At 45.7% G+C, this 58,545-nt stretch overlaps 2 protein-coding genes across 2 annotated transcripts; one reads left to right on the forward strand and one right to left on the reverse strand.

The window, feature by feature from the left end:
* Window positions 1–5,141: 5,141 nt before the first annotated feature.
* Window positions 5,142–8,669, reverse strand: LOC125946366 (uncharacterized). The gene is made up of 3 exons (XM_049669202.1): window positions 8,660–8,669; window positions 6,267–6,392; window positions 5,142–5,942 (listed from the first exon to the last, which is right to left on the reverse strand). Exons 1-3 carry the CDS (start codon window positions 8,667–8,669, stop codon window positions 5,314–5,316), a joined length of 765 nt encoding a protein of 254 aa, XP_049525159.1. The 3' UTR covers window positions 5,142–5,313.
* A 10,476-nt stretch (window positions 8,670–19,145) lies between these two features.
* On the forward strand, window positions 19,146–52,070 carry LOC119456479 (amyloid-beta-like protein). The gene is made up of 8 exons (XM_037718291.1): window positions 19,146–19,489; window positions 28,573–28,770; window positions 30,850–31,231; window positions 35,119–35,327; window positions 36,793–37,056; window positions 42,535–42,805; window positions 44,874–45,187; window positions 50,739–52,070. The coding sequence occupies exons 1-8, from the start codon at window positions 19,376–19,378 to the stop codon at window positions 50,838–50,840; spliced, it is 1,854 nt and encodes a 617-aa protein (XP_037574219.1). The 5' UTR covers window positions 19,146–19,375; the 3' UTR covers window positions 50,841–52,070.
* The last annotated feature ends 6,475 nt before the right edge of the window (window positions 52,071–58,545 follow it).

The raw sequence follows: 58,545 nt of genomic DNA on the forward strand, positions 1-58,545 counted from the left end.
CAAAATGCTGCCCTGTGGGACGCCACAAAATATTTCTTTGGGTACCGATGTATTATTGCCTACAGAAACAAACTCGCGTCTGTTATTAAGATAAGATTTTAATAAGTGAAGTGGAATGCCTCTAATTCCACATTTCTCTAGTTTGTAGAATAAAATGTTGTGATTAATATGGTCAAACGCCTATGTAAAGTCGACAAATATGCCTATTGTTAATTGCTTATGTTCGACATTCGCCAATATAAATTCTTTTTCATCGAGAAGAGCTAATTCAGTGGACCTGTTTTTACGAAAGCTATATTTATCATTTGAAATTATCTATAGTATTTTTCACAGAATGAAGACAACTTACTTTTTTTCAAGACCTTTTGAAAAAACAGAGAGGATCGATATCGGGCGATAATTTTTATATCTAATTTATCACCCTTTTTAAATAACTACCTAAATATACTACCTTAGCAACCTTCATATTTTCCGGAAATACGCCTGTAGAAATGCACAAATTATAAATATGTGTCAAAATAGGGGCTATATTGTATATAACAAATTTTATAGGTTGAATCTGTAGACCATCGGCATCGCAGCTGCAAGATGTTTTGAGTCAAACTTGACCTTTGAGTCAACTGACTATCGGTTGGAAGGCCTTCCAAACCCCCGTGTGACAGAATAGGTATACAGAATATACACCCGAAGGCATGAGGGGCTGAAAAAATATTGTGTTTGCGTTTGGAGTAATGTGCACATAATGCGGCATGGGGTGATTGAGGTCTCTGTATACAAAATAATTATTGAAGGCTTTTGCCAAATACCCTACTTTACCAGCAATCTACCGTTTAAACTAATTTGTTCAATTGGATCACTCCTCTGTTTTCTATTCATGAGAACGTTTAGTCTATTCCATAGTTTCTTTGAGTCATTCATACAAGACGAAAACATGTGCAGAAAATAAGCGTCACGTGCTTTCCGTAATTCTTTGGTTAATATGTTACGAAAATCTCGAGTTTTGATAAACTTGGCATATAGTTTGTCGCGCTTCTTTATTTCTTTACAAAGAGCATTCGTTAACCATGGCTTTCTGAGTCATTTATTCTCCTGATGATCTTGTAAACAAAATGTTTTTATACACGGCAACAAACCTGCTAAGAAATATATTGTAAGCTGATTCAGCATTATGTTCTTGTAAAACATCATCCCAGTTAATTTGCTTCAACTATATTTGAAAAGATGTTAGGGTATCCTCAGTTACTTTCTGGAAGGTTCGATCCGTTTGTGTCAATGTGCAGGTGCTAGCTATTCTAGTTTTGACAAATATGCAAATAGGCATATGGTCACTTATAGCACTACTCAAGACAGCACTTGTGATACACAGAGGAGAGTAATTCGTTATAAACAACTCAAGCGTAGTTTCCGTATTTGCTGTGGATTCTAGTGCTGGAGTGAATTGTTTTTATAAACCATGTGAAATGAATACCCTTTCAAAACCAGACCGGCGTATTGTATCCGCGCCAATATTTACATTAAAATATCCTCTAATTATTAAGTTTAGGCGGTTTTCATTAGCGAATGATAACAGATAATCCAAAAATTCAAGAAAATGGGCAAGAACACCATCGGGAGGACGGTGTTCTGCCTCGTCTGTGCTATAGATTACTTGGCGGGTATCGGGGGGAAAAAGGCTCACCTGATGTGTAATCAGTTATACCGTCTGGATTCGTTTTTAACGCTGTTGTTTTCTGTTCACCGTCCTCCTCGCCTGTTTGCAGTATATAAGGGCGTCAATTAATATTGTGAAATCAAAAGCGCCCTTGAACGCAAAATATGAATATCATCATGCGTAACACCTACATACATTATGAAAATACAATCTCAATCTCCGTAAGAATGACCACTAAAGGAATAGAAACGGCGTCGAACAGATAAAGAAGCTTGTGTGTTCCAGGCATTGGTGTCACAATCGACGCGAATATTAAAAACAGAAAAGAGAGAGAGATCGCTATGACTGTGTTCGCTTCATTCTTGCTATATAAGATTTGACTCTGTGTATTCACAAAAGAGCACGCGCTGCCCATGAAAATGGAAAAAGAGCGCCTTTCAGTGACCTCCAAATACGCACCAATACACGTGTATCAATTGAACACCCAGCGAATACTTAACTGATAACGCGAGATATGCTGTGCGCCAAACACGTCGTAACCATCTTGTCTGCTTTAGCAACTTCGTGTATAAATTTTGATGCCAGTTTCTAGCTTTGTATCTTATTTTACGAGAGCTTTCTGCTTCACTCAGACGGCATATGAATGAACCAGCACCGCTGCGGCAAGCCACGAGATCTGGTTTAAAAGTGCGAGATCCCCGCGCGACACCTTAACTGGCTCGTACCACATAACGGCTGTTTAAGTAAAGTCTGTCTGGCAATAGTTATGCAGAACCTGGCGTAATGGGCTAGCTCCCTATTCTCGTCACGGCGAGACATCATCGCACCGCGCTATTCCAACACGAAGAAAAAGCACCTACTGTGATCGCTAGGCATGCTCATTAGACACCGCAAGCTGCCGCTCTACAAGAAAATGGTTTAAAAACACGGCCGGCCCGATCGACGGGTCTAGACGACTCCGAAAGAATTCTCTTGCCGGCAGCTCTCTTCTTGCTCTGTTGCCGCGGTACTTGCTCTTCAAGGCGTTTTCAATATGAATGGCTTAAATCGTGATTATACAAACGCGTCAGCAGAATTAGCTTGGCGAGGCGTTAGATTAGTTACTGCGCGGTGCTAACTCACTGAATTGCATTTCTTTCTGATATCTCCCAAGCCTGTCATAATTTTACAATGAAGTTGTTAGCGCGACTAGAAGCTTATGTGCTTGGTGGATGGTTGTTACATGCTAGACCTTATATGCTTGTTTTCATGGTATCCTGAAAGAACAAGATCGTTCACCGAGATTATGTTTAGAAATGGAGAAGGGGGAAAAGGGGGGGAGGGGGGTGATGTTAGGGGTGATGTGTAAGCAAATTTTCAAGTGTGCTAGTGGTTAATTAAGGGCTAAATTAAAACTGCTAAATCCCAGTTTTCTGCCTGTTTACAGGCGTTATATATATGAAACGCCTACTAAGGTTTCTCGCTGCCCTCGAAGAACAAAAGGTGCCAGCAATTTTATATTTCGAGAAAATGGGGACCATATTGTGGTAAAGTGTATACCGGTAATTTTTAGTTTGTATACGTTATTTATGTGATTTGACAATAATTACTGAATACTCGTTTTCTCCCTACTTTCTTGTGTTGTACAAGGCTATAGGTTTTCCCGGACTCCTCAGTTAACTATCGCACCCGCACAAATTGCACGCCGCACTGTTGGTCATTCCTGTTAGGAATGAAGAGGCATGTGTAAATGCGCCTCTCAACTACGTACTGTACAAGCTATATAAACTCAGCCTGTTAGATAATAGATAAGCTCTCAGAGGAAAATATCCTGGGATCGCGGCCTATGCATTCTTGCATGCGAAAGGCCACAAAAGCCCTTCTGCACTTCTTGAAGGCTACGGAACTATACGAACGCTTGTGACAGCGGCCATTCCTCTGCGACTGACTCTGCGTATGACTGGCTTTTTTATTATTTTTTGTTCTGTCTCTTTCTTATCTATACTTCCCCTTTCCCACTCCGCAAGCGTGTGGCAGCCAACCGAGCACTTCCTTGGTTACCCTCCCTACCTTTCCCTCTTCGTCTCTCTCTCTCTCTCTCAGTTAATTAAAAGAAGCACGTTGTTTATATCTCAATAAAATAGGAATCATGTTGTTAAAGGTACTTATCCAAGCATTTCTGAGCTTTTCAAGTGTATTTTACGAACCGCGCACAAACATTAAGGCTGATGCCCACGCAATGTTTAAGGTGAGCGGATGAAGTATGGGCCGTATGGGGTTTTTGGGCCGTATGGTCTTTCTGAAAATTTCTTAAGCAAGTGCTCGAAAGCGTTATATGTGTGCAACGTTTCAAACGGGTGAGTGATACATTTTCGGGCAACGCTTTAAAGTATTTGTGATTTAATTACAGGCAACTAAGATGCTTAAAGACTTCCAACGCTGCTAGACGAGTGTCCGGTTCTGACCTCGTCGAAAATTTTCGAGCTGCCCCTAGAGGCACCGACAACAGTCACCAACGCCGCGCGCGTTCGGTGCGAACGCGGGCAAAACGCCGACGGCGTCGACAACAGTTCTTCGCGTTGCTGGTGCAGCTGCATGTCCAAATTTATAGAGCTGATAAAACTACTATCCTTACTCTGTATAGCTCTCTACTAATTTGCTATCCCAATTGAGGCTTCGCCGTTCGGGTGAAACTGCGACATTTTTTTAGGGGCGAAGCACCTTAGGGCCGAGCCTTGTCCCTCGTCGTCGTCCGTAGCTCTGGTTTGTATGGAGACCGCTAGGGGCGCTGCAGTGCACAAGGGCTATATAAGCGCTGTATGTACTGTACACATGTACAGTATATATATATATATATATATATATATATATATATATATATATATATATATATATATATATATATATATATATATATATATATATATATATATACGGGATTCACGGTTACCCGAATGATCCCCCGGTGCTTCGCCCACTCATCACCATTCAGTTCGTGGATATGCGGTGACTTTCTTTTACTGGCAGAAGTAGAACAGATGTTGTCCTTGGTGTCATTGTTTTTTGGCATCTTATGATTTGACTATATATATATATATATATATATATAATGCAACGTGGGATGGATAATCGGAGGACCATTAGAGTTACAGAATGGATACCAAGAGAAGGGAAACTGAGTCGAGAGTGGCAGAAAACTTGGTGGGGTGTTGAAGTTTGAAAATCTGCAGGCTCAAGTTGGAATCAGCTAGCGCAAGACAGGGGTAATTAGAGATCGCAGGGAAAGGCCTTCGTCCTGCAGTGGACATAAATATAGGCTGATGATGATGATTATAATGATATATGCAACATCACGGCGACCAGTGACTCCAGGGGGCACATTCCGGCCCACATTTTAGGGGCGAAGCACCTTAGGGCCGAGCCTTGTCCCCCCCCCCCCCCCTCGACGTCGCCCGTAGCTCTGGTTTGCATGGAGTCTGCTTGGGGCGCTGCGGTGCACAAGGGCGTTTGTTCCCGACGCGCGCTCTCTTTCTCAATTCAGCCATGGATGATAACGGTCGCGTCTGATAACAGCGCGCCCGCTATGGATGAAAAGGCGAGAGTGGCGGCTCAACTGCAAGCGGAGTCGAGGGCTCGCAAAGCTGCTGCAGCACGGCGACGCAGGCAAAAAGCGGACCCGGAGTCTAGGGCGCGGGAAGCTGCAGCAAAACGGCAACGCCGGCAAGCAGACCCGGAGCTGAGGGCTCGCGAAGCTGCAGCAGCACCGCAACGCCGGCATGCGGACCCGAACCTGAGGGCTCGCAAAGCTGCAGCAGTACGGCAACGCCGGCAAGTGGACCCGGAGCTGAGGGCTCGCAAAGGTGCAGCAAAACGGCAACGCCGGCAAGTGGACCCGGAGTTGAGGGCTCGCGAAGCTGCAGCAGCACCGCAACGCCGGCATGCGGACCCGAACCTGAGGGCTCGCAAAGCTGCAGCAGTACGGCAACGCCGGCAAGTGGACCCGGAGCTGAGGGCTCGCAAAGGTGCAGCAAAACGGCAACGCCGGCAAGCAGACCCGGAGCTGAGGGCTCGCGAAGCTGCAGCAGCACCGCAACGCCGGCATGCGGACCCGAACCTGAGGGCTCGCAAAGCTGCAGCAGTACGGCAACGCCGGCAAGTGGACCCGGAGCTGAGGGCTCGCAAAGGTGCAGCAAAACGGCAACGCCGGCAAGTGGACCCGGAGCTGAGGGCTCGCGAAGCTGCAGCAGCACGGCAACGCCGGCATGCGGACCCGAACCTGAGGGCTCGCAAAGCTGCAGCAAAACGGCAACGCCTGTATGCGAACCCGAACCTGAGGGCTCGCAAAGCTTCAGCAGCACGGCTACGCCGGCAAGCGGACCCGGAGCTGAGGGCTCGCGAAGCTGCAGCAGCACGGCAACGCCGGCATGCGGACCCGAACCTGAGGGCTCGCAAAGCTGCAGCAAAACGGCAACGCTGGTATGCGAACCCGAACATGAGGGCTCGCAAAGCGTCAGCAGTACGGCTACGCCGGCAAGCGGACCCGGAGCTGAGGGCTCGCGAAGCTGCAGCAGCACGGCAACGCCGGCATGCGGACCCGAACCTGAGGGCTCGCAAAACTGCAGAAAAACGGCAACACCGGCAAGCGGACCCGGAGCTGAGGGCTCGCGAAGCTGCAGCAGCACGGCAACGCCGGCATGCGGACCCGAACCTGAGGGCTCGCAAAGCTGCAGCAAAACGGCAACGCCGGTATGCGAACCCGAACCTGAGGGCTCGCAAAGCTTCAGCAGTACGGCTACGCCGGCAAGCGGACCCGGAGCTGAGGGCTCGCGAAGCTGCAGCAGCACGGCAACGCCGGCATGCGGACCCGAGCCTGAGGGCTCGCAAAGCTGCAGCAAAACGGCAACGCCGGTATGCGAACCCGAACCTGAGGGCTCGCAAAGCTTCAGCAGTACGGCTACGCCGGCAAGCGGACCCGGAGCTGAGGGCTCGCGAAGCTGCAGCAGCACGGCAACGCCGGCATGCGGACCCGAACCTGAGGGCTCGCAAAACTGCAGCAGTACGGCAACGCCGGCAAGCGGTCCCGGAGCTGAGGGCTCGCGAAGCTCGCGCTTGAACCGAGCATCGGCGCCACCAACCTCAGGTAGAGAACGCTTCCGGCGTTTTGCCGCCGCTTCCCGCGCTCTCGTATGTACGGGGGATTCACGGTTACCCGAATGATCCCCCGGTGCTTCGCCCACTCATCATCATTCACTTCGTGGATATACGGTACTTTTTTAAACTGCACTATCTCCGGGCTCGGCCCATGAAAGAAAGACTGTCTTTAAAAGACCGACTACCCGTCTCATAAACTCAAGTATGGGCCCACATTGTACATATGTCATTCTTACAGTTTTGTTTGCGCCGGTTATGCTGATCTGGAAAGCAGAGATAAAAAGACAGAATGATTTTAAACGGTCGAGAAGCACGAGGCCTTCATGTATAGGGTCATGTAAGGGCCCGGCCAATTGCTTTCAATTGAAGACGGCGGCTTCAATGACGTGTACACGTGAACGCCTGTTTACGGCCTGAGAAAGAGCTCGTCGGTTGTCGCCGGCGCCACGAGATGTGACGTTAAACGCCTGAGAATATCCACCTACCTAAGGTACTTTTGGTTCGGAACACTCCGGACACGCCTGAGCGCGTGTCTGTGCTGAACAGTGACCCCTATAGCAGAATTAAGCCTTGACAGACGCCGGTTTGCATTGCCATTTATGAAACACGAGCCCTTTTTTTTTCTGTTACTATTCGCGATAAAGTGGCATTAAAAACAGAATGTCAAGCAGGTAAAAATAGATGCATTGTACTTTTGAAACACTGAGCATGTTGCTTTCACCGAAATCAGAGGTTATATATATATATATATATATATATATATATATATATAATATATAGAGAGAGAGAGAGAGAGAGAGAGAGAGAGAGAGGCATAGAGTGGCATAAAAATCGAAGGACAGGGGGCGACGAATCCTTTCGATTCCCGAAGCTGCTCCCTTTGATGTCACAAACCGTGCCAACTAAACGTCAATATTGATCAATCGTTGATTACTAGTTGCTTGCTGTACCCTCAAATAAATGGACATTAATCCTAGCAATTCCTGCTACTGTTCTGTGAACAGCTGTCTTGTTTCGCAACTGTTCTAGCACCCAAATTTGCGAAAAGGCTGCGAAATATGTGAAGTCCGACATCCGAATGTGAAGTTAATTATTGCGGGCAGGGACGAAAAGGAAAAAACTATTCCTTCATCATTACTGACGGAACGCGGCATGTCGAACATCCCGTCAAACATGGTAGTGCCTTCAAAGAAGCGATCGTGTAGTCACTCTGCACTGAACTGGAGTCACCTTTGGTAAGCAGAGGGTTCAATGAACCTACAAATCAATGTTCCTGTTTTTGTATTGTTTTTCCTTGCTGCTACTGGACAGAACTGGCAAAAACAAATCACGTGCCCAAATGCGTACACCGTCCCTGAATGGGTAAATAATGAGCTTTACCCTCCCGCCTTGCCAACGCTTAGCTAAGAAGAACTACAGTGTAGCAGTTAAATCTTATTTGGAGTTGTGTCATTGTCCCTTTTAAATACTAACGTTTCTATACAGCTTTGATCTATACGACTACGGCCACTTGAGTCGTACCAAGCAGACAGAACTGAGAGTGTTATGACACATAATGCACCGGCCCCAAATTCAGACAGAACAAAGCAAAATTCACGCAGAACAATCGCATTTTCTGAGGCACAAACGAAGCGAAGTGCGAAGAAACAAAGTGGCAGTATCTGCATCGGCGTGTGTCTTGCGTGTGCCGCGGTGGATCAGTGGCGTTCTGCTGCGGAGCCAGGGTCGCGAGTTGCATTCCCGGCCGCGGTGGTCTCGATTTATGATGATGGCGGAATGCAAGGACGCTCTATAGAGGACCGCGTTTTGGGTGGTGCACGTTAGAACACCTCAGGTGGTCAAAATTAAGTTTAACTCGTCCATTTCGCTATTTCTCACAATGACTCATTGCCCACGGTATCAACAACTGGTGCGCATGCTCAACTCCAGTCCGCTCTTCATCATGGGAATCAATGACTCAGGCGACGACAGAAGGCAAAATACTATACAAACATTCAGTGATGTTTGAATGTGCAGGGTTCCAACATCATAAAGGCATCAGTGCTGCAATTTTCAGCATGCTTTATTCAAAGTATCGGGTGATTCCAATTTCCTCAGAGGTTGACTTCTATTCGTGTGTTGCTACACGAATGCTGCTTACAGATTACAACAATTATTAGGGTTAAACATTCTCCAGACATCGCACCGTTCGCGCTTACCCGCCAGGGTGTTTTTGAGCAGTAAACAACGCGCACGCACCACGCAGTTCAACCGTTTCTATAGCTGCGTGCTTGCATCTATAGGCACGCCTTAATTATCGTTGTCATGGTTACGCATACAGTTGAGCGCACTACCATTCGGGAGTCGGCTCTGGTAGCGGCCGCAAATCATACACAAGCATTCTTTAAACTTTGGATAGGCTTTCACCGCAGCACAACAAAAAGAGTAAAAAAAAAAAAATACGACGAGGGTCAAGGTTCATTTTAAAGCGAAACGCCATGCGTCAGGCACTCCTTTCGAAGCACAATTTTTTTTTCTTCCACGTTCGCATGTCTACAGCATGCGCAACAGCGTGACTAATGAATTGCTTGTTACCACAACGTGAAAGAACATCGATAGGTGTATGCCGAAGCATGCAGCACCGCGAAGCAATCGCATTTCCCTGAAGTGATATCGCTTCGCCTGAAATGACGCGTTCTATTTTTAATGCCCAGTATACGGGTTACGTATATACCCCCGCCGATCAATACATGCGACGCGCACAATCAATACGAGGCCGCGCCGCGCAAGCAAGAACCTCGTCGCACGTACAAGCGTGTATTGCGCCCGCATTGCCTTCAAGTTAATTGGACGCGAGAACGCGCGGCCGAACGGCATTCTTTCTCTAGCCGTTTCTCTTATCTTGCTCCGGGGGTCTCACTTTGATGAAAGTCATATTTATCTGTCTGCCCGGAAAATAGATGGGCATTGTTAAACATTGGTACGCGAAGACTGATGGCTGTAGGGGAGCCTTGTAATATTTATACGTCGTCGCCCGTGTTAAATCGCGTTTGCGCGGTGCATAATTACGTATGTATAAAAGGGTTAGCTTGAGCGAACTGAAAGCATGAGGCTGCGTTCATTCACCGAAATATTCCACGCGCTATAATTAATGCTAGGAAAGCCGCGAGCGTGTTTCCCGCTACGAATCGCCGAAGGAAAATGGGCGTTGATCGCCTCTTTTATTTTCTGGGTCACGGGTGACTAATGGCGGCAACGGCTTCATCCTCGCATTAGGTGTAAGCCGTCAGCTTGCTAATTCTTCCTCTAACATCGCCCATTTTACTTTCGCTCAAAACACGTTCATCTTTTTTTTTTTTTTCTCTGTCTCTTCAGTTACTATCAGGTGCATTATACGACTTGCCATTCTTATTCTGGAAACATGATCTCCAATTTCTACGGATCGCTTCTTTTCCAGGAGTAACTTTAGTTCTCCTGTTGATTGGAGCAATATACCTGAGCAGAGGCCGGGAAAGTTTCTTGCGTGAATCTTCTTTTTTTTTTCGAATGTACAGCATACGTCACAGCACGTAACCGCTTATTGGGAGATTTTTCTTGCCTAAAAATAATAACACTTGACTTTCACTTAAGAGCGCTTGTAAATTGTTTATGATTCTTAACATCCAAATGTAGTTTAACACCTTTTGCTATACTCCATGCAGAGTGAAGCTTGGGGGCTTGCTTCGGAAAAGTGATACGTGAGAGCAATGCATGCGATAGCAACACAGCAATGTCATACGAAGTAAGGTGAGCGGCTTTGGTAGCAATATGAATTGTAGTAAACATGAGCTGATTAAGTAAGCAGGTGTGCTGCGGCGTAAGTAGACCGACATGAAGAGAGACTCGATGACCACGAGAAGGCGCGTGTGAAACGGTGGTGTTGATGAGAAGCGCTTCCCGTGGGCAGCGCGCGTGCGAAGGGACACACCTGTAGCGCTGCACTGCCGATCCGGGCAGCATTACATGTGTAGCGTGCGTTGGAAAATGTGACCCGACTATTACTAACTGAATGAACAAGCGTGGTGTGAGCGCGCACAAACAAACATGAAGAGATCACACTGAATGACTGCAGACAACGACTGTCAAAACGCTGGCAGCAAGCATACGCCGCTGCGGGCGAAGGTACGTGCGGTCTATCGCTTCAACAGAAACTGAGCCGCGAATGCACGCGGCGCATAGAGGTCAGAGCCGTGTGGAGATAAGAGACGGTGCGGCGAGCGACGAGCGCGGTTGTTGGCAGAAGAAAAGTGCCCCCCCCCCCCCCCCCCCGCTTCCTCCGGCGCTGGCTTCCCGCTTCCTTGCTTGCGCGTGGGAGAGATAAGAATTCTTTCATGTGATCATGTTTCTCACTTCTACGTCGTGTTTCGTGTTTACACGGGGCCTGCCCGTGCCCCGCTCCTCTCTCTTCGCCCTCTTCGTCCCCGGTCAAGTTGGTGCCTCCCCGCCCGTCCGAAAAATAATTTCTGGCTACGCAACTGGCAGCCTGTAAAGCAGATGGCATTGCAGAAATGACATCTGCAATTCGCGCATCGCGTGACTTTTCTTGGGAGTATGCAGTCTTGTTGGAAAGTATTGTTTTCTGTGTAGCAGATGGGGCCACGCCGACATGGTTTTGGTGGACAACTGCACATGACGTCAGATTCCCGCTTCCTTTCGCACCAAGAAGTACTGACATGGCGTATCAAAACTGTTTTTTCTATTTTGCGCTAAGTGAAAGTCGAAACACTGAAACCTTAGAAAAAAACATTGCAAGCGCCAGAGTGCCCTAAATAATTTACTATAGTACTTGTTTCTACAGACCGCACTTTCGGTATACCAGGGGACATATTCTTGGATGATCACTTTCCTCGACACCAACACTTTCACTTGACGTATAGTGCTCAACCAGCCAATCAGCTCATCCGGTTTTGCTCAACCAGCCAATAAGCGCTCACTGAAAGTGTTATCGCCGAAAGTCCCACGGAGGTGAATACATCGTGACGTCGCAATACAGTGTCTGACTCCGTCATTCCTGTGATCGCTGCGGCTGACACACGCGATGCCAGCCAAAAGAAACACGCGCGGGGCTCTTGTTTACTTCCTTTATGAGCACCACCACCGTACATATATATCCTTACATTGCTACACTTCAACAAATTTCGCTCTTTGTCATGACGTCATGATAATGTCGATGACGCGGCATTTTTACGACAAGTTTAATATTAAATTATTTTATTTTAAATTGTCTTTCCGGACATTCCTACTTGCTAACATGATAAAGGTGAAGATAAACTCCGACGTCGAAATGTTTAGTAATGTTAACATTTCACACAGACAAATCCTTGCTCAAATACTCCCTTTGTGAACATGACCCTTGTATGCATGGGACTGATGGGAGGCCGAAACGTTAACGTTATGCCAAATCTTTTGTGGTAGATGTTTGTCCTAACATTTAATCAAGTTCAGTCCTGACCCCACTGGACTCTGTCATACTCTTGATTAATCATATACTTGCTAACTGTGGTTCTTTCACTTGCGAGAAGCATGTGGTAGAGTTTCTGCAATTTCGAATACCTTTTTACCAGCATTTCTTTATGCGTCCTGTTCTGACTTAGGAGTAAGAAGGTTCAATAAAAGCGTCAAATGGCTCATTGAGCGAAAAAAGCCGGCGTCTGTATAGCAGCGAAATGGCACCTGAATTCCCATTGGCTGCGATGCCACATCACGAGCGCGCCTCGACGGAGCAGAGCTACCTGCCAAAACGAGCGCGCCAGGTGTTGCGTGAGGGCATCACCGCGAGGCCGTGTCACCCTCGCCCACCTGTAGCCTACGTTATCCGTGCGTTCCTTGCCCGCGCAAGCTCTCGCCTGCGATCTAACTGCGCCTCGGTATGGCCAAATCACAACGCGCTCACTTGCCCGCGAATAGTTCGTAACTCGACTGAACGCTCAGCGGCTTTCAAGTGGACATTAATGTTTTCGCATTCACAACTCATAAAAAGTGCATAGGTATCCTCGGATTTCTTTAAAGCGACTGAGAGAGAAATGTCAATTCGTTTGAAAATATTAGCGTGCACAACATATTCAGCCAAACGAGGAAACACGTCCTTGGGATCGATAGATTTTCCATTGCACGGATGGGCAGAAGCAGGAAAAACAAGCGCGCGCTACAACGCTCAATTTTCCTGCATTCTTTCCTTCTCGCACTGCAACACCGACGAAATTTGATCGACGTTTATTTTTAATTATATCTTGGCAACAGCAAGTCGCCTTTGGAAGACGAAACGAAATCTCAGCAAAAATTGATCTTATTGCGGCAAGGTCCGGTATCCGTCTTTATTTCAAGACACGGCGAGTCTTGCACCAGTATACATAAGTGCCACAGGAACCTGCGTCTATCTGTTCCGCTTCTCGTTCTTCAGTTGCGCGACAGGACTGTAACTCGTTTCCACTACTAGCTATAGTCTATACCTGGTAACTTCAATAGAGCTGTTATCGACCACTCAATTACAAGCAATAATCACAGCTTAGTTGTGATATTTTTTTCGTTGTGTCTGAAGGTAGTATCAATGACATTAATATTTCCAAACACACTTAAACGCATGTTATGTTGCACGCTGTGGTAAGACGTCTGGCGCCGTGGTTACATATATATAATACGCTCCCGTAAAAATTTACTCCAATCGATTTTAGGCCTCGCGACAAACATTTAAAACATCCACAATTGCGCGGATGTGCATAATTTAAGGTAAATTGTACCACGTTTACCTTTTAAATGCTCAAATGTGCGCCTTTGCGTAAGTTATCACGTTTATAATCATCCAACTAAAGTTGATCGTGTCCGTGCATAGAGACTCGGCAGGCCACAAAGAACGCATGGCAACAAGTCTACGCCTGTCCGCAGTCTCGCTTCGGTGGCTCTTCCAGAAGCAGTGAGGGTCCGACCGCGTTCACGTTGGCGTACCGATCGATATGTCTGTAAGAAATGTGTTGCCAGAACGCATCATCAGCGGTGTCGTCAAACGTCTTCGGTGACGATTCCCCCGACGTTGTATCAAAATCACGTTCCTGTGGTGTCGCAGGAAGGTGCTGCTGCGGGGAAGGATCGAGCGAGAGAGAGATTTCCAGTGTACTTCAATACATTGCAAACTATCTTGCATTAATTACTGCATGGGCCTCTTCGCGTTTATATAGTCGAACAAACCCCACTGTGCATTTTCTTTACCGGCGTCTTCATTTCTCTTTCATTGTTTTCCTTTATGAAGACGCATAATATAGCGCAAGCACGATTTGAAAGACTCAGTCAGGAGTGAGAAATGCACCGTTTTCATCTGTCTGACATGCGGTGTTAGTTCTTATACTATAATGATAGCATAATACTATGCCATTTAGGCTACATCTAGCCATAAAGCTCAAGAGCGGCGATTTAGCTGGTCTTTATAATCTATATAACTGCACTGGTTATTCAATCTTAAAGCCGAGATTGCGCGATGGTGCTGATTATTTCACACCTCAGGCTCGTAATGCAAAGTCAGGTAAATAGCGCGTGGTGACGATGTTTTTGTACGCGTAGGGAATGCTCGTATGCCTAATTATCTCCTAATAACTTCGTGATTCAAAGCCGGCACAAATTCAGTACGTCTTCAGATACACAAATGAAACATCTGTTGCAATAATAATAATAATAATAATAATAATATAATAATAATAATAATAATAATAATAATAATAATAATAATAATAATAATAATAATAATAATAATAATAATAATAATAATAATAAAAGTGTTTGCAAGCATTCAATTCAGTTTATATCGCTGCATGGGGTGCGAATAGTAATTTTTGAAGCAGAATCGAATACGGTTCGGACAATGCCAGAAGCAAATCGAACCAATTAAATCGAATACTTTTAAATAATCAACAGCCATTTTCGCAAATAATATAAAACGGCGTTAACATTCTATAGTATTCGTAACGTCAGCAAGTTTCTGTCACCAAAGTGATTATGAAGCCCGTTATGAATCGTAAATTTACCAGTAGGAAGTTGGAACAAGTCAGCAGATTATTCAGATACACAGGGCTCTTTGGAGAGTGCGAACGATCGTGGTTTAGGCGGCAAAATCTAGCTCCTCGAATGATGAAGCCTCCACTGCGTAAATTGACGTTTTATGTCTATGTGGCCGGCGAGGATCCAATTTAGCTATTCGAATGGAAGACCGAATCGAATAGATATCACATTAAAGCAGTCACATAATCATGCTGCACTTTTAATGTGCTGCATGATTATGCTTACACGGCCTTCGTGCTACATGGAAATTTCTGTACATGCGGGCGTAAAATTAAGAGTCCGTCTCCTTTTGACGATAACAGACGGATTCTTCTGTCAGTTCTCCTGCACGGTTATATTTTTTCTCATTTATGTGTTTCATTTTTCCCACATCCACGCGTTATACAGCACGCGACACTATATAACATGCGTATTCATTGACAGTTTTTGCTACTTCCTATCGCTTAAACCAAGTTAGGCAGCAATGAGTGTTCGTTTCTTCATATTCAATTCATTTGCCATCATCCGTAGCATCCCTCATCACATGCAAAAGATTATACAACCTCTACGCACACATGTAGAAATTATTTTTCGTGTCTATAAGTGTATACATTCGATATGGTATGCACACGCAGCTGTAAACAGAGAGAGACGCCGACGCACTTTATGCTATTGGTGAAATGCTAAAAGCAAAATACACGACTTCGTCACACCTCGTTTGCGCACAAAATGCAATACCTCGTTTTTGAAATATGTTTATTATTACTATTCTTTTTATTCGTTAATTGTTCTATCTTCCAGACAATCGTTTGTACTACTACTGATTGTACTATTACAACCTGCCAAAATTCCTTCTTGGGATTGCAGTATCTACAACCAAAAAGTTTGAAAAATAAAAAGTGCCATTTGCACCATATACCGGTATACGTCGTGACACCTCGAACGTTACAGATAATACGTAGGTAACTTTTATGCGACTAGCTGGCACAGAGCATTGAAAAGGCAAGATATCTTAGAAAAAAAAAAAATTAAGGAAGACTTAACTCGTAATGCGAAGCATGCTTGGTTTGATAGAGAATGGTTGTTATGAATCATGTATTTGTTCTGCTTTTGCGACGTCTTTCGAAATGATGCGGCGTGCAGCGCATGGTGTTGCTGTGAAAGCCGGTGACTAAAGTTAATTTCAAAGAGGTTCATAGATGAGCGACACATACCCATGCATGCAGTGGCACATACCAGAAGGGCTCACATTTTTACACTGCACTATATCTACTAGATTGGACCACGAAAATAGATAGCAGATACTCGTTGCAGAAAACTGGGTTGAACTAGTCAAGAATGCTTCGCATTAAAAGAGCCGAATTCAATGCATGTCGGAAACATTCGAAGCGAAATTGACGGCATAGTTGGCATTGACGGCATAGGTGGCAATTTTCTATTAATATAAAACAGCCGGAGGTCAGCACTTTCTCAACCCATCGAAAGTCAATTCTTGCTGGCGCTGCACAAGGTTTCGGCTTCGCAGCAACGAAGCGCGGTCGCTCGCAGTTTCTTAGATGATTTCGCGGCTTCTCGCAAGCCACGAATCGAATACGCATCGCTCTGCGCACGCACTCGTTGCAGGTTTCTCCACTTCATTCGGCAATCGTCGCCCCGTTTCTTCGCGCTCTTTCTCGAAAAGTCTCGACAAGAGAGGAGGTGCTTCTGCTGTCAGGAGCGGCATAGCGGGCTGCGTAACTGGCGTATAACTGCGCGCTTCAGCACGTTTTCTTATCACCTTTATACTGAAGCAGTGGTATGCAGGACAATGTCCTGATGGCAACAGCGAAACATTGTAAAGCACTTCACCCACTCCACGTCACTTGTAATTGTATTAGCACGAGATGCTTCAACATATTCTGTTGGTGTCAATTGCACTAGTATACTACAGGGTGCCTCAGCTAACCTTAGCCAAGCTCTTCAACAAAAAAAGAAAGATTGAAAAACCAAAGTGTAAGACACGATTTTTTAGAACTATGATGTTCATTCGTCAGACATCTGACGACCGAACAACGGAGGTCCTATGGTTGTGTCTTGCACCGTGTTATGTTAATCTTTTTTTTTTTTTTCGTTAAACATCTTGACTAAAGTTACTAGAGGTTGGAATGCGCAACATTTTAGACAAGACACACAGATGAGGAACACACACGTACGACAGAGCGCTACTTGCAACAATCGATTTATTCCCTTGTTACCGGAATAAATACTGGAAGATTGTCAAAGGGGGAGAGCGACAAAAAAACTTTACAAACAGGGCCATCCACCAATACCAAGCCGGCTTTGTCACATGATCAAATTTTTTCCTGCACTTGACATAGCAAGAAAGGAACGCGGATACAAAATTGCAGATTAGCGCGTAAGGAAATCTATTTCTTTTGCACTAAGGAAGACGGATGGCATGCTTACGCACAAACTTCCCACACGCGCGATCTCAGCGGCTTCGATTATCTCTCGCGTCATTTGGCTGCTATCTTTGCTCACAATCTTGCATTTTTCATAGGATGGCCGACATCCGCAATCTCTACAATGTATCCCAAGGTGTCCGGCGACTGCTTTTGAAACAGTATGGTCATGATCCTTTAATCTTTCGTTCAGACATCGTCCAGTCTGGCCGATGTACTTTCTGCCGCACTTAAGTGGAACACAATATACCACTCCCTACCGTCGACCAACTTCTTTCTGCGTTGTGTTTCGCAGCTTCGTTTCTGTGTGGCACCTGGGTTTACCTTCGCACACATGCTCAGCAATTTTTCCGGTGCGGAAAACACCACTTTTGCATTGCATCTTTTACCAATTTTCTTTACACGGTGCGCAATCGAATGAATGTACGGCATCACCACTATTTTTTCACGTGTACTTGAACCGCAGGGCTCCCTCCCAGATAATGATGCCCTGGTTCTGATTTCCTTGAGCAATGATTGTGCCACAGATACTAATACATGGAAAGGATACCATCTATTCAACCATACATTCCAACCTCTAGTATGCTCTAGCTGGGACACCCTGTATATATATATATATATATATATATATATATATATATAGTCAACCATATTAAGCGGTGGGTCTTTCTTTACTGTGCAAAGAAGCCTGCGATAATCCGCCGCGGTATATAGCTTGAGCTCGAGGTGGCCGGTTCGATCCCGGCCGCATTTCGATGGAGACGAAATGCAAGCACGCACGTTTATCATGCAGGGTGCAGGTTAAAGAAGCCCAGGTGGTCAAATTTATTCCGGAGTTCACATCTGCGGCGTACCTCAGAATGTATCTTTCTTTTTATCCTGCTCTCGAGATTCTGGTAAGAGTGAATGCGTGAAGTTATGTCCCTTCGCGGAAATGAAATTATTGTAAATATCTTTGTTTCGTACTTGTCTGTGGCATATATGTCCGGATAGCATGCAAGCATCTACCCTATTTGAGCCGAAATATCTACTACCCTTGAATGCTCCTGAATGTGCGTGTTAGGAGGTCATGCTAACAATTTAGCCAGGTATTTCGCAGTGTACTAAAAAAAAGCTCCTGCACATTTCCCCTCATTGCAATACTTCTTGCGCAATTTGTCCTGGTGTTGCTGCCGCATTGCCGAATATTGGGAATTTCCCGAGGGTGAAACTGAGGGGACGTTGTGAGAAGTTGTGCAACATTAGGAAAACGTTGACGGCCTACCTAGCAGCAAGATTTCCACACGGCTATATTCAAGAACATTTAAAAAACGAACCCATTTTTCGTTAAGCCATCACCATATCTGCTGTTTCTGCTTAGGGGTGTTTTTGAGTTAGTGCCCCCATGACCCAACGGTGTAAATATGGAGCCTTTATAAAAAATTAAAAAAAAAAAAGATAGGCAGGTCGATGATACTAGGGTGTAAATATCGTACATGTGCACGTAAAAGCTGGAGCAAAGCCTTTCTTTCGAGTTGCTGACAGTTGAAGAGAATACACGGTTGTAAGACAAGGAATGCAAGAATACAAGAAATACCCGCACATGGAAGCTAGCCTTGTACCGCACAGGACAAACACAGCTTGAAAGCCTAAGTCACCGATTTGGAAAGCTTGAAGGCGAAAACTAGCAGTCAGAACGCCTGCTTGGGCTGCCTTCCCTGAGCGCAAAAGCGGACAGTCGCGTTCAAATAGTCAAAAAGCCAGTGGAGAGCAGCGAGGATCAGTGGCCGCCGCCAAAACAAGCACGGGCGCTTGCTCAGACCGGACAGTCCGCTTGCGCGTCACCGCCGGCGCGTCGACCGATGACTGCGACAGGGTCGTCCCTGGAAGCAAGTAGTGTAGCGGCAGCTACAGTGGTGTGGTGCGGCGCCGAAATCGCGGCGGCGGGGCCTTTTCCCTACTTGGCCAAAACGCGCGTGCGCGTGGGCCGTCGGCGGCGAGCAGCAAGGCCGCGTACAGCGCAGCAGCGCAGCAGTCGACCCGGTGCGGGCCAATCACGGGGCTGCTCGCTGCATTCGGGCGCCGCTCGCCTTCGCCCCCCCTCAAGCGCAGGCGACCCAGCCAGGCCGGAATGGCGGACACAGCGCCGGCGGCTGCGATGCTTGGACTCAAGATGGGCGCTGCCCTATTCTTCTGGATTGCTCTCGGTCTGCTGTGCTGCAGTCGAGCCGACGGCTACGCCGAGGTAGGCCCCGCACATCTTATCGACTCCAGATAAACCATATCGTTCCGATACCATTGTGCGCCGAGTGCGTTCACCGCGACATGCCTGACGCACGCACCACCGACAGGCGAGAGGCTTCGCGCACAGGCGGCGCGCCGTGTTTCGGATCTCTTGCAGCGACAGGCCCGTGTTCGGGCTAACAGCGAGCCCTGTTTCAGCTGCGGGGCGGCCGTTCTAAAGCGCGATGCCCGTTGGTGGGGCAATCCGTGACGGCACTTCCCGAGCAGTGCGGCTCCGCGTCGCAGGTGGTCCCCGCTCGATAACGTCGTCGCCAGGGCGGGGCGGCCGCCGACCGATCGCTTCTGCTGCTTCGCCGTGTGGTCTGTGTGCCGCTCGACTCAAAGGTCCTAGGTTCTGGCTAAGGCTTTAGTCGCCTTTTTCTGTCGCCGACCTTGATTGGGTGGTTGCAGCTGCAGGTGCTTCGGAGCTTACGCGTTTACTGGCAACTTGCCCTCCCTCTTTTCTATTTTTCTCTCTCTTTGGTGCCGTTTCGCTTCATTATTGTTGTGCACCGATAAGCAGCGGTGCGGCATGCTCACAAGCTTTACAAACAAACCGGAGTAACGCCTGAGGATTCTGGCGGAATCTCGCAATAGGAAGTATTAGTGACCGAGTTTCGCTGTTGAACACCGTTTGTCAGTCGAGAAAGACAGGGGTTCCATCGAAACGCCAAGTTAGGACTAGTTTAGAACCACACTCCGTGTAGTGCTCCGTTCAAGTGCTCCCCAGCGTCATAAATCAAAGCGTCACATGCTGATTACAGGGAGGCTGAAAGTGGGCAGTACGATTGCCCTGCTTAACAATGTATTATCATATCCATTATGTGTCGCCCTACAGTGGGCGTTAGAACTCGCGTTGCTCACTTAAGAAACACCCTCGCTGTGCTTTCCTGCAATGTTCAGAGGTGGAGCCATAAAACTAACTTGTTTGGCACTGTGGTATACTTGTGGTAAGGGATGCTTTGGCACACTTCAAATGAAAGTGAATGTACTGATTCAAGCAGAAATCGAGAGACTGTAGAAGTGGGCATTTCCAATAAAGAGATTTATTTGCTTGTCACCAACAGGAAGCCAGCCCAAGAAGAATACGTCACATTGAAAACATAAATGTTACTACAATGTAACTTGGAGAAAATTGGTATGCTGACACCCTTTAATGACCCTTTAATGACTGTTTTAATAACCCCTTAATGGACTGTTTCTTATGTAGCCATTTTTTTATTGGTACCCTTGTGTGCAAGGTGTATTGATCCGTAAAGTGTGAACAAGTTTCATTAGTTACTGTAAATATACAAACTATATATTTTGACACTGTACAAAGAAAACTTTTTAACTGGTGCCTTCAAAACAGCCTGGCAACATCCCATACATCGTACCATATAATAATTTTTAAGTGAATGCAGGAAAAAATGCCCTGCAAAAAACGTTTGGCCTGCCTTAACATAGTTTTACGTTACTCTTGAATAGTGCTATGAAAAAAAAAATTTTTTTATGAAGTATCATCGCAGTGCTTAGTTACCGTTGACAGTTGATCCTACTCATTTGGATCATGTTGGTCCTACTCATTTTTCGTATGGCACATTTTTATCTCATCATAATTTCTAATAAGTACCTTTACATACTGAAGTTTTAGTCAGTGCAAATAAAAGCTACTGATTGTAAAATATTAAGGATTCAAAAGAAGCAGCAAATATAGCAGCATTTCTTGAAGATCTCGTGCTATAATGGGGTAAATGCAGGGTACGCACAAGATACTTCACAATTGCAGTTGTAGGACGCATCATGTGATGGCTCGTAGCCATCCATTAGCTTCCAAGTTGTTGGTATTCAAATGAAATTGTTCAAAGACAAGCCTGACTCTTTGTTGAACTTGGGCTGTGTCCAAGATGAAATTTTTAAAGATTAATAATAATAATATTTATTTACACATAACAGGATAAGTGTGGACGGCATGTGAGGCTGTGCAGAAAGGAGAAAAACCTGTGTGCCTGGCAGCACACTGGCCACAGTAAAAGATTGCATGATTATCCCATCTGTGCAGCTACTCGGTGCTGTCATTCAAGTGTAGTGTTGCTGTTTACATTAGCAGCACCCGGCGTCTAACAACTGTCTCATATTAAACTTAAAAGGGGTTCTGACAGTAACACAATACCCTTACCTAGGGTGTTGTGTCTGTCATAAGCTAAAAACTGAAAATTTCACCCTAATTGCTTTGAATCGGGGTAATTGGTACATAGAGCAGCTATGGTGAAGCTAGCAGTATGCCAGAAAAAAGCAAATTTTTCAGCTGAATCTGTCCAATCTAAAAAAAAAAAAAAGCGTATTTTGCTAGTTTTGTCGGCGTGAGCCTGGCTGGGTGGTTGAAATATCACGAAACACACAATCCAGTCAAATCTAACAGTACTCGCCGTGGTGGAGTAGTGGCTATGGTGTTGCGATACTAAGCCCGAGGACGTGGAATCGAATTCCAGCCACGGCAGCCGCATTGAAATGCAAGAACACCCGTGTACCGTGCATTGGGTGCACGTTAAAGAACCTTAGGTGGCCAAAATGAATCCCGAGTCCATCACTACAGTGTGCCTCATAATCAAATCGTGGTTTTGGCATGTAACACCCCAGAATATAATTTTACTTTTTTTTTTTTTTATCTGATAGTGCATCCCACTCAATTTACAGCTTACTGGTGGTAGCGGTGGAACATTATGGACTGGCATAGTAACTTTGCAAGCTATAAGCCACCATTTTTTTCCCCTTGCACTTGAACTTCCAGTGATAGACTGCCAGGGAGTTTTCATAAAAACGGTCAAGAAAACGTTAGTAAAATCAGGGTGTTTGAAAGCGACAATTTAATGGTCACCCTGATGGTCCTTCGTTTATTTCATTCAACAGCTATGATAGCCATTTTGACTTACTGTATTTAGTAAAACCTTCATGTTCTTGATCACTAACTTAGCTGCAGAATTTTGAAATAATATTTTGTAGAGTATTAAGGTAGCTTTGATGCCAGAGTATTTGAGAAAAAGTTTAATAAAAGTGCCCCCCCCCCCATTTTTTTTACAGGTGTAATCGCAAAGAATGTACTTTTTTTTTCCTCCTTTCAATAGAATTTTGATACTCATTATTTACTCAACTCTTAACCTTAACATTAGTTATTCAATGCTGATTGCTTTATTTGTAGAAATGACTTGTTCAGAGAAAGGGTAGGTGTTATGTTACATAGTCAGTATGCAGTCATTTCCTCTGTCCCTTTTCGTTCCAAGTTTCATTGTAACACACCTTTCTATACATGAGATCCGGTCAGGGTCTAGTCACATTTTATTGTCAAAGACATTCATACGCATAAAAGCTTCTTCTTTTCAATTCAGTAATAAGTAATTGGCCAACATGCAGGTATTGTGGAGGTTGTGGGTTCGGACCCCACCGACGGCAAGTTTTTTTGTCCCCTTTTATTTCCCTTTAGCTTATCATTTCTACACTTCATTTAAAAAAGTACAAACAAGTTCCCCTATGCTTTCTTTGGTTTCATATGGTTGCGATTAACAAAAATCGGCCCCTTGATTTCGTCTTGTTCATATGTCGACAGACCATGATTGCTTGGAATATTTTTTTTTTCTTTCATGATAAATTCTCTTATGCCTATGAAAGCCACTTTCCTTGTTACTGAGTCTATAATATAATTTATATAATTTGTGGTCATGATTGAGCTCTGTTTGCTTTCTCCAAAAATGTAAAGTCCGAGTAGCTTATTGTATACTTTTGTGGCATACTGCATTAAAGTACTGTTTTCTTGCCTATGCAAACTTTTTGCATGGGCTATTTCATAATTGCAGTAACACTAATTGTATGCCTTAATTACTGTAGATAAAACTAAGAATGAATGAATATAAATTTGGATTGTCAAAGCAACTATAGTACAGAATCCCTGCCCTCGGAACCCATCTTGAGAGAGCATTTGCAAGTTTCTTTTTTTTTGTTATTTCTTTATGTGTGTGTGTATATATATATATATATATATATATATATATAACTTTTATTACATTTTAAAGACATGAAGCTCTGAAGAGTATAGATGTGAACTCCTGCTAAGATTTGATAATTTTAAGTTCTCATGAGACTGAAGAAAACCTGAAAAGCACCAGTGTTGCAAGATGGCATAACAATTCATTGACCACGGCAAGGCGTGCGCATGTCTGCTACTTTGTACTGCGGTGTAAAATTAGTAGATGCTAAATATATCCAGAAAGGCAACAAATATAACCAAACTTGTGGCTTCTTCGACCATTTCAACTCATTTAGGTACGTTATTGTACCGTTTAACATCATATAATTTTGCGTCGGCCTCATTTTTTTACAAGTAAAATTAAGATGACAATACAGTTCTGTAGTTAAAAGTGAGAACTGAATTTATTTAGAATTACGTTATCTTTTAGTTCACAGCTCTTTTTGAAAGATGGGCTAGTTAGCCCTCAACAATGTTTCATTGCAAAATATTAAGACTGATGGTCATTTGAGACTAATGGTCATTGTGGGTAGTACATAGCCATTTTTGTGGCTTATTACAGGGCAAGTGAAAATGCCATTCTTAAGAGATGTTTATCCCCAATTTATTGTAAAGAAGTTAAACAAGTGCATGATATTTCCAAGTGAATTTGCCTTGTGGCATTATGGCCTTTGTGGCTTCTATTTTTGTACCTCTCCTTATGCACATTTTTAATCTTGCTTTGCGTACGACCATGTTTCCTTCTTGTTGGAATAATGCAATAGTTGTGCCCATTCATAAAAGTGGCAGCGTAAGCAACATGAAAAATTATCGCCCAATGTCCCTCTTGTCTCCGTTTGCAAAAGTGTTTGAAATAGCCATGCTTACTCATCTGTCATTTTTCTTAAAGCATAAGATTAGTATATGCCAACATGGCTTTGTTCAAGGCAGGTCTGTGGTTTCTTTTCTTGATGCTGTGGGACCCGCTGTTGCTAATCGGAAATAGTTAGACACAGTATACTTTGACCTGTCAAAAGCATTTGATGTTGTTTCTCATGACCTTCTTATCCATAAACTTTTGAGTTACGGTGTTAGTACCAGCCTGTGCACGCTCATTAAAGGCTATGTGTCCACTCATTTAAATTATGTTCGCATTGGTGCTCAATACTCTTTGCCTTATGAATCAACTTCCGGTGTTCCGCAAGGGTCTATCTTAGGCCCATTATTTTTCAATATCTTTGTGAATAATCTTAAAGAATGTTTGCATCATTCGCATCTCCTTTTGTTCGCTGATGATATTAAGCTTTACCGTGAAAATCAGCGCAGGATTGTAAATTATTACAGGAAGATGGGAATTTTGTCGCGGAGTGGTGTGCTTCTAACTTTTTGCGTATTAACCCAACTAAGACACTTGTTATTTCCTTTAGTCGCAAAATGACCACTTTATCATACGAATACTCACTTGATAACATTCCTTTGAAAAGAGCGAGTTGTACGTGCGACTCAAGAATATTGGTTGACTCCCAACTAACTTTCGAACAACATGTTTCAAGCATTGTTAATGCATTCTACAGAAAATTAGGTCTCATTTTAAGAATGACAAAAAAGTTTACGAATGTCAACTGTGTTGTTCTCTTGTGTTCTTCTTTTGTCCGCACCAAGCTAGAGTGTAGTTCTGTTGTATGGAACTCTATTTGACCATTGTGGCTAAAATTGAATGTGTTCAGTGACGTTTCATTCGTATCCAGTACGATCAATTTCTGGGAAACCGTGTACTTTTCGCCTATGAGCGTGTACTACACATGTTTAATATTACACCCCTAGAAATAAGGCAAGAATATCTTGATTACTTATTCTTGTATAAGCTAATTCATAACTACTTCTCCTGTCTGCGGTTACTGTCGGCTGTAACGTTCTGCGTGCCTCACCCAAACTTGCGTAATGCCAGCATTTCCTATTTAAACTCCTCTTGCACCTCCAACGCTATAACACGTCTTGTGACACTACCACGGAGTAAGATAAACAGGAGCACCGACTCCGCCGCCGCGCAACGCATCCGCTCGGGACAAACCGTGCAACGCAAATTATACATCGCGTAGCGCCATCTGTCAAGGCAGGTGGAAAACACTCAACAGCTTGCTTCCATGTGCGCATGCGCTGAGTGGCGGAGACCGGCGGCGACGGCAACGCAGAACGGGCAGCGCGGCACCCGCAGAGCGTGTCGTCTGCTACAAACGTGGACCCTCGGCCGTCTCATTTTGACAGCAATCAAACACAAAAAATATGTGCGCACAAATAATAAAAGCGCAAATAAACACGTGGTAGCGCTTTTATGCACGCATACGAAACATTTTTAGATGTCTTTAGAGAAAACAGACGATAAGTGATGCTGTACAAAAAGACACAACAGAAGTACTTGTTTTTCACTCCTCAAAGTCTGCGTGGAAGCGAAGGTGCGAAGTTTTCGTCTTCCTCGCTTTGTTTACCATGTCTGCAGTATGTTTATTCATGCCTGACGGAACAAGGTATCTTGATACTTGCGCGTGAAGCGACTGAGCAACAGGACAGTGTTTTGTTCCCGGCTGTAAATCTGGTTATGGCAAAGGACGCGAGAAGTTTTCGCACTTCGCTTCGCAATCTTCTACTGCACCAGTGGCGTCAAAAATTTCCTGAAATAAGCGAGCGCCTAAATCAATGGACAAAATATGTGCGCGACACTTCGAGAAGCAGCTTATTTTTGATAGTTACTTCCGCAAAGACAAAGGCGATGTCCTACTAGATGTAAAGAAAGTGCCTCGACTTCGAAGCAGAGCCGTTCCTTCAATTTGTTTAGGGAAGCCTGGCGTAGCTCAATGATGCTGAGTGCCAGGAGGAACCAGAAGACGCCAATGCGGAAGGATGAGAGGAGCTCAATTTAAATTTTTCTACCACTACACACAGTGCAGGTGCCTTTTCTTGTCCAGAGACATGCCGTAATGTAGAGAGAGAGAAAGGGAAAGAAAGACAAGGAGGTTAGCTAGCGTAAATACCGGCTGGCTACCCTGTAAATTCTCAGCCTTGCCTTCGAGATGATTCCCCCAGTTATGCGGACACATAATCAGAGCTTCTCTTGTGAAATAATGAGCAGGAAACACTGGCAGGAATTCCTAATTAATATGTTTAATGAGAATGTGGCGATTCTGCTCACAAGAGAACCGCGCGACACGACAAGCACCGCGAGAAACAAAGAAGCAAGCGAAGCATCTTAGCACTTGATGCGTGCTCAGATAAAAAAAGAGTGATAAACGTCAGCTTTTCCATAAAAACTTCTTTTCGTTGTCGTCTGTCATTGTAGTTGTCGTTGTCGTCTGTCATTGTAGGTCTTGAGACCACCCGAACTGCCGTTATATCGCGTTACCATTTGCTATAGCTTTTCTTTGCGTCTTAGTTTCCGTAATTTGTTTATTTTTCGTTCCTGTGCCTTGTAAAGTTCCATGTAGGCCACCTTACAAATGCCCTGCATTTCGCCTGTATAAAATAAATTAAATAAAATGATACATGACTTGTTTCTCCTGCTAACGTCACTCCGTGAACCGCAAGAGCTATGTGCGCTACAGGCATCAGGGCGTGTGCGGAGCAGCTGACAAGCAGGTGCCGCGAGAGACTCCCCGCGCCTTTGCTCCTCTCCGCTGCAGAGTTTTTCTTCATTCGTAGCGCCGTCTGGCGAACACGCTGTGAAGCAAGAGCCGGCGTTGCAGAATGTGTCCCTTCCAGACGAGCGGAGTCAGCGCTCCTGTCTTATCTTACTCCGTGGACACTACACAATAGCTTACGTTTTGATGTTGATATTTTCAGCTCTTGTATTTGCTCATTATCTGATTTCTGTCATTGACTTAATTCAATTTTGTTGTTGCATTTTACCACTGTTCTTTCAGGTTTTCTGTTTTTTTTTTTTCTGTTCTTTGTATAACACAGGTGCACTAATATTAAGGCGTAGAGCTGTTCGTGGGCACTTTCAGAAATAAATGAAATGAAATGATACCTTATCTAACTCTTTCTTTAAATTAGTTTGTACCTTGCTCTAGCAGAGCATGTAGTTTTATAATTGACTGAGGATATGTGCTTTTTCTTTAACTGTTGGCTTTATGTTGAATTTTATCATGCATGCAGCACCTCATAACAAGCGATTTAAGAATGTTTAGCTGCTCTTGAAAAATTGGCCAGCGGGATTTTTTTGCTAAGATCTTCTTACAAACTTGCACCATTTCTTAGCCATACTAATCTAAATTGAATAATTCTAACCTCATTCTAGGCTTTAGCGTTCCAGTCCCTTAAGCAGTACAAATTTTTCAAGTACTGGAGACACCTCCTTAGATAAAACATCTATTGGGATAAAACCATTGAATTGCACGTACTCTTGCAAACTATTGTCAACATTTGGTTGATGGAGGGGGCTCACTGATTTGTAGAGAAAATTGCACTTTAAGACTGAATGTTTCTTAGTTCTTGTGCCCAAACCTTGGTAGTAATGAAACATCATTGTGGGATGTCCTGAGGTTTTCTAGGATTTGGGTCCTTTCGCAGGAAGACTGCAGAAGATGTCAAGTTAAATTTCGCATCTCAATTTTGTGTTTACCATGTTTAAGTTACCATGTCAGAGTTGACCAAGTCTAGCTAGACTTGTAAATTCTCAATTAATTATTGAACTTTGTCATAGTGAATGCACAAGTCACAGCATATGTGTCTCATTAGTATGCACTTTTATTAAGCAGAATAGTACTCTGCACAAGAGCATAAAAACTACCATGCTGCACATTGGTGTGCTCTTCCAGAAGAGTATAGAATGGCAGGAGGCTAAATACACTGAATCACAACTGCAGCTTCCGCTTTCCTGTAACCAGGCCAATCTGATTCTGAAATGTCTACTGAAAAATAAAGACAGTGGCATGGTAGGAGCATTTGAAGAGAACTTGAACAACTGCATTGTTATCAAGTTCAATTGTGACATACCTATATCAGTCCGAGTTGCACTTTTGGTAGTGCACTGCTGTTCTCTAAGCAGGTGTTCATTGCATGTCTCTTGTCAGGCGTCAGCATCAGCTGCAGCATCTGGTTCAAGTGTGGAGCCGGATGTGGGCCACTTTCAGCCAATGGTGGCGCTGCTGTGTGGCCACGGGCGGCTCAGCAATCAGTACCTGAGTGAAAATCAGCGCTGGGTTTCGGATCCTGACCCTAAAGCGGTCTGCACCCGAGAAAAGCTCAGCATCCTCGAGTACTGCCGAAAGGTGGGTGAGCTGATATTACGAGGAATGGCTTATGGTCTGACGGCTCTGATGAGACAAGGAATGGGTGATTTCCAGCAATGGGAACCATTTAGGTCTTGAAAGAAGAAATAATCTAAAGAAGGCTCTGCATTGGCGGTGCCATGGCTCAGTCATGTTAGCAAAACAGATCAGGAAGGCATCATACTTTTATTAAGTGTTGTACTACATATCTTAGCACTGTGACAAAAGTTCGTCGTGGGATTTGAGAATACAATGTTCCACTGTTGCAACATCATGTCATGCTATAATGCTGAAGGCCGCACTTTTGGTGCACTGCAATGTCGCTGCTCATTGTTTGACCAGTGGAATACGCAGCTTGCAAACCTAAACTTGCAGAAAAGGTCAAATTTGTTCAGTTGAATTGAATTTACATCATCAAAGGGCATGTTTAGTTATGTCTACTCAAAAACACTTGACTAGATGATGGCCACTTGAAACATGGGTGAAACATGTGTTAGAGTGTGTTCTGGACACCATCTGTGGTGCTGATGCCCATCTGCAGGTTCTGTTCAGTAGGTGATAGATAAGAAAAACAGGTGAGTTAAATACGAGACTCATGGCCATAAATAACCTAAGTTGGCTATTAATCTGGAAGCTTGTTGATATACCTTACTGCTTTTATGTTGGTTGATTTCACTTGGAGAAGGGCCCCTGAATAAAACTCTGTGCCACCGCAAAGGCCACTTATCTCTGGCATAGTCTTCTGGGCTTGGTCATCTGGATGCATGTCCAATTGTTTTCATTTTCACAATTTATTTCTGCATTGCATTCACAGTATACAATGCTGCATTAATACACAAAATGCTGAGAAAGGCTTGACCAGGTCTGTACCCTGTTGTGCACAATATTCGCTATGAAAAAAAGCTTGTATGAAAAATCATGTCTACATGTCAGCATGCCATACTGTATTACAAAAACTCCGGTTTGGTACCCATCAAGAAATAAATTTCACAGTATGTTCTTACAACTGTGGCACTGACAAATTTTTATCTCAGTACACCTCAGCAGTATATGTATTAGCATTAAGAAAAATGTAGACAAGTCGTTTGAATCAAGAAAAAGAAATTAACAAAATACGAAATGCTATTAATGTGAATGAAAATATACATTGATAATGTACTTGAACTGGTTAATGCACTTGATAGCACAATAATATTTAATGACTGGTGTGCATGATGTAAACTATGGATCATCATTGCATCTTTTTTAATAAAAGTAGTTACTTCTATTGGGGCACTTGAGGTTTCTTTATGGAGTACGGTCAACTATGGAAGTTTACAGACTGCAGGATCTGAGAAAACATCGAATATCTAAGCATTTTGTGAGCATGGCCACTAAAACCATACAACTTTATGTTGTGTTGTTCACATATACAACTATAGTACAGGCTGCAAATATGAATACCAGGCTTTGTTACAATGTTGCGGTGACATTCGGGCTTTTCTCAAATCCTTCGGTTTGCAAACTTGCAGTTGATTGTCATGTTATTATCCTCAGCAACTTGTATCATGTAATCAGTGTGTTAATTTGTGAAGGTTAAAGGCTAACTGCAACTAAATTTTGGCCACTCAAGAAGCCTAATTTCAGATAGCCTAGATAAAAAGCAGCTCTTGTGAAATATTGTTTTGTCTGAAATACAAGTAGATGCATCATGAAAAGGATCAGAGAAGTAGACGTTTCTGATACCAAAACTGGACAAAAGAAAAAAATAACGCTTGCTAGAAATGACATATGTAATACTGCTCGCCGGAAGTGACACGGCTTGGAACACGCATCTCCTTATCTTGACCAGCACCGCCAGCGGCGCGGTAAAAAATCTTGGAGGGCGACTTGCTCCGACTTAACGTCATTATACGCCAGTCACCGAGTGTACACGTCTGCTTAGGTGACATTGAAAGGCAGATAACAATAAGACTAGCCAATTAGCAGCCCTGCAGATTGTCAAGATTGCTTCAGTACTGTGTACTACTCATTTGTTACCAATTTAGCCAAAATGAAATTTCGTTGCCAGTTGGCTTAAACTAAAATATAACCTCTCAGGTGTACCCCAAGCGTGACATCCGCAACATAGTGGAGTCGAGCCGCTACTACCGCCTTGACGGCTGGTGCAAGGCTGGCCAGCGCTGCTCCACTGGTGAGGGCAGTGTGCACTGGGTGAAGCCCTACAGGTGCCTCGAAGGTGACTTCCAGAGTGATGCCCTGCTGGTGCCCGAGCACTGCCTCTTCGACCACATACACAACCAGAGTGTGTGCCAGAGCTTTGACGAGTGGAACCGCACGGCGGCGCAGAGCTGCCGCGGACGTGCCATGCGCCTGCGCAGCTTCGCCATGCTGCTGCCCTGTGGCGTCGACATCTTCTCCGGAGTCGAGTTTGTCTGCTGCCCGCCTGCCTCATCACCATCGTCCGACAGGGACTCGCAAGGTGTGTGTGCGCTCCACTGTGTCACTGCTGTTTCACAATGTTTAAAAAAATCAGGTAAACTGAGGTGCTCAATATTGAGCAACAACTTTGTGAAGCAGACAGACAGTGAAGCCAAGGGAAGTATAGGGGAAGTGAATTACTTTATTATTGTAGTTTTTATTGAACCGTAGAACTATAGATAAGGGTTACACTTGCGATACATTTCACACTCTTGTTAAGGATTAGAACTAAATTCTACAGTTTTACATGCCAAAACTGTGATTTGATTATGGGACATGGTGTGGTTGGGGGCTCCAAATTAATTTTGACCACATGAGCTTCTTTGAAGCAGACCCAATCACAGGCGTAGTTGCATTTCACCCTTATCGAAATGGCTGTCGCGGCCGAGATTTGATCCCGCGACTGCGTGCTCAGCAGCTGTACGCGACAGCCACTAAACCTTACTCTTATTAAGTATAACGAAAAATGAAAGTGACACAAAAGCAAACTTTTGCCACTGGTGGGAGGCAAACCCACAACCTCTATGTGACAAAGCCTGTGGCTTACTGTAATTGAGATACAGCTTCTACTGTCCCTCTGTCTACTTTCTTGGGCATTTGTGTACAGTTGAGGGAGAAATCTTGGGGGCTACAGATGCAACATTGAGAGGGGGGGGGGGGGAGGTATTTTTCACAGCCTGGCATGCACACTGAAACCAAGAGGTCAAGAGGCATGTTCAAGCGTGTTCAAGCGATACAATGCGCTTTCACAATTCTACATTGGATGGCTGTTCTGTAAGAAATCTTGAATTATTGATGGTGCCATGATCTTTAAGCGTTTGCGCCCAAGGGCTCATATTTTATAACCTTGGCTTGAAAGTGTTCACTGAAGTGTGCAATTTTGTATTTAAAATCCAAGAACTGTGAAAAAAATTTTTTTCTGTAGTGGTACATTGAGGGAACATTGAAAAAGACATCAAAAAGAAAAGTAAATAAAATGTATAAGTAGAATGTGAGTTTTATTGCATTTTGTTTGGCCAGCAGCCAAGAAAGATTGTTGTTGCTATTTTCACTCAGTCTTGCACATAATTTTTTTTTAATGCACTTAAAATTGGGTTTGAATTTTTTTTGTTTTCTGTTCTCTATTGTACAGCCTGATACACATACCATATTTTTGCGCATATAACCCGCACCCCTAACTTTAAACTCCACGAAAAAGAAAAAAAATAACCTCACATATAACCCGCACGCTTATCCGAAAAAATGAGGACTAGGAAGTTACAACTACGCGCAGCCATCATTTCGTTTTCAAAACAAATTTATTTCAAAATGACCGCCGCAACGTTGTCATCGCTGTCGTCCGATTTACTGCTGCCATCCGAGTCTTCGTCGCCGCTCTCAAAGACTTAATCGTCTTCGGAACTATCTCGCAGCAACTCTGTTGCCAATTTCTTCAGCAGCGGCTATGATCTTCAGTTTCTCTTTCACTGTGAAAGACTGCCGCCGAGACACATTCATGATGCCTAAGGCTTGCCAACTGTGCAAACTGGGCGTACAAGAAATAGCACCTGACTCGTGCAAAAAGCATGCGAAAAGCACAGAACACCCATACCGAAAAGCATTTTTCTTCCTCCATGCCGAAAAGCGTCTAACCAGACAATGAATGTGAATCGGGCAATAACCTGTGTTGGCCTCTTATTGGCTTAACACACGTCGATGTCGATAGGCATGCGGACAATGTGGACCCGTAGGCCGCACGTTGCCGTGAAGCCGACCCCCACCCCCTCCCTTCGCGAATATTCGCAGATAACCCGCACCCCCACTTTTTAAGCACTTTTTTTCAATTTTTGGTGCAGGTTATATGCGAGAAAATACGGTACAGTGAACTCTCAATATAATATAATTATAAACGAATATAACTAACTTGGATGGCCAAGCTTCATTTTAATGAGCCAACCTACGGCTATCACGAAACCGAAAGTACAAGGTCCAATGCAAAATAGGATATAGTGGACCGAATATTTGCTCACTCACAGTTCAAAACATGTTTCTCAAGAGGATGGCATTCCGGAGTGGTATTGCCAACTCATGTGAATCTAGTAAAATCTCACAAAGTAATAGTATCGCCTACCAATGTGCGCAGCATTTCATTGCGTGAATTGCATGATGTGGTGCTTGTAGTGATTGCTTTGTATTGCTTACCATTGAATGCATCTAGCACGATGCTCATCATCACTATGCATCTTCAATAGTCAGCGACTGCAATTACGCCTTTTTTTTTTTCAAATAAATTAACGCTTGCAGGTGAGTTAGCGTTCACATGTTGTGGTGCCGCGCAGTGTTTGCGTACACTTGATCGGTCGTACGGGCATGAGTCTTGCTGGGCTCCGGCTTGTAATTATCAGAGCCGTTATCTCGGGGATCAGCCGCAAGGCACTGAGTGGCCGATCTCAGCGATAATGGCGGTGTGGCAGCTTGCAAGTCATGTCGGACAACATGCTTTTATCCATCTTTTATCCATTAAATGGGCCCTGCAACACCTTTTATGAAAGGTATAGCAAGATATCATCTTGAATATTTCGCAATTTGGTGTTTTTGAATGTGCTTAGTATAACAGAGTTGTCGGCCATGAAATGATGTTGCTGCCTCACGTTCATGGCCTTCCTGTCCTTTTTGTCATTTCGACTTCACTTAAAAGCTCTGTTGCTGCACCCAAGTGGTTCTCAAACCATAGTAACTAATCATTAGTAATGTCATTATGTGCCACTAAATGTCAATACCACCCCATCAGTAACCTGATTGCTTTACTTCTGGTTCTTCCTGAGGCACTGCTTAGTCGTAACATTAAAAGGAATCCAGCCAATCATATGGCTATCATGTCAGTAGGCATTATAAGGGTTCTCAAGAGTTGAAACTAAGAATGTAGGATTTTTCGAACAAAAGTACAGTCTTCCTACTGCAAGTCCTGAAATAATATAATTGACTTCCATTGATTCGATCCTGACGGGACCGACGAAATTGATCGAGTGATCCGGCATGATGAATTAAACAAGATGGAAGAAAAAAATTCCAAAACACACTGCAGATTTACAGTATTTTCCCCCGAGTCTAAAACGCCCTCAAATCAAATGCATGCTCACTTTCTGTGTGTTCAAAGTAGAAATGTAACGCCACCAAAATTTTTAGAATGGTAGTCAATTTCCTAAACTCAGCTTCGCGGTAATGCAGCAGTGTTAAGCAGTAAAACGTACGAACGTCGCAAAGGTGGTTTGGTTTCGTATCCGATTGCACCTTGCAGACAATTTTCGGCCTAATTTCCTTGGGAAAAGAAAAGGCGGCTGTTGAGTCACTGAAATACTGTAATTGGACATTGTGAGTTACCGTTTGCTGGAAAATATTCCTAGGGCAGGCCAAAAATAGGCGTTTTCGACTGTCCCTTAAGCTCTGCCGAGATAGATGCCACCAAAAGGATCGGTATTGGGTTCACCATAGGGGTCAGGTGCTTGCGTGCTGACTGGTCAAGTTCAAGTTATCTGGCAAATTTAGAATCGAAATTTTGAAGTTTGGCCCATAGAAATGCATAGGTGCCGGCCGAGAGCTTCGGTAGGTATCGAGTTAAATGAAGTAAAATTAACAGAAGTCTACTTTATTAGGCTCAAATCTTCATAACAGTATTTTATAGCAACCAAGAATGCCTTGTTCAAAAAGTGTTACCCTTAAGGACACACAGTTAAAGCCGACAAGGTGAACAGCAAGCAAGGAGAAATGGACGGAAACCAAATCCAAAATCAATCTTGAGTTCGAAAGCTCAGTACCAGTCTGCATTGCTCTTTAAAAAAGTTGTCATAATATACCCAGTATATTATACCTATATACAGTATAATATACCCATAATATACTGTGTTGCAGGCAAGGACACTTCTAGTGAGGATGACTACGATGACGACTACAGTGACGAGGATGACGACGACGATGAAACCACGACCACTTCAACCACTACGACCACGACAACCACTGAGGGACCAGTGGAGCAATACCTTAGCCGTTATGACAGCCGACACGAGCATGCAGCATTCCGTGCGGCACAACACAGCCTCCAGGAGAGCCACCGGGCACAGGTCAGCGGCCCAGCTCTAACACAGTTTGGCCTTGTGTGTGCTTTGTCAGCTAGGCTCTTTAACAATACCAGATGCATTAGCAGTGACCGTCTTTAGTTGTTAAATTAAGGGATGTGAGCCAGAGTGATAACTTTTGCTCATAAAGATTCGCAGCAGTAGAGGGCACTAGAGATCGGGATGTTTTACTAAACATTGTTAACCTTTTAAAAGGGACCGGCAAATATTGCAAACACTTTCAAGTCCCCTGAGTAGCACTTGAACTGCATCCACTGTCGCTAAATGTTGGGCCTGCATTGACCCCCCATGTAGTGCTCTATTTTGCAGCAGTTGGATGTTAACCCTTTGAGGGTCGAATTTTTTTGCCAAATGCGACCCCCCAGGGTCGATTTTTTTTTACTGCTGATTTAAATTCTTCGAAAGAATCTATTTCGAAAAAATATGGTCGTAATTTTTTTAAAGTGACAGTAAAGTGAGGAAAAAATCGTTTGTGTTGTAAAATACACATTGTCTATTCGTGAATAAGAAGATAAGCGCACTGAAAAATGGTTGTGTGCACGTCCGGAAACCGAAACAAGTGAGAAGCCTTCGTCTTATCGCCAACAAGGGGCTATAGAGCTTTTGTGGTCTCCAAAAAAGGAACCGCAAGAACGGCAGCATCGTTTGTGTATATACGCGGCTGCCTGGGAACAGGTGTAATCGCGCCGCGGTGGGCGATAAACGATTGAGTAACAAGCGGTCACCCTTTAAGAGATTTGAAACCAGATAGCCATCAGTTTAGTGCAACAAGCGGGATCCGTCGCAGGAGAAAACGGTAACTTGCCGCCGGTGCCGCACGCGCGCGCGCCCGGATGCACAAGCGAGAGCTGACGCGCCGTTGCCGTAAAAAAAAAAAGAAAAGAAAAAACAGAGAGGCATTGGCGCAAGTAAAAAATCCACGTCTTCCCGTCGAGTGGCAGCACATACCAAGCGAAAGAAATGATCGAAAGAAGAGTGCACTTGCCGCCGCCGGGATGCGCGAGCGGTAGCTGGCGCGCCGTTGCCGTAAAAAAAAAAAAAAAGAGGAAGTGGCGCAAGTAAAAAATTCCACGTGTTCCCTTCAAGTGGCAGCACATACCAAGCGAAAGAAATAATCGAAAGAATCGTGCACTTTGCCGCCGCACGCGTGCGCGTGCGCCCGGATACGCGAGTGATAGCCGACGCGCCGTTGCAAAAAAACAAAAACAAAAAAACGGAGAGGCATTGGCGCAAGTAAAAAATTCCACGTGTTTCCGTCGAGTGGCAGCACATGCCAAGCGAAAGAAATGATCGAAAGAGGCGCGCTTTTTAAATGTACAAGCGATACCGTACATGTATGCCATTGACCATTTTGAGGGTGTTCGCGGAGGTCGTACATGTACGGTATTGACCCTGAAAGGGTTAAGCCCCGTAACTTAATGAAAAATTAACTCTGTACAACGTGACGCAGGTGACACGGGTGATGCGGGAGTGGAGCGAGTTGGAACAGCACTATCAGGCAATGAAGGCGCGGGACCCGAAGGGTGCCGAGGAGTTTCGGCGTAAGATGAGCGCACGATTCCAGAAGACAGTGCAGGCACTGGAAGCCGAAGGGTCGGCTGAGCGACACCGCCTAGCAGCAATGCACCGGCAGCGTGTGCTCACTACCCTTAACCGGCGCAAGAAGGCTGCCCTTGATTGCTATCACCATGCACTGCAGGAGAAGCCACCACGGGTGAGTCAGCACTGCTGATGCAGTCCGATGTGCTTGATCCATGTGCTCTTATTTACCAGTCACTGCTGTGATCACACCACCTGCTTCAAATATGTAGGATCTTTATAAACAGTGCTGTACAGACAATAATGTATCTCTCTCTCTTTCCTTTTCCCCTTTTTTTTTCGGAAAAGGGGGCGGGCAGGGGGGGGGGGGAGGAGGCAGGGAGATGTATTACTAGTAGTGCAGGCTGCCAGTAAATATATAACTGATTAGCTTAGTTAAGGCTTAAATAATTACATTAGGGCACACATTGCAATTGTGGAATTAAAGTCAGTCAAAACTCAAGGCTATGTAACTTTTTAGGAACCCTTAGACTAGCATTAAGATAACCCGCCGTGGTTGCTTAAGTGGCTTTGGCATTGTGCTGCTAAGCATGAGGTCGTGGGATCAAATCCCAGCCACAGCAGCCACATATTGATGGGGGTGAAATGCAAAAATGGTCTGTGTGCCGTCCATTGGGTGCTTGTTAAAGAACCCCAGGTGGTCAAAATTAATCCGGAGTCCACCACTACGGCATGCCTCATAATCAGATCGTTGTTTCGGCACGTAAAACCCCACAATTTAACTTATTTATTATTATTATTATTCTTTTAGTTTTAGAATATTCGTCTTCCATGCGATTTTCAATTGCATAAGGAAGTATGTTTGGTAAAATATTACAAGACAGTGCATTTGTGCACCATTTTGAGGATGAATATTTTAAACTGTCTCTGCTCTCTGTATTCCTATTAGGTGCACATGCCTTGGCTTTGATCAGGTTTGATCTTGCAATTGCAATGCGTTGTCTAAAATAATTAACGTCAAAGGTCTATAGCAAATCATAAATATCTAAGTGGTTATCGCACATTTACTGATGTCTTCCACCACTAGTAATATGTTCTTAATTAACCCTCTGCAGTGGCTGTGGCATTGTGCTTAACATCGTAGTGGGTTCGATGCCACCAGCAGTGGCCGCATTCTGGTGGAGACAGAATGCAAAAACGCTTGTGTACAGTATTTTGAGTGCAAATTTGTACTTTGGGTGCACAACCGTGCAGTTTCGAGATGTTAAACTCCCCAATTTAATTTTCTTTAACATGTTCTTGAAAAAAAAAAAAAGATGTTATCCTTTTTGCTGTGTCTTTCCATTCGAATTTTCAGACTACCTTAAAAGTGCCAGTGCTGATTATAAGGCGGCTGTGACTGTGGTTGGGTCACTTTGTAGGGTGACTCTTATGGCTGGAACACTTGATATTTCAACGTGGTAGTATTGTGATGGCAAGGGCTTCTACCAAGCAAAGCATCAGCATTGTGAATTGAGAAGAAAAATTCTACTCGTTGCTTTATATATCATGCACATGAGGTAGTGAGCTGTATACTGTCAGTGTCCAATTTTTCAGACTCCCTAGGGGCCGTGAAATGTCTGAAAGAAAGTTGCAGTTTCACTCGAAAGGCGAAAGGTGATAGCAAGTTATTTGACAGCTATAAAATTATCAAGGATAGTAGTTTCATTAGGAATATAAACTGCTGTAAACATTCACTTACCAACTAAATTAACAAGCATGGTGTCACGCGCGCACAGGCAAACATGAACACATCTCACTCAATGACCGTGGGCACTTGCGATCAGTACATTGATGGGATGAAGAGCGGCAGCACCGGCGAGCAAATTGCCCTTCATGCTGCCTCTCACTTCAGAACTAGGCACGTTAGAACACAGCGCACATGAAGCCATCAGCTATCACGGGTTGCCTATAATTTGCACCTATCACAGATGATTTCCAAGATAGGCACACAGTCGCGGCTGTGTATTGAGCACCAGAAAGCTGTATCGGTAGTTTCTCATGTTGTTCTACAATTTTCTCATTGACACTTTTCATCTAATTATAATATTTGGGAAGTTGATTAATTAATTACGGCTAATTATCTAATTAGGCAGAATGCAAAAAATGCTGAGTATCTCCAAGCGACGACATACAGCATTACGTTGGTTCTGTGCAGCTGTGTGGCATTTTCATATTTTTAAATCTTGCTGCATGATAGTTGGGACACCCTGTATATTTCTCCTTTGTCTGCATCCTCTTTTTATTTTGACCAGATTTGAAGTGCCTGTTTTGATAGTATGGTGCTTTAAAAAATACTTGCTAATGCAGTTTGAATTGGTGTGATTGGAAATTTGTATATGTATCGAAGTGGTGGTCGTTATAACTGATAGATTGTTATACAGTCGCTCCTGGATTTATCGAACTCTAAGGGGTCCGCGAAATAGTTTGATACAGTAGCCGACTGATTTTCCGGACTTCGCGGGGACTGAAAAATAGTCCGAAAAATCCAGCAGTCCGAAAAACCGAACAGACCGAACCCCCCCCCCCCCCCCTCCCCCATCCCCAAGAGAAAAAAATTATGAGGCCGGCTTAAGAAAAATGTCGTAGTTTCGCCCAAAAGGCGGAGCATCGATTGCAATAGCAAATTAATAGACACCGATACGAAGTAAGGATGTTAGTTTTATCGGCCGTATAAAGTTGTAAATATGCGCTTACTAACTAAATAAGCACGGTGTCACGCGCGCACAGGTTACATGAACACATCTCGCTCGATGACCGCGGGCAAATGGACCTTCTCACTGTCTATTCTCTCGCTTCAACGCGAACGTCGAAAAAAAAACGAAAAAAAAAAAACGGCGCATACGAAGCTGCTGGCACTCAGCGCACGCCCTTTGTACCCATCGCAGATCGCGGGCGCACACTTCGGCCACATAGCAGATCGCTTTCAAGATACGGTGCCTGCGTGGCAGCTCCGTCGGCAGCAGCCGCAAGAGCTGAATGCAACTCCCCACCGTCTCCGCCGCCTTCTCCCCTTGCCCCGCGAGTGAACAAAGTCCGCGCGCGCCTCCGGCCGCCTTCCTTTCTCGCGTGCGTGAGATTAAATTGTGGTTGCCGGCTGACCCTCGCAAGCTTTCACCCGCGCACAGCGTACGGCGCAACCGACACTTTCCGCTTAAAGTGATATGACGATAGTGCCGAGCTGACCGAAAAAAAAAAGTTTGGAACGTTTTGTTGGCCAAGGAAGAGCGGGCATGGCCTCGGAGACGAGAGGATACCGTGCGTGTACTAATCTTGAAGGCTATACAGGGGGGCACTGGAAGCTAAGCCCGGCCAAGCCAGCGGAAAATCCAACATGGCGGCCTCCAAGATCAGATAGCGTGGCTCGGAGCGAGCGATTCAGTCCGAAAAATCGAACATTGGCACCTATATTCGTCCGAAAAATCGGTCGCGAAAATGCATTAGCTCTATGGGAATCCTGCCGGTACATCTATGAAGTCCGGAATATCCAACAAGTCCGAATTTTTGGAGTCCGAAAAATCCGTCGGCTACTGTATATGAATAATTTGAAATACAAAATATGCCGATCGGAAGCTTATCTGAAAACTCTGCACGTCTTGGCCATTCTCCCTAGATCGTGAAAAGTGGGTATATTTACCAATTTGTTTCTCCAAGGCCACATCAAACTCACTTGAGTTTATCTAATTTATGTGTGTGCTTTTTTTGTATGTTCTCTCTCTTTTTTTCTCCACTTGTCATTCGCACTGCGGTAGCGTCTTTGATAATCAGTCATCACAACACCAACTCTAAATGCCCGCGTCGCCAGGCCACGAGACTGCCATGCGCCTTGTGCACATAGAAGTGCATGTGTGTTTTTATTCATGATGGTAGAAATAGACGCAGCGCGGCATCAAACCAGCCTGTATAGTGATGCATCATACCGCCATCAGCTCACTCGTACTGTGAGTCGCGTGTGAAGATGCTCGACCGTGTGTTCATTAAAATACACTGTTTTAATGGCCAATCGCTCTACGTCGGCAGCGAGTGAAACAGGTGGGCGCTGAAATTCAAAAGTGGCTTTCAGCCTGCAGAACACCCGAGTCCCTTCCCACTGATGTGTCCTTGCGAGCATGAATGAAATACGTTCCATGCGGACTACAGGTCTGTGAATCGCACAGCAATGAGTTTTGCATGCCTCAGCCACGGTGGGGTGGGCCTTTCTGCAAAGGGTGGATGTGGCGTCCTGTGGGTTTATTAAATCCAAACTGTCCAAGTGGGAATTGGGGTTGAATCTGTCCTAGCTGCTCTCGGAACCCTAAAATGCCGTTAAGGAAACCTGAAAAAATTTAGTGCCATCCACGATTTCTTGTGAAGTGCGCACAACAGACCGAGAGGCCATTTGTGATTTTTAAAGCAGTATGGTGATCCTCTTTTCGATAACAAACTACTGCAGGCAGTATCCTTTACTGCACAGCAATTAATTTTTTCCGCTATCTGTATGCTTCTCTGCAATTCACGGCTATGTTCCGGTGAAGTTTACAAAGCATTATGGAGCGTAAATAAGACCCTTGTTGCACGAGCCATCCATATTTTGACACACACACCTTGCTCATTTTTCCTCCATGGCATGGACTGCCCTTCATATTCAATGTCTTCTTTGACAGCATCTGCTAAAACAGTGCCGTTTTGTTAGAATTAATATTACTGATGACGCAAGAAGTGATCACGGTGCTGTTAGAAGAAGTGCACCTGCAGTGGTACAGCGGGGCACAGCGTTAGACATGTGGAATGTGGCGGTGAACGGGAGTTCGATACGTGCTATACTTTAGCATGGCATTTTCAAGGGGATGTTACGATGGTTTGATATAGACAATGATTCAAGGTATCAGAGTTTGATATATCCGGGATCAACTGTATCTGGAATCATCATAAATCAGTTTGTGCAGATGCAGAACAGAGCAGTCTTACAGCATAAAGAATTTTCATACAACCGTTTTTCTTTTTTCTTTTTTTTTTTCTCTGTAGTTTTCTGTTAAAGAATGTAATTTTTTATTCAGATACATATTGTGAACATTCCCCCCGTGCTTCAAAATGCCGTAAGCAATGGTACAGAGCTGGCAGAATGATCCACTTAAAGCCCCTTTTAGTTTTTAGAAACCCAGTCTAGGGACTTAAAGCATTACCTGCTACCACAGTTCAGTGTGCACAAAGGCAGTTTCCCAATCTAAGGTCTCGATTGACCACTTTAGGGGATACTTTCACTTTTGTGCGACATGGTGTCTCATGTAATGCCTCATTAGACAAATGACCATGCTCCCCACTGTCTTAACCAATTAGTACCTGCTGAAAGTGAAATCTCTAAAAGTAATCAGTGCCGTATACAATCCCTGGCCTCTCATTTCTAAATACGAGTTATGAAATGTTCCGCCTTGCATTGTAATGATGCAAGCATGATATAACTTGCCTCACTCCATCAATATCAAGGGAACCAAGTGCAGCCCTGATGCCAGCACATAAGCGGCCAGTTAACATCACTGCAATTTATTGATAACCATGTGCATCGGATTTTTCAGTTTCATGAATGTCGCTGCAAGTGGACTGTGTCGTTATTGCTCCTCTTGATGCACGTACTCAGACCAAGCGTGTGGAGCGCTGCCTGGAGCGGTTGCTGCGGGCCCTGGAGAAGGACAGGAGCCACACGCTGCACTCGTACCGGCAGCACGGAGGGGATGCTGAGGAAGTGCGTGCCCACCTGACTTCACTGGACCGCCTGGCCAACCAGAGCCTGGACATGCTTCCCCAGTCACTCAAGGGCCGCCTTGGCCAGCTGTGGAGCACCCTGCGGGGGGCCACCAGCAGCGAACCCCTGCTGCCACCTCCACCACCGCCAGCGCCGACCACGGCCGGTACGATGTTGCTCTCAGAGTATAAGCGGCAATTTAACATAAAAAAGACGAGAACATAAGGACTTGTCCATGTGCTAGGAAACGTCCTCCTCACAATATGTAAAAAAAAAAAATGGAATTCGTTACAGTCAAACATTCTCTGAAGAATTTTCGAAAACCCGTCGTGGTTGGTTAGTGGGGATCAAATCCTCGCCACAGCAGCCGTATTTCGTTGAGGGCAAAATGCAAAAATGCTCGTCTAATGTGTGTTGGGTACACGTTAAAGAACCCCAGGTGGTCTAAATTAATCCGGAGTTGCCCACTACGGCATGCCTCATAATCAGATCATGACTGTGGCACGTAAAACCCCAGAATTTAAATACATTTTTAATAATTTTTGAAGGCAATATTAGCAGCAACGAAATGCTTGCATTTACAGATTTACAAATGACTACATGAACATCAAGGTGCTTGCATCCTGCACCTTGATGTTCGCATGGTCATATGTAAATTTGTAGGTAAGGTCTTATCAAGTTGCCTCTGTGTAGATGTACTGTCAGTAGTACTTGAATAGTCGTTGAGGGACCTCCCCCCCACCCTGGCTAATGGCCTATGTCTGGGTTATAGCCTATTAACTCTTTCCTTACCATGAGGAAAATAGGTGTTTTTCGTATGTTACGGCAGATGTTTTTTTCTGAAGGAACTACTGCACTCAATATATAATGTAGTAGATAAACAGAGAGCAAGATGAATGCACTTTTCACGCCTAAAAGTTTTATTCATGAGATGTATGTCATAAAAAAGGTATAAATTGTTAAAATCAAGATTGTGCAATAAAATTGAACAAAGTTTGTAAAGACATGTTTGTATCTACTAAGAAAAATATATCATAAAAATTATGAGATATACAAAATGTATTGCCGTATATTAGGCACTATCTCCGAAAAAAACTGAATTTTTAATAGAACAGCTATCCCGCTGCACAAATTTAACTGCAAGCACTGCAGTTGGCGGGCCGGGCTGCGGCCACCGATGTTCCGGGCTGGTTTGCGTCGTCATCGCTTTCAGGCTCAAAGTCCAACGAAAAGTCAGCGTCCTCTGACTCGCCGCTTTTCGATGTATCAATAAGATCAGCCGCCGAGGTAGCGGAATCGCAATATCTGCGATCTCCCAAAGCGCGCATGCCGTTTCCGGAGCCGGACATTTTTGCGTTCTGCTTTGATAATCACGGAAGAACTTTGGAGTGCGTTTAAAAATTACCACCTGGCGGGAAAAAAGCTAACTGCTTAGAAAAAAATATATAGTTTTGCCTCTTTCACGTCCGATGGCGCAGCGTGTCCGTGAGCGGCGCGGAAGGTCTCGAAAGCAGCGTTTCAAACCATCGATAGCAGGCAACCATTTTTTCATTCTCCTTTGACGATTGCTAAACTTCGGAGTGCGTTTAAAAATCACCGCCTTGCGGGAAAAAAAAGCGAACTGCTTAGAAAACTAAAATGTAGTTTTTCTCCTTCACGTCTGATAGCGCAGTATGTTTGTGAGCGGCGTTTCAAACCATCGATAGAGCGCTAACGTTGCCCAATGGGCGCGGTACGAAAAGAGTTCAAGTCGGTAGTATCTTTCCAATGGCCTTGCTTCCCACACACTGAGACAGATAGATGAAGATGCTTATGGTATTTTCATTCTTGAGTTGTCATCAGCACACCATAAGCAAAGTCATGATCAAAACAACCTGTGATGGCCTCGGACCACACAGAACATTTTTGGTACACGCAAGTATGGCACAGACCTCAGTAGACAATGTGAGCCAGCACATCATTGAGGGGGTTTGAGAGAAGTAAACATTGCGCTCGAATTATCTTGATTCATACTAGGTGTTTTTGAAAAATTATTTTTGTAATATGTTCCCTGGAAGGTACCCCACTTGTTCCTAGGCATTTTTGAGGCTTCAAAAAAAAGGTGTACAGGGCAGTGTACAGTTGCTAGGCTACATTCATGCCCAATGCCCGGTAGTCACAAAATCATGTGTGTGCTGTGCATTGATTACGCATTACCCTGATGATGGAGCTCTGTCTTTGCTGGCTCATTACAGAGGACTCCGAGTCGGTGGAAGACGAGAGCATTTTGCCAGCCAGCAGTAGCACACTGGCCCCGCCAGTTGCACCAATGGCCCCCGTGGCACCGACTGCTCGACCGGCACATGCCCAGAGCCAACTGCTGCAGCATGCGGAACCCGCATACACACTTCGGCGGCCCTCACATGCCGATGCCTTGGGACGGCTCAAGTGGAGCGGCAGCGTCTACATCACACTTGCCTTTGCCGGAGTTGCACTACTCACCGCACTGCTCGTTGGGGCTGTGCTGCTCAGACGCCAACGCTCGCCCCATGCCCGTGGATTTGTACAGGTCAGTTTGTGCTGTAGGGTTTACTGTCCGGCCAATATTTAGTGCCTCTGCCATTCCTGGCTTTATAGTCTGTTTGCTCATATGGTTACCAGTAACAAAAAATTTGAGCCCCTCAGATCCCCTTATTCCTCTGCCATAGCATACTGAGATCACTAGAAAAAATTCTGGAGCTGCAGTTATCCAGTCGCCATGGAGCTTGATGACTGAACTGGATGTTGAGTGTAGTACATTGTACATGGATTTTTCTGTACAGTAAAACCCCGGTGATACGATCCCGGCTGGTACGAATTTCGGTGTGATACAAATTTATAACATTCCCCTGCCGAAATACATTGCTCACAATACGAGAAAAATTTACTTTTCCGAAAGTGCTGCCGTGCCGCTGCGGAGCATACGAACGCGTGAGCAATGGCGGTGGCGGCCGATTCAGCGGGGCGACTGGCACAGACAAGCCGGCACAGCAGGATCTGGGCGGGATCCATAGTCGCCAAGCAATCGACTACGTCACGCGGCTGCGCAATCTCTCATTGGTCCCTGTATATGCAGGTACCAATGCATATGCAGGGCAGTGCCGGCATCGCCCTGTCCAAACTCAAGCGCACGGTTAGCAGTGTTACTAGCCTCATTAACAGAATCTCACGTAGCAGAGAGGGAATGACGGAGACAGACACCATGATATTAGTACAGGCCTTCGTCATAAGCAGAATCACTTACGCTCTTCCTTTCCAAGCCGCCCGACAAACTGACATCGACCAAGCAAATCGACTGCTCCGGATTGCCTGCAAGGCGGCACTCGGCCTGCCCAAAAACACGAGCACTGACCGTCTCAGCGAGCTAGGCATCATGAACACATACGAAGAACTCGCCGCGGCCACACTCAAGGCCCAGCACGAAAGACTAAACGCAATACCCCAGGGGCGCTCTGTACTAACACGACTACGATACCCCCTAACGCCACAGTTCTGCGGAAACGAGACCACACTTATGCCACCTGATCTACGAGCACGAATCCATGTGAACCCCATCCCACGTCATATGAACCCTCACTTCCATGTGAAACGGCAACAAACCCGAGTAGCCATCTTGCGCAAAAGGCAGGAAGACGCAGACACATATTTTACTGACACGAGCTTATTCCCCCGAGGGGAGACAGCGACTCCTACTTACCGTATTTTCGCGCGTATAACCCGCACCAAAAATTCTAAAAAGTTGCCGGTAAAGTTGTGGTGCAGGTTATACGCGAATTTTACTTGGAGGTGTGGCTTCATGGCCAGGTGGCTACACGGCCAGGTGGCTACACCACACCTCGAGGCAAAGTTCTCCGCCATTTAGTTTCGCAATCTCCTAGGAAATCCTACCCTCTCCCCACCACTGCGTGTTGAAGACTCTCATCCATCATGGTTGTCCATTCCCCTCCATTTTACATGTCGGCATTTTGCGTATAGCGAATAATGCACGAGGTGCCGGCGAACTTGTACGTCACCCGTTCCCGCGGCGCTCCCTCGGTTCACGCGAAGCGCTTCGCGATACGGCTGATAACCAAATCGCCATTGCTGATGCGAGTGCTGCTCCGGCCGCACTGTTATCCTCAGTTGCGTGAACGCTAGCTGTGCCTGCGAAGTGATCCGATTTGCGTGGAGTGTCACGTGACTGATTTGTCCGCGATGGCGTCCGTCGTGTGAATCCAGCTTTATCAGCATCGCTGAAGGGGGGGGGGACAGAGCCTCTGGCCGATGATACGATCATGTGGACGAGTCGTGTATCCGTGAAAGGACTGTTTTCGCAAAGATTTGAGCGTTGTTGCATGCAGTTATCACCGCAGGTTATACGCGCGGATATTTTTTTTTTCTTTCCCGGCTGTTGTAATTGGGGGTGCAGGTTATACGTGGTGGTGGGTTATATGCGGAAAAATACGCTATGTGACTGTCGCGACGAACCAGACGAGACCGATCGTAGCAGCGTCCGTGCGCACGACTTCAAGCGCCACGGCGGAATCCGCAGCCATAGCCCTAGCCATCCGAGACGCTGAGGCCAAGAGCCAATCGGCTAATATACTCACAGACTCACGAGACGCCTGCCGGCTCTTCCTTCGGGGAGTTCTACCAGCTGGGGTCCTTTGCATACTAGGACCAAGCCTCCAAATGGACCACTGGATAACCTGGTGTCCCTGCGCACACCGGAGTGGAAGGCAACGATCGGGCGGATCGCCTGGCTCGAGGTATGACAGGCCGAGCCGCGATACATACAGCTCGAACGGACGCCTCTCCGACACCCGGCAGCACACCGAGAGACATACTTGAGGTACAACGACTAGGAAGACCTCACCCCAAGCTCAACAGGCGACAGGCGAGGGACTGGCGCCGAATACAGACAAACACCTACTCACACTTACATAGACTCCACAAAATGTTTCCCGACAAACACAGCGACAGATGTCCATGGTGCGACTCCACCACAACACTAGAACACATCACTTACCAATGCACGCAGCGTCCAGCAGACGCCGACTCGCCGCTACTTAACGACACATTTAGCAATTGGTCGTGGGAGGCGCGACTCTCCGAACTGGACTTGGGAAGCCAATTGGCGACCCTCGACCAGACCAGGCGTGCCGCAATAGCCAGTGGGGCCCTGGAAGAGGGGCTCCACCCACAGTAACCAAGCACAATCTTTATTTTAATAAAGTTGTTTCTCTCTCTCTCATTGGTCCCCACGCCGAGCGGACCGGACCACATCACAGCCTAGCCAATGCTTAGCGAGAAAGTTGACGAGGACCAATGCTGCAACGACAACCGCAGCGCAGCCCCAACAGCCAAAACGCTCCCTGCACTCGGCGTGCTCAGGCGTTCAGTGGCGTGCGAAAACATTCCCGAGATCACGTGGGCGCACTTATACGCCTTTTCGAAGGTTATCGTTGATGATTTGGGCAAGAAGAAAGCATCCCTGATACGTTTTTCAAGGGACCACGAAAAAAAAAAAAGCCGCAGTTTCGCCCGAAAGGTGATGCAACAATTGCGATAGCAAATTAGTAGAGCTGTACGAAGTAAGGATAGTAGTTGTACTGGCCGTATACACTTTTAAACATTCACTTACTAACTAAATTGACAAGCACGATGTCACGTGTGCACAGGTAAACATTAACACACTTCGCTCGATGACCGCGGACACTAGCTATCGAAACGCTGGCATGAGGAAGCGCAGCAGCAACAGCAAGCGAATTGACCTTTGCGCATACGAAGCCATTGGCACTAGGCGCACTTTTGTCAACATCGCAGGTCATTTTGACGATAAGGTCCGCGCGGGCACTTTGCGCATGTCGGAGATCGCTTTCAAGATACGGCACCCGCGTGGTTGCGTCGTATCTGCAACGTGCCGGTCGTTTGTTGCAATGCATCGGTCTTTGTTGCAATGTACAAGCTGGCTGCACTGCTAAATTTACATGAGCGCCACATTCAAACTTGCGTAAGATGCAGGAACATTATAGATTGGCGATGTATTATGGGGAATGCCTGGTAATTCGAACGCAAAAGCATTTGCGATGGTTAATTCGAACATACCGCGCACCGACAATGCTCTCAGCAGCGCGCTAAATCACGTGGCGGCGCCTCCGACTGGCATTGCTCCGACACCGCCATAGAGCAAAAGCTTAGGTGAGACCCCTCAACGCCGCACAGAGAGAAAAAAAACTAAAGAAAGAGAACCGCGGCGCCACTCTCAAATGGCAAGGTCGCCGTTTCTGCATGGCGCCGGAACACGCGTGTACGTGTCGACGTCTCAGCCAACGCGGCTGCGGGGCAGAGTTCCGGCGGAGGGCCCCGTCCGGCCAACGAAACTGCCCACGCCGGTCAACGCTCGCTTCAGCGGCAGAAAACTAAACTTCAGGGAGCAGGCTAAGCTTGGCGCCGGGCTCGCGGGAGTGGCCGGCGCACACGGAGACAGTCGAAGGTGAGGGAGCTACGAGGGAGTCGACAGTTGCCGAGGCCAAGTCCGCTTCCCTGCCGCCCTCCTCCCTCACCAGCAACGGTCCCCGCGCGCCGTGCCTGCGCCGCCCGTTATCGGGAAGCGAGCGTTGGCCGACGTGGGCAGTTTCGTGGCTCTCGCTCGATATGTGCTTGCGCGCCGCGATATTTCACGAATTGCACCGTTCATACGTTGTGCTATGGTGCACGAATACTTAAAAATAAGTCCTTCTTTTAATTCGGACAAAATATTTGGGCCCCTTCGAGTTCGAATTATTGAGATTCGACTGTACATGGAATGCACTGTGGATTTTTTTGTTATTCCGTGAATTTCAGGTGTGCTTTATGCCAGTAACATGTTTTATTAGAGCAGTTAAGTCTTACATGCTCAAAACTAATCAATTCTGTCACATGGTTTACAGTGCATGCATGTTGTTACACTTAGATGACATTTGCACTGTAACACACAGCGTGGGTGACTATTTCTAATAATTTAAGGTTTTTATATTTGATGTTCCGAAAACAGCATCATCGAAGCCATTGCTTTTTAGCATTGTGATAATTGTCGTACGACAAATTTGCAGTGACAAATGAGGCCAAAATCTGAAAGCAGAAGGTAGTTCCATTTTTATAAGGGGGCCGTCCTTAGACACAACCATGTGCTGCCTATTGTGCCCATATTGTATGAAGCATTGTATGGGTGGCGTGTGCAAACACTAGTGCCAGGGTTTCTTATGATATTGTTATTTTAAACTTCTGCCGCCTCTACAGCAGCTCCCTATGGTCTGTTTACTTCAAGCAGATGGTGCCATTTGTAAAACTTTTTGGTAAGGCCTGTATAGTATTGCCTTGATGGGGCAGCCGGATGTGAGGCCTACAGAGTGAGGCCTAACAGTCGTGGGGGGGGGGGGGGGGGGGGCGCAAAGCACCGCAGAAAGAAAAACGACTTCCTACTTCGGGGACCAAACGACGACTGACTTTATTCACCCAGGGAAGAGGGAGAACATGGGGTGGTGCACTGCGCCAACATGCGTGACTGTAATATCATACAACGTTGAGCGTGGAGTGGCGCTAGTGATCAAACACTTTGAAGTCAAAACTGAGGATACAACAGCCTGCTAGAAAGGACACATTAAACTGCAAACTGTCCCGAAAAGAAAGCCTCGCAATGTAAGCCATCAGCTTTTCAGGGAATGCAGGAATTTCAAGGTCATCTTTACAGATTACTGTGGTGTTTTGTGCAGTGCACATAATAGACTTTGGTTCAATTTGTGTCCCTTGCAGGAATGATGCAAGTTTTTTTACAATGCATGTTGCTCCACTCTGTCAGCAGTTGTGAAGGCAGCCTCTGTTTGGTCTCAATTTTGCTGCAAAGCACACTTAGCATACCCCTTAAATGTTTTTCATATGCTTCATGTTACGGAACCTTTGTTGGGCACCCACTTGTGTGCATCTGAAGGGTCCTTTTTCTGTATGCAGAGAGCACTTCGCTTGCACACATTTTGTTACCTTTCTGCTCTGTGCATATAACTTCCAATACACTGAAATTCAGGGGGTTGTCTTGTTAAGGTGTTTGCTGCCTTCTACTGCAGGTGGGAGGAGGACCCACAGCCTCTCCTGAGGAGCGCCATCTGACGGCCATGCAGGTCAACGGCTACGAAAACCCCACCTACAAGTACTTTGAGGCCAACTGAATACAACACACCATGCCCCTCTCTCTTTCTGTACATAGGCTCCGTTGCGGCCGCTTAGGCGTCTTAAAGTCCGAGGGCAAGGCTGGCGCTAAAGGGACGTGGCCCGGGAGAGGAGCAGATGACAGTGCAAGAAGGGGGACGTGCCCTAGGGTTGTTGTACCACTTGCGAGAGGGGTGGGATTTATGTCAACAACACGATGCCAGGCAAGATGCCACCAAGTTTGAGGCACTTCTGCCTGAGAGGTTTCTCTAGGACAGGCTCGTGGAGCAGCAAAGTGGAAACTGCGGCTGGCATCTAGCAAATTTCTAGCAATGTGTTGGCAGCTCGTGTGTGTGTGTGCAAATGAACCTCTCGTTCGCAGTCTCCACTTCACCGCAGCACAGAGGTGTCCTCAAGCATGGGGTTGAGGCTAGGTAGCCGCCACCAATGCAAGGATTCACTTTTTATTAAGAGATAGTCTGGAAAGAGGATCACAAAAACAGCATGTTGAATAATTTATTGGTGAAGTGTGCGTGTCTACTTAAAAGAATTTCCTTCCCTCGCTTTGTGTTGTGAAAGATGTGAAATTCATTAAGCTGACGGGAGTGATTGACACTGTCAAGGCAGCTTGGCTAGGTGTCACTGTCAGAGCACAAGAGATTATGGGTGTCGTGTCTTGATGGGGCACATGTTGTTTTAATTGCAACCAGGGTGGCTAGAGCGTGGGTAAACGGGAATCCCTCCGGTTGGTGGCGTGCCACTTGCGCTCTCCGCTCTTCTTCCGGTTGGAGTTTCTGTAGCGCCAGTTTCTTTTTTTTTTTTATTTACTTTTCTCGAACCTTAAGGTGTCGCACCACCAACGAGCCAAGCTTTCCAGCAGCTAAAGGCCTAGGCATCTTTTTGTACAGGTTGTCCAGCGTTAGTGCCTCTCTGCATGCCCCCCTTCTCCCCTGACCGGAAGTGCGTGCGTGCGTGCATGTGTTTGGTTGGAGGCCAGCAGCATCGTAGGGCTTGTTGCAAGGGCAGTTTGTGTGGTCATTTTGTCTCAGTGAACATATCATACGTCGAGTGTTGCCACCCCGTGTCTCCGTATGTTCGTCTCTGCACACGGCCCTGCCACCTCTCTCTGCTTCGGCTTCGTGCAAGTGTTCTACCCCTTATTTTGCAACACAAGGTCACACAAGTGTAACCCACTCTGTGTAGTGTATTTGAACGAACAGGCTGACAATAAAATTTTGCGGCTCGATCAACTGCTTGTTTGCATTTTTTCACCAAAGAACGAAGATCAATGACCACAAATTTCATGATCAAGATCGCTGTAGAAACGATTAAATGACACAACAGGTCCTCGTGAAACAACAGGTGTAGTAACTTGGGCCCCATCTTTGAGTTTGTAATCATTTACAGTCAAACCTTGTTATAACAGAAATGAAGCCGGCATGAAAATACAGTAAACTCTCATTATAACCAAGTGAACAGGATCACGAAAAAATTCTATTTAAACAGTAATTCGATAAAACTTATGACTCCATAGAACTTAAGAAATTAGAGATGAAATAGCACAACTCAGCAGAAGTCTAATACAGGTGTTGCATAGCGCAATTCCAATCACAGCCGATATCGATCATACACAAGCACAGAGGAAGTAACAGCGAGTCTTGGTTCGGGTGACCCTGGACACGCCGGGCACATGCGACGGTTCACAAAGTAACATTTGGCTGTTTTGTTGCACACTACTTCCAAAGTGGAGGCACTCGCTGCAGCCTGCTGTTAATGCGCGGTCGCAGCATGGAAGAAAAGGGTGCGCAGGTGCTGTTATGGCGATAGCTGGCGATGAAGAGGGTCACTCGCTCAGCGCGAAAGGCACCAAGCACTGCCGTGAGTGCACACCAAGGGGGTTTAAAATAAATCTTGCTGGAATGGCGGGGACACCCCTGAGCTGAAGCTGTGCGCCGCCATGTTGGCATAGGCAGAAAGCGCGCCTTCTGCCACAGCAACCGCAGTGCATATAGTCAGTGTGGTGGCGTCCGGACGTTGCAATCGTTGCATTGTGCGTTGCGTACGGCTGCACAAATCGAGCTAAAGAGGACTCTGGGATTTCGTTTCCTTTGTAAGTAGCACATTTTGAACTTCATGAAAACTTCTCTGCCTGTCGCAACACATGCTGACAGCTCGCAATCTGTTGGCAATTTCACATCTGACGGTCACTGTTTTTTCCAAAAAGGTTTCCTAAGGACCCAAACGTGCGAAGCACGTGGGAGCAAGCTGTTCAGCAGGAAGACTGGAAGCAAAAAGATGGCGATCACATGTGTTCGAGGCACTTCATGCCGGGTTGTTACGACCGGACCAGGCAGACGATTCGGCTGCGACCCGGAAGTTGTCCGACTGTGTTCGACGCATTTCCAAACCACCTGCAAAAGCCAGTTAGTACACATTCTTGTACTAATTGACATCACCAGTGCGGAGCGTGAAAAAAAAAAGAACGCACCGTTTGCTATTCGCTGAAATTAAATAGATGACCCCTAGATTTCGTAATCGGTTGCTGTGTTGTCTTAATTAATAGGTTCGCTCGCAACTACGAGGTGTTAAGTAGCGTCGTTTGGGCGGTATACGAGCTGCTTTGTTTTAAATTTGTGCCTTTTCTGTTCTTATATTTGTGGTTGCCTTACACAATGCCATGAGTAAAGCCAGTAGTTTTAAACTGCAATTCTCGTTCCAGCTGAAAAGAAAGCGACCACCACTGGAGGCCTCGGAGTACTCCAGCCGACAGAGGTGTTGAAGTTGACAAAGTTGTTGAAGATGTGGCAATTGCATCACCTACAAAGCAGCATTACAAATAAATGCTTCATGTTTCTCAAGAGGAGATAACAAGACTCAAGAAGATCAAAATTCTGCAGCAGAGGAAGCGGAGATTGACCAAAAAGAATGAGACTGCTCAAGAGATAAGAGATATCAAGGGCCAAAAGCTCAATGTCTGAGGAGGGCATGGAGGTGTTCGCCACAGTATTTTCCTCTGATATACAGCAACTCCTCAACAGGGCAGGAAAAGACCACAAAGGCACATGCCCATCTGAGCTGTGTGCATTTGCGTTATCGCTGCACTTCTATTCTCCGTCAGCTTATGAGTATATACGCTCGAAGTTTAATGGAGCACTGCCAGCGGAGCGCACTATACGAGAATGGTACAGTTCCATCAACAGCTGAGTCACTTTCTTGAAAAAACTTGTCCACTGCGGCACGAAGACTCTGTACTGTACTTTGATCATTCATGACATGTCAATCAGGAAACATGCATGTTGAGCTTGTGGGCGACAAAGTGGTTGGATATGTGGACTTTGGGCATGGAATGCGTGATGACAGTGCGCCTGAAGCCAAGAATGCATCTGTGTATATGCGCCTTGGCTTGAACTTGTGAATTATGTTGCCACTTGGGTATTTTTAATTGATTTCTTTACAGGAGCAGAGAGCCGAGCTAAGGAAACAGTATATATGGAAAAGCTAACGTCAATAGGTGTTGATGTTTCACTGACATTTGATGGCGCTGCATCAAACATCACCATGGCGAAGTGGCCGAACTCTACATAAGCATCAGACTCCATCACGTGACGAAAGAAAAAAACAGGGAAATGAGTGCCGAAAAGTGAGGTCTACTATACGAGGCTGATTATTTTTAAAGACCAGTGATACAGACCCTTCACCGGTGTTCATGCTTGCAAGGAGAACGCCAAAAGAAACAAAATAAAGTTGATTGCATTGTTATCTGCCATTTGACTTCGAATTATTGACTACTTCCCCCTAAGTGCTCGCCATAACCGTTAAAATCCGCAGTGGGGAGACGCAGTCAGCGCGGCGGGCGCGCTGCGGCTCCCGTTTCTTGCCTATGGCAAGATGGCCGCCGCGCGCGCGGCGCGGCTTCACCACCGCCCATTGGTAGACCTCCGCTCCAGCAGATTTATTTAAACCTCCTTGGTGCCACCCGCTTCTTGCTAGTTACCGCGGCACCGTGGACGCAGGCACAGCATGGAGGAAAATGATGCGCAGGCATAGTGATGGCGTTGCTGACAACGGAGAGGGTTGCTTGCTCGGAGCGAAGGGTGCTGAGCACTGGTGTGAGTGCACAAGCACCTGGCTAGTTCACTCTAAGCTTGACCGGCTTATCGGTGTGCTTCGAGTAATCCGGTTTAAAATGCATGCGTTTGGGGTCAGGATGGGGAGAAATTTTGAAAAAAAAAAAACGATAATTTAAGTAACACGATTTCATATAACGAGGGTTTACTAGCTGTACCTTGGTTATATCTGATATTTTGTTACCAGCATTGATATCAGCAGTGACCATTTTAGATTTACTTTGATATATGTATATAATTTTTATATCCATATTTCTTGTAACGAGGTTTAACCGTATCTCAGTACAATATGTGAAACATGCAGCCCAGCAATGAGTAACAAAGAGCAATGCTGTCACTAATGTTTGACCAACTGTCGTGATAGAGACTAAAGCAGTGACATAAAACACTGGAATTATAATCGCTGAGAAAGAATTTGCTGCTACTGGCACTGCAGCAATGTAAAAAAAATTGCGCCACTAGCTTGCACTAGTGGCGCAAGGCTAAAGAAACAGCGGAGCTGATCGTCACCTAGCACTACCAAGTCATCCCCAGCATTTTCTGGAATTAATTGATAATTGATCGATTACCTATTCAGGGTTCTCCCCACGGTGGGCGGCGGTAGTTATGCCGCCCACCTCTCGGGCTTCACGTTTGCTGTACTCGGGGACAACTTTCCGTGCCTATGCAGTGGAAGCTACGAGCGCGAGGGGCCGGCTTTCACAAGCGCGCTGTTACGGGCAAGCATGGACGCTGGCGGGAAGCAGCCACACACGCTCAGAAGCCATAAACGAAGGCTGGGAAGCTGGCGGTAAACGCGGTCGATCGCGGTACTAGACCTCGGAAAGTGCGACCGTGTGGCATCCCCGATAGCACGGAAGTCACATTTCTTAGCGCGCGTAGCTGGCACGGCCGGGGAAAGAAGCGCGAAAGAAGAGTGTTGCATGGCTCTTCAAACTGCCGAGTTATACACTTTAGCGCAAGAGAACGGCCACGAAATTACATTTCAGTGGATTCCCAGTCGCTGTGGTATACACGGCAACGAACTGGCCGATACCGAAGCGAAAAAAGCGCTCGAAGAACCAGAGTCACTGCTTGCAATTCCTTTTTCAAGAGCGGACGCCAACTGCCTTCTCTCCTGTGTCATCCGAAAATCGCCAGAAAAGCACTGGGACAATCCGGATAATCGACACAGACGACTCCAGAGATTGGACCCTACCATGAAATTTAGGCTACCACCGAAAATTCAACGCAGCTGTGCCAGTCTTCTGCACAGACTGCTGGGGGTAGCGTTTACGCGCGGATACGTGCACCTCATGCGACGCACCGAGTCTCCAGACTGTGAGTTGTGCAATGTGAATGAGACTATATAGGTCATGTGCTTTGTGACTGCCCTAAGTATGTGGAAGAGTGTCAAAAGTTGAGCTATGACACATGTGCGTCTCGACAGCCCACCGTTGTCGGAGGACGTTATTTTAGGCCCTTGGCCAGACGCTCAATCGAGTTTTAAGGTCATCCAGGCGTTACTGGACTTTTTAAAAAGTACGGGCCTGGACTGTAGGCTTTAAGCGTGCCAAATTGCTTGCCATATTTTTTACATCCTCCTTCTCTCTATCATCGTCACCCATCATGCGCCTCTTTCTTTCCCTCTTCCCGTTCCCCCAACGCCGAGTAGCTGGCTAGAGCAATACGACCTCTCTGCAATTTCGTATCATTAAACTTCTCTCTCTCTCTTGGCCGACATCTGAGCGTTTTCCGCTTGCGTAGGTCAACCCAAAAATTGGAGGACGCTTAAGCTTCTCATTTAAGAGTGGAACGCGATAGCATTCAAAGATCTCTGAATGCTTGTCAGGCTTCGCCTCTGCGCGTCTCTGTTGGTATGGTAGAAATGCTGGAAAAGGGTGTTTGTGTTTAAGTTTCCTCGTTACGGAATTATCTTTTCTCGTACATGCAAATTACAATCCGACGCTATCATGTTGTTGGATGGATGAGGCTGAACCCTTTAAATCGGGCGGTGGCATATACGCCACCTAGCCATGACTATTAACATATCTTGTACTTTTCTGTGGGTGAAGTTTCACTCCTGCCTTGATTTTATCCACAAATCAGATAACCTCTGTTTGGTTATTTCTACCCGCTTAAAGTCTATTTTTCCTTCACTGTCCCTAAACCCCAATGCTTTGAAAAAATCGGCCCCGTTGCTTTGCACTGTAGGGTTAAGCCCTTTTACAGAAAAGTATGAGGTGTTCAGCCGTTTCCTCTTCTTCTCCACACGCACAGCACAACGTGTCTATACCTTGGTACTTGACTCGGTACATCCTAGTCCGCAATACTCCCGTCCTGGTTTCAAGCAACAAAGATCTTCCCCTAGATTTATTATAGATATTTTCTTTGGCAATTTCTTGCTTGAAAGTTCTGTATGTTCCCAGTGCTGATTTCGTCTGCATCCCTGTTTTCCATGGACCCCTCTCTCTTCCTTTAACATTTTTCTTAACCGCTGTTTCTTGGTTTGCACCCTTCCTGCAGTCCAAATATTTGGTTGACAATTTTCTCGTCAGCTTCCTCCATTTAGTGTCAACATTCCTCATGTACAACTGAAAACTCTCCTTGCCCACCGCTTTTCTGCCATTTCTCTCAATCGCTCCTCAAATTCTATCTTGCTGCTAGCTTCCCTGCCCTCGAATGACGTCCGTCCCATGTCACCTTGTACCCCCTGATTTGGTGTATTTCCGTGTGCTCCCAAAGCAAGCCTACCTAACCCTCGCTGCTTAACTTCCAACCTTGCTCGAACCTCTGATCTCATGCACAGGACCGCATTGCCGAAAGTCAAACTAGGGACCATTACCCCTTTCCAAATCCCTCTCACCACTTCGTACCTATTGTAATTCCACAGTGCCCTATTTTTCATCAAGCTGCATTCCTGCTACCTTTAGTCGTTACACATTTTTCATGTTCCGTTAGGTACTCAGCCCCATTGTTTATCCACACTCCAAGATATTATTGCGATAGCAATTATATGGACACTTCAACCGGATTTCTGCCGTCGGCGTCGCCGTAGTCGTCGCCGTGAGGTTCCCTATAGATAAAATCTTCGCCGCGTGCCGTATGCCCGAGCGGAAGCGTGCGGGGACGCGCGCTGTCACGGAGAGCGAACGCACTCAATCTCCCACGCACAAGCAAGGAAGCGGGAAGCCAGCGCCGGAGGGAGCGGGGGGGGGGGGGGGGGGGGAGGCGCACTTCCACTCTGCCAACAACCGCGCTCGTCGCTCGCTCGCACCGTCTCTTATCTCCACACGGCTCTGACCTTTATGCGCCGTGCATTCGCCGCTCAGTTTCCGTTGAAGCGATAGACCGCACGTACCTTCGCCGCTGCGGCGTATCCGCTTGCTGCCAGAGTTTTGACGGTCGTTGTCTGCAGTCATTCAGTGTGATCTATTCATGTTTGTTTGTGCGCGCTCACACCACGCTTGTTCATTCAGTTAGGAATAGTCGGGCCACATTTTCCAACGCACGCTACACAGTGCACCCCCCCCCCTGCTCCCTCCGGCGCTGGCTTTCCGCTTCCTTGCTTGCGCGTGGGAGATTGAGAGCGTTCGCTCTCCGTGATAGCGCGCGTCCC

This window comes from Dermacentor silvarum, chromosome 6 (assembly GCF_013339745.2).
Source record: "Dermacentor silvarum isolate Dsil-2018 chromosome 6, BIME_Dsil_1.4, whole genome shotgun sequence".
Lineage (NCBI taxonomy): Eukaryota > Metazoa > Arthropoda > Arachnida > Ixodida > Ixodidae > Dermacentor > Dermacentor silvarum.

Excerpts from the sequence above, each read along its gene's own strand:
- LOC119456479 (XM_037718291.1), top strand. The coding sequence starts at position 19,376 with ATGGCGGACACAGCGCCGGCGGCTGCGATGCTTGGACTCAAGATGGGC. Across the intron at positions 28,771-30,849 it reads TCCTCGAGTACTGCCGAAAG|GTGTACCCCAAGCGTGACAT; the intron begins GTGGGTGAGCTG and ends ATAACCTCTCAG. Across the intron at positions 45,188-50,738 it reads ATGCCCGTGGATTTGTACAG|GTGGGAGGAGGACCCACAGC; the intron begins GTCAGTTTGTGC and ends CTTCTACTGCAG.
- LOC125946366 (XM_049669202.1), bottom strand. Across the intron at positions 5,943-6,266 it reads AGCTCCGGGTCCGCTTGCCG|GCGTTGCCGTTTTGCTGCAG; the intron begins GTGTTGCCGTTT and ends GTTCGCATACAG.